Here is a 68841-nt window from a genome sequence, read left to right on the forward strand (position 1 = left end):
TTTACATGTATTTTTCGGTAGGTAGAACATTTTGATATACAAACTCGGTAAAAATCCAGTCTTGCATTTCTAGTTGCCGGTGTCACGTCCTTCCCTGTCAGACTGCATGCCTGAGGGAGTTTGTCAATTTTGAGTACCAAAACATTGGGAAAATTTGTGAGAACGGGACTTAATTTTTAATTTGATGGTTTACGTTTGTGGATGAATACAAATTTCAAGAGCTTTGTGAACTTATGAAATGCTTATGAAAAAAAAACAACCCTCGCTGAAAATGCTAAAGGTCACATTAGCATGTAGGGTGGGATGACTCGAATGCTTTGTGCTGGGAGAGCCAGTGTGACGGCTCCAGTCCCCTAAAACAAATCCCTCTTTACTCTTAACCTTCAACCAACTTGACCTTGCATTTATTAAAATTACAGATAACTGAGTATGTGGTTTGTGTGTGAAATCTTAATCAGATGCCATCAAATTCCTGCAACTCTATTCAGATGATGTAAAGATACAAATGTCAAGTACACAACCAACAAGTACTGCTACTATGTGCACTACTGCTATTGACGCTTCCACAAATGATATGTGATGGACATTTTACAACAAGGTTAGCGGTTATTTGACAGGTGGAAATGAAGACGTCAACACGATGAACTCCACTAAGAAGGTGAGAGTCTTATGGGCTCTGTGTGTCCCTCATGGGACCTCCTACAGCATCCGGGGTCAACAGATTCATAGACAGGCTCGCTAGCCCTGGAGAAAAATTCTCAAAAGCCAAATTTAGTACTTAAATTTGAAAATATGCTTGACTATGGTTATGTGTTGTACTACTTCAGAACGGGGACTAATACTTCTGAACCACTGCAGTAGAGAGATAAACATTTAATAGTCAGTAAACACATTGTGGACCCAACTGGACCCAACAGACCGGTTCCACCCGACCTGGTTACAATTACGAAACAGTGGTTGTGACATTTTCACCTTTTTGCTAAGGGCGTCCCTCTCCCACTGCACTTGACGCTCATTGGCCAGTTTAGCGTGACGCATTCAAACCTAAGGCTCTCATTGGCTAACACCACTTTGGGGGCGGTATTTGATGGGACCAGATGCGGAAGTGAGCTCACGCTGAGCACAACAGAGGCGGCGGCGCCTGTGTCCGACTGGCAGCAGCGATGTGGCTCACTGTGGCGATTGTTGGCGTGGCTTTGGTCCTGTTTATATTAAAATATGTCCTCAGCTCTCCTGGACCCAACCCCTTCGAGCTGGACTCTCGCCAACCTCTTAAACCAATGGTTCACAATATGAAAGAGAAAAATAAAGTGCTTAAACAAGGTGAGTGAGGTGAACTCCGTGGTCGTTATGTAACTCGTATGTTTCAACTTTTAGTAGGAAATAGAGACTTACTCTCATGATGTTGTTTTTAAGTTATATTACCATAAAGTATTTAATTCAGGAGCAAAAGGTTTGGAAATGTGATGCGAGCTGTTCCGATCCAAGGGTAGCATGACGACTATGGATATGAATGTTATGACTGCAGAGAAATAACAGTTTTGGATGGAAAAATAAGCTGTTTAGACAGCCAACAGTAAGATTTAGAAGATAATACATTTTTAAATACTTTGTCATGTAAACACGTGATAACATAAGTAGATCAAACTCAAGATAAAGGCTGTTCTCACTCACCAGATACAGATTTTCAAATAAAATTTTTGTTTAATGCAAATTAGATTAAATGGGTGCAGTTGCTGACAATCATTGCTATGAGTTGTGAAGTTGCAGTAGTCATGAAATATAGTTATATTTATTAGATGGAGAGAAGAGAGCAAGGATGTGTTGAGTTTTATTTTTAGGGATTGAATAAAGGCTTGGAAAATAATTCTCTTTAAACAGAAGGAGAGGCTCATTAGAAGCCCCAAGAGCGAACAAATGTCGTAAAGTCCTAAATTTGTGCAGTCCAGCTGCATCAAACTGAGAAAAGCAGTGAATTCTCATTTCTGAAGATCCTCCGGCTGAGAGTCATTTGGTTTGTAGATGCATCAACTAAACTCTTCGTCTCCTCCCCCTGTAACTGTAACACTTCTGCTCCATGACAAACATAAACCGCGTTTTGTTTTCACTTCTTCAGGCTTCCTGGCCAGTAAAGTACCTGAAAACCTGGACGCCGTCATCATCGGCAGTGGGATCGGCGGGCTCGGACTTGCGGTAGTGCTGGCCAAAGTTGGAAAGAAAGTCCTGGTTCTGGAGCAGCACGACCGGGCCGGGGGATGCTGCCACACTTTCACTGAGAAGGGTTTTGAGTTCGATGTTGGTGAGTAGAAAAGCTCCCTTCATTTTAATTTAAGGAATCAAGAAATGCTTATTTGTGTGTGTGTGTGTGTTTGTTTTTTTAAACGAGTGACCACAACGGAACAACAGAATCCTTTCAAGTGGGGGAGGTTCAAACATGTCTGCAGCTTCTCTTATGTATCCTAAAACTCCGGATGCATCGTCTTGTCTCCTCTGTAGGAATTCACTACATCGGCGACCTGCTGGACCACAAGCCGTTCCGCTGCATGCTGGACCAGATGACCAACGGACAGCTGCAGTGGGAGCCGCTGGAAAATCCGTTTGATAAAGTGGTGCTGGGTCCCCCTGAGAACCGCCGGGAGTATCCCATCTACAGCGGCCGGAGCCGCTTCCCCGAGGAGCTGAAGAAGTGCTTCCCCGGAGAGGAGAAGGCCATCGACGAGTACATGAAGCTGGTCAAGGTTGGTCCTTTTTGCATCACAGACGACATATAAATATTGTGCTGAAAGAACAGTAACAAAATTTCTGCTTCCTTGTGGAACCGTACACTCCTGTGTAGACCTTTGCCCTTCATATTTCTACCAACAGATGCCTTTTCTCCCAGTGAACCGAGGGTCCAGAACTGCACTTTAGCACGCGAAAGTTTCAAGAATCAGATTGCAGATCTGTTGGTGTTGTCAGATTTTCATCGAGGGAACAACGGTTGATTAGTCAAAGTCGAGTGTTATTGGCCGGGCCTCTGATTAGCTGGCAAATTGCATCATTTTACAGTTGCTGCAACAACACCCTGTTCCCTTCATCCAGATTGCTGGATTCCACTTTTACCTGCGTGGAATCAGTTTAGATGGATAGATACTTTATTGATCTCCAGGAGAAATTCACATCTGTTGCATCTATTCAGTTCCTGCTCACTTCAAAGTTAAATCCTCTGATAGCTCCACTGATGCTTAAGAAAGCTCTTTTTATAGGAAGAGTATTAAACCTGAAATCAAACCAACCAGTGAACGGATGAATTAATGAGGAAAAAAAGAAGAAGAAAGTGGGGGTAAAAAAAATGAAGTTACAAGACGGCGCACGCGCGGAACGACTCACCCCATAAGCCACTGGAGACAGTGCTCCCAAGCCTACGTTTCATGACCAACGATGAAAACCTGACGTCCAAATGGACATTTCTGCAGCCGCTTTCTCTCAAATGATTGTGTGAACTTTGGAATCTCTGAGGACATCAAGACACTGAGGATTTCAGTGGACGTTTCTGTGGTTACTGCTCCCTTCACCTCTTGAGGATTGTGCTTAGTTAAGTTTCTTTCATTGGGATTTCTGAGTTGCTTCGTACCTGTTGTTTTTCTCGAAGCTTGAACGGGAGTGTATGCCACCGTTTTACAACCCTGTTCATGGTGAGTGTCTCACAATCACCGTTTTCTATCTTGTATCTGTTGTCTTCAGAAAGTGGGACGTGGCATCTGGCTCCTCGCTCTCCTGAAGCTCTGCCCAGTCCCCTTAGCCAAGTTCCTGGTCTACACTGGCTTGGCCAAACGTCTGTCCTTCTTCTTTGAAATGTCCCCCCGCAGTTTGACCGACGTGGTCAATGAACTGACAGAGAACAAGGACCTCAGGGCAGTCTTCACCTACATCTTTGGCACCTATGGTAAGTTAGGCTGCAGCTCTTGTCGACCTTTTGCAAAAGCCCCGCCCCCCTTAGTTACTGTTGCCAGCCCAAGATACTTATTGACGCAGCCAGAGTGTCAACGTGTGTGTGTGAAGAAGTACACCTGTGTGTTTGTGACTCTTTTTGGAGCAATACCTGCGCGGTATCCTCCAGATTGAGGCAAAAGGGGCAACAGTACGCAGTGGAGGGATATACTCAAAGTATTAAAATATGCAACTCGGGGGACACTACAACTGCTGAGGCTAAAGCGCACCGGTCTCAAGCGAAACCTGAGAAACCCCATGATCTCTACCCCACGTTCTGCCCTTGATATCCTAGTAGTATACAGTATTCGCGAATAGTAACCATAACTTTGATATCCACTGATGTGGATGTTATCGCCACTAGAGCTAGACAACACATTAGCTTGCTCGCTATTGCTATGGCATTAGCCTAGCCTCACCTTGGGAGCAGACGAATGCATGCTTGTTTATTTTCGAGACACTCAGCTGGCAGTTGGGCCGTCAACACAGTTTATTCCGTCGAAGGCACCGCTCCTGTTGTGTGTTCACCTTTGAGAAGTGAAAGAACGCGACTCCCCCAGCCAGACTCCTGGGGTACCTGCTGTCAGATACACATCATCCATAGGCACATCATTTTACTATTTTGTCGGCGGTCCACCGGACCTTGTTTACTAGTAATGGTCTCTGGGATGTTGCTGCATGGACAATGAACGTTTGGGGGCGGGTTTTTGCGAAAGGTCAATTTGCTCCTCATTATTTATTCAGTGGTTGTTCACATTTCCATCTCTGACCTGCAGGTAACATGCCGAAAGATGCCAGTTTCGCTATGCACAGTTTGCTGGTCACTCACTACCTGAATGGGGCTTGGTACCCTAAAGGTGGAGCCAGTGAAATTGCCTACCACATGATCCCCATCATTGAGAAGGCAGGGGGCGCTGTTCTCGTTCGCGCCCCGGTCAACCGCATCTTGTTCAATGATGCAAAGGAGGCATATGGTGGGTGACGTTTTTGCGCCGTTTTCTCTAACCAGCTGTCGCAGCCTCCAGCAAAGGTGACAGGAGACTGTGTTTGTCTTCAGGTGTGAGCGTCATGAAAGGCCAGGAGGAAGTACACATCCGCGCCCCAATGGTCATCTCTGATGCCGGCATCTTCAACACCTACCAGAAGCTGCTGCCAGAGGAGCTGCAGGCCATGCCAGGTTGGGGGAATTATTTGTTTGACAGTTATATATTTTTTAACTTTACACTGTAGAATTAAAAAAAAAAGAAAAAAAAAAGGTATATTTAACAATTCATATAAAAATTCCCAGAAGCTCAGGTGTCTTCGTATTATTTTAGTTGGCCAACCAGCAGCACAGATATTCAGTTTACAATAATATAAAACAGCCAAAATCCCATAATAAGTCCTCACATTTGAGAACTTGGAACAAGGTCATTTCACACTTGTTGTTTTTTTTTTCCTTGACGGATAAAGACTAAATAGAACGATGGCTGGAGTTTAAATTCCTTTTACCGTGTAAATTAGTTTTTACTTTTGGATTAATTTAAAGATTTAATAACCCCAAATTTTTAAGAAATTTGCACATGAACCCTCCACCCCAGAGCCAGACAGGAAGAAAAACCCACTTCTCTCCTTTTTAGGGAGCAGAGACCCACAGGGACCAGCTGACCGTTAGCTTAGCACAATGAATGGTAGTGGATAGGATCCGTTAACATACGTCTGTCTTACTAGCTCAGCATCAGGAACCTGTAGTTCTTCCTCAGTGTATTCTGGTTTATACTTCTTACACATAAATTGTTATGCACAACCTGAGTTATAATGCAGGCAAAGATTGTTTTGAAGTGTTTTTGGCGATTGTTGACCGAGGCAAGCGACGTAGCTAAGCTAGCTGGCAGTCAGCTGGTCTCTGTGTGCTGCACAGAGAGAGAGAAGAGGATCCATCTTGTTGATCTCTGGGCAGAATGGACAATAAGTGTATTTACTAAAATGTTGGGTTTTTTTGGGGTTTTTTTTGTAAGTCACATTTATTTGCATAGCACATTTCTATGTGCTGAAGGTCGTCAGCATGGATAATCAAGTTAGCAACAGTAACCACACAGTCAAAGGCAGTAACAGAGTGCGCCGATGCCCCGAAGAATTCACTCTTACATCGCTTTTATCGTCTGGGAACTGCTTGTTGAGTTGTTGTTCATTATGCGACGCCTGTGTCTTGCAGCTATCCAGAAGCAGCTGAGGATGATGAAGAACGGCGAAGGTGGGCTTAGTATCTTCCTGGGCCTAAACGGAACCAAGGAGGATTTGGGCCTGAAGGCAGACAACTACTGGATCTTCACCGAGAACAATTTTGATGAGCTGTACGTCGTCCGGTATCTGCTGCCTGTCGCTGCTGTTTAGTGTTGATGCTAATTTAGTTCAGCCAAACTTTGTGCCCACTTTATAGCGGCATCAACATGCAAATGAGATTCAGGTCAAACGTGCGTAAGAAGTTAACACCCAGAAAACAGGATGTTTGTCACCAGCCAGGTTTCACTAGAAAGCCATGTTTTCTTTCCCAGGGTGGAGGAGTACATGAATGGAAAGAGAGAAGAGTCGGCCAAAAGCATTCCTCTCCTGTTCGTCGCCTCTCCGTCAGCTAAAGATCCAACCTGGGAGGAAAGATCACCAGGTAAACACACTCTCGCGCACGTTCCAAACTCTGGTCCCTGAGGTCAGTGCTTCTTTGTCAATCCTTCTGTGACCCCCAATTTCTGCCAAATTTTTGAGTGGAAAAAACCCTAATAAAAGACAGGAAAGTGGTTTCCGCTTGATCTAATTTGTCCAGGCATTGATGATCCTGAGCTTGTGAGGATCTAAGTGTTCCAGGACCAAAAAAAAAACCCATAAAAACTTTAAAACTGTGACCTGAACTAGAACCGGTACCCGCCCTCTGCGTGCTGCCAGCGGTTACTCCGTCTGTGGTCTCTGGTCGCCACATCGCTGCTGATCTTTGTGCTGAAGATCCTTTCAGAGGAAATGTCACAAGTCAACCACGCCGCTATGATCTTATTTGCATCCTAGGCAAGTCCACGCTGAGTCTGGTTAGTTTCGCCAACTACGAGTGGTTCGAGGAGTGGAAGGACGGCAAAGTGACGAACAGGGGACCCGACTACAAAGAGCTGAAACAGGCTTTCATCGACTCGGCTCTGAGGGTGGTTATGGACGTCTTCCCCAAGATCACCAGGGACAAGGTGAGGCTTCTGACTGTCTGACATCATGTAGCGGAGCAGCACCTTAGCTGCCCAGGTGTGTTGTTCTTTGTGTGTCTAGATTGAATACATTGACGCCGGAACCCCGATCACAAACACACACTACATCGGAGCCCCTCGAGGTGAGATCTACGGAGCGGATCACGGCGTCGCCCGGTTCAGCGCTGAACTCAATGCTACAGTGAGACCTCAGACTCCACTGAAGAACCTCTACCTGACAGGTCCGTCCCCCTGGGTAGAACCACACCCCCCGCAACCACGGGTTGAGAGAATATCTAAATATCCTGATGAGGTCTTTGCATTGCAGGTCAGGACGTGTTCGTTTGTGGCTTTGCGGGCGCCCTCGCGGGAGCGCTCACCTGCGGCTCGGTCATTCTCAACCGCAACCTGCATCTGGACGCCATCGCGCTGGCCAAGAAAATCAGATTTATGAACAACAAACTGAAAGGGGAGTAACTGCACATTTGCAGGAGGCTCCATGTGAGTTTCCTCAGGGGATTTGCCTTGGATCATTAACACTACACTGACAACACGAGTCCACAACCTGTGTAGCGTGCTGCTGCGTTGCCTCATGACATTGTCAACACTCGCGAGACGGTAAAGTTAGAAAAAAATGGGTATGAAAATAATGATAACATTTCATTGATATTAAAGTCATCGAAACACAAGTTCCTCAATAAAACTCCTAAGATGCCAATTTAGGGCAGCGAGAAACAAGGAAAATTGAAGAAATTCACTTTTTAAACAATTAAAAAGTCATTATTATGTATTAATGCATGTTAAGCTTTTAACACAGTTGTCATGAACAACTAATCTCCTACCAATAACAATCTTCCTCATCGGCTAGAACGTCCTAGTTGCAGAGCTTTCATCAGAAGAACCAAAGAACATCCACAGAACACAAAGACGCCGTTCAGATCCTCTTCACAAGACTTGGGCTCTAAGTCGGGGACCCTTGACCAACAGGAAGTGTTTGCATCAACAAACCAGCGGCCACTAAAAAACACCCAGATGTTTGTTTTCTTAAAACATTCATTTGTTTTTGTGTTTTCTTTTAAAATAATAGTAAATGTCCCCCAGCACTGTTGTAGACACAGGCTTCAAAGTGCGCTACATCGGTGCAAGGACAGAATAAATAAACGAAGCACGAGCAGGAAGAGAAAATACTCGCATCTGTATAAAAGCGCAGCCCACACACACACACACACACACACACACACACTCAAGCTCACAGCATTGAGTCTCTGTGCTGAGACGTGCTGGGAATGATAGAAGAAGAAAGTTAAAATTGTGTTGGAGATGTTTTTTTGGCTCTTGAGGGAGGCTGTGAGGAACAGCAGGGCCGCCGTGGTGCCCTCTGCTGGATTTATCATGGCTACAACGTCGGAGGATTCACAGTGTAGATGTTTAAGAAGAGGATCGCTATGGAGTTTTCCTGTGTTTTTTTTCCAGAGTTGATGCACATCGCATCCCAAGAACATTTCAAACAAACCTTCTTCCCTATCAAATAAGGGCTTTTCCACTGAATGACACCTGCGAGGAGAGACCCAGGGATTATTAATTCCACCGCAAAATGGATCTTTTCCATGCCATTTCATTCTAGCACTTGGGTTGAGGAGCATTCATACTGACATAAGTCACCCCAGGTTCTGTAATATGTGAGTAATGCACATACGGGATGTTAACATGCACTTATCCAAGCCAACGTGAACTCAGCTGACAAGGCAAATGCTTTTGTAAACACTAAATGAGGCTGAGGTGTGAATCCGTATTCATCTTATGTACCATTTTATTTCAAACTGCAGCTAACGTTGTGCCTGAGCAGCCTCTGGTTGGTAACATGTTTACAAAGGTTGTATTTGATGTTAAAACAAATAAACTGGTTGCTGTTTTCTCAGGTATAACATCTGGGTTTTGTGTGTGTGTGTGTGTGTGGTGAAATTATTTCCTAAATGCAGACCACCTACCAACTCAGCCACTTGAACGTCACCTCTGCATGAGAGGTGCATGGAAGCTTGATTTAACAAACAACTACCAGTGTGTCGGAGTTTCTTAGATAGTGATTACAAACATGCAGTTCGACTGTGATTCACCAGTATTTATGTTTGGGTTGTAAACCCTGTCAATATTTATGTGCATGAACGCGTGTGTTTGTGTACCTGAAGGCAGCAGAGGGCACACGCACCGTGAGTGGGCCGACCCGAAACGTCGATATTGAGCTTGTGATTAGTTGTTAAATAAAAGGGGGTGTGATTTTTAGACTCAAAAATGTGATACGGTGGTTCGGCTGGGACGTTTCCCGGCGGGCGGGCGGTCTGTCGGGCGGGCAGCGGCGGCGGCGGCGGCATGGAGCCAGAGCTGGGGTCGGCAGTCTGAGGTAAGACAAAGTAGAAAATGTTAAAACAAAAACAAAAAACAACTTTAAATAAACACTTTTGACCTTCATTAAATGTTTAAAACTGGTATGTCAGGTGGGATTCACCTGCTAGCTAACGGTGCTGTTAGAGCAGGGAGCTAGCTAGCTAGCTCCCTGCTCCTCGGGAGTGACGGTAAAGCTGAACATGACGCGCTAAAGTTGGCATTTTAAAGATAATCAAGTTATTTTCTTGTGATTTTTTTTTTTTTGAGAGCCATGGACGTTGATCCTGTGCACTACGAGCTGCTGGCAGAAGTGGGCGAGGGCTCCTACGGGAAGGTGTACAAAGCCAGGGAGATGGGGGTGAAACAGCGCATCCTGGCGGTGAAGAAGTTCAACATCCGCGCTGACGTGTCCGACGGCGGGATCCCTGCCTCCATGATCCGCGAGGTGGCGCTGCTGCGCAAGATGAAGTACTTCAACCATCCCAACGTTGTCAAGTGTGTTTATTATGTCTTCTAACACGTCCTTACTGATTCACATCGAAAAGGAATGGCTGGGCAAGCGTTCACTTGCCAGTTTATTAGGTATAATCAATTAATACCCACTCATAAATCCTCCTTTTGTTTCGGAATATAATGTTTTTACAAGTTTGTAAATGAGGCATCTCTGAGGCTGTAGTTTGTGGTGCTATTTAGCTGAACTGTGCGATGCAGAGATGTTTTTCTGATATCTTTGACGTCCAAGTTACACAAAGTAGACTCGTCAAATTATTAGTATGACCAGCTCAACTGCTTGCAAAGTGGCCGCTGAACCGAATCAACGACCATCTCCGAAGAAGACTGATACATTGTGCAGAAACCTGTCCGAGCCCAGCAGGTTATTCCTCCTTAAAGTTTAAGGGTTGTAATGACTTACCCCATCTGAGTGGTTTGAAATTGTTATTATAGATTATGTTCAGCGACACTCTTGTTGGGCGTTTTATTACTGCAGGGATGGTCGTGGCGTTGCTGTCATGTTGTACGTAATTGCTTATGTGGGTTGTTATCTGATTCAACTGTCCAGGCTGTTGGATGCGTCGGCGGTACCGGTGGGCAGGAACTTGGATCTCACTCTGGTGTTGGAATATGTTGACCAGGATCTGTCCTCCTACCTGTCAAAGGTTCCTGTTTCTGGGCTGAGCCGGGACAGCATCAAGGTTTGACCTCAACACCTACAGTATGATAGCAAAGACAGGAAGAAGAATTGCTAGGTTCTGGCACCTGACACTTTTTATTAGCGTTCACTATTACCCCCTTTTTGTTCTGACAACCTGGATGTCAGCCTCGGGTAAATGTCGCTGCCTCCTGTGCTCTCAGGACGTGATGCTTCAGCTGCTTCGGGGTTTGGACTTCTTACACTCCAATATGGTGCTTCATCGTGACCTAAAACCTGAAAACATCCTCATCAGCAGTCACGGAGAAGTCAAGATTGCAGACTTTGGTCTGGCGCGCGTCTATACCTTTAATATCGCTCTCACGCCAGGCGTAAGTGAGGCAGCACCCGGGTCTGTGCGCCGTGTCTGTAGGTCACTGTTGGTTCTGTGTTTGGCGTTTTCTTCTGTGCAGGTGGTGACGCTGTGGTATCGAGCCCCGGAGGTGCTGCTGAACTCCGTTTACATGTCTTCTGTGGATATGTGGAGCGCCGGCTGCATCTTAGCCGAGCTCTTCCTCTTGAGGTACGAGCAGCTGAGTATGCGTCTGCTCACTGACCCGGAGGAGACATGCGACTGAAGAGAGGTAAAAATATTTAGGCCAGTTGTCAAAATAGTGATCAAAGCCAGTTTGTGTGTCCCGCAGGCCACTATTCCAGGGATACACAGAGGTGCAGCAGCTGCAGAAGATCTTTGAGTGAGTGTTATTTCAGTAGTTTCAATGATAATCTCAAATAACGATCAGCATTTGTGACAGGGATCTTCCTGCTAGCAGAATTCCAGACATCGTACATGCATTTTTTTTGCTGATCACGTCTTGGTTTTGCCTTCACCAGGGTGATTGGTTTGCCCTCTGAGGAGGAGTGGCCCAAGGACAGCCCCATCTCCTACTCAGTCACCTGGGGACCTAAAGACCCCTGTCCCCACCTGCTGCCCGACCTGAGCCCAGATGAGAAAGATCTACTGTTTGTGAGCGGATTTGCTGTTCCTGTCTTTGTTACATGTTGCCGTGCTTCCCGGGGTTCTCTAAGAAGTCCTCACAGGTCCAAAAAAAAAAAAATGTTCCGAAACCTAAAGGGACCCAGAATACAACAATAAAATCTGAACCTGTCTATTATGCGAAAGCTGCAGATCCTAGAGACAAAGGAACACAGCATCTCCAGAGCCAGAGTTTCCCATAGGTTCCCTCCCCGTCTCTGGTTGAGGAGCCGAGACCCACAGAAACCTGCTGAATGCTAGTTAGCTTAGCACAGTGGATGGGAAGTGTGAGCAGGCAAGTGTACAGTAAAGTACACTTTCCTCCAAAATCGTATCTATAAACACGTCTGCCTCTGGGGAGGATTGTTCGTGTGTGTTTCCCCCAAAATGTCGGCATGTTTAAATGTTTAAAGAGTCACATGTTAAGAATCATTACATTTTTGTCGGGTCTGGGGACAAGTAGCTGCTACGGCTGCTAGCTTCAGCGCTGCCTGTCTGCTACCCTCGGAGGCCGGTTTGACGTCTGAACGTTCGTCTTCATTCTGATGGCAACGCTGCCTTTTCATATCCACTCACATAATCACACATGACGCCAAACAGATTCGGGACCTCCTGTGACAGAAGGGGGACTTTAACCCCTAACCAGGCTTGAGTGACCGAGTAAAATGTGGACCTAAAACCTGTAAAGGGTTCCCAGTTCAGGCCTGTAGTCTTATGGTTGGGGTCGACTTGTGAAAACCTCAGTTTTTATACATATATATATTTATATTTATAGACTCAGCTAGCAGGGTTCATGCTACCCCAAAGATGAGCTCACTTTCCTGTTTTTTCGAAACCATTTTACCCTTCCTCCGGTCAGGAGAAGGAGGCGGGATTAAGACTGATCAGCTGACGTCCCGGGAGCCTGTGTAGGGTTCTTGTCTTAATCTTCCAAAGCGAATGAGTGATGAATTGAACCAAAAGGGATGATTGTTGTGCCAAATCAAACCGTCAACAAGGTTTTCTTACCTGCAGCAATGTCTGGAATTCAGACCGAGCGCCCGCATCTCAGCCGCCAAAGCTCTGGTGCATCCTGTCTTCATGAAGCACTGAGGGGCCCCGAGGACGGAGCGGCGCCAGGAGGTCGTCCGCGATCCAACCCCTGAGAGCTTTTAACATCACTTCGCCAGCATCATGACAGACTTGGAGGGAATTTCTCTGCCCCTTTTGGATATCAATAAAACAAAATGGTCCCGCCCTTTAGCGACATGAGAGAGAGGAACCAACCTGGTCTCATCAAAATTCCCAAATTTACGTTTATTAGACACAAAGCCTGTTTTTATTTTTTGGTCAAGATTTATCAGTTTTATTGACATTTGTATTCAATTCTAAACTGAACCTGCGTTTGATTGTTTATACTACAACTTGAAGCCCGTCAGGATGGTTTTCTCACGTGATTTCACAAAACTGCTGCTTTTCAAGGTGAAACTGCAAAAGGGAGTAAAAATATTCGTTGGTTTACATTCATTTGCTGTTAAGTGTTTCTGCTGAAATTTGTGTTGTGTTGTTTTTTTTTGCCTTAGATGGATTTCAACACGTATTATGAACACATTTATGTTGAAATGTTTTCCTTTTTTTCGATACATTGAAAGAGATGTGCAGCTTTATTTTTCTGAAGATATTTATGGTGTCATCGCTTGAACATTTTGCACCTGTATTTATGTTTGTACGGACCGATCGCACAAGATATTTTTCTACTCATGCATGTGTTGCACTGTTCAGTCAAGAAATGTTTCTGTAAATGATTGTTTCAAACTTCTGCCGTTCCTTGTGGTTGATTTGCGTCAGCCTGTAATTACCACTGGAGGCAGTAGAGGCCGCTGTTGGCTCTTCAGCGTTACTTTTTTGGGTGTTCGTAAATGGCCGACCTTCCACGCGCCATCGTGAAATTAGTGCATGAGATAGTTTCACCTCCCTTGAATGATTTGTTCTGTATGAAGAGAGCCTGAAACAAAACACACATTTTCCTTGTAATGCCACTGTTTGAACAGATGGGGGCACAATTCTAACACCTGGGCAGGTCGAGTTTCATCTTGGAATTCCGCGAAAAGGACAAGAACGCATCCATCGAACTGGCCTGCTCCATCTACGCGTTTATTAGGAACTTCACTCCAAATGTTCCCCCTCATATGGAGCTGTATCTCGGCACAGTACTTTAATGCGAAATGTAAAGCAGTTTTAAAATATTACAGAAGAATAAACATGTTAATTTTGCTGCGTTTCTTAAAATGAGAATTGATGGATTTTTATTTTTTTTGAACGGAACTTATTTACTGTATAAGACTGCTGTACTCATTTTATCTTCAGGCACAGAGAGCCAGAAATTACCCAGGTAGCCCAGGTGTGACACATGGGCCCTCCGGGTCATCAAGTACGGCACGTCGATCCGTCCGTGTTGATGACGTGCATAATTGCAAATGTAGACGGTGAATTCACAAATAATCAGTCGCACAGAGGAGCTGTGGAGCGTTAGGGGCTTCTGTCTCTCTTTTGCCGTGTTGTCTCCTGCCTCCTGGAGACCGGGGGCGGTTGTCCCATGGGTCGCCCATCTATTTATACTCCCCCTCCCCTTATTACAGCCCCCCGCAGCTGCGAGTGTGACTACATTTGGACTGACACTCCTGAGCGCAGCCCCAGTGGGGAGGGACCCGCCGGCAGGACAGCGGCGCGCTCATACCCACTTCACCCTGCGCGCTCTTGGCTGCACGTAAGTAGGACTCGTGTCATTGTTTCAAGTCTGAATTTCATTCCGGGCGCTTAAAGGCCGTTAACTTGTATGGTTGTGTCACCGACATGTCGCGTCATCGTCGCTCGTACGGTGTTTGCCCTGTAATTCGTGGTGGTTTTCAGTGCCTGAAGTGATCAAAACTTTGTTTTTTCGTTTTGTTCGTGGTCTAAATGGAGTCATCACCTGCTTCATGGTGTTGAAACGGTTTTTTTTTTTACGCGTGGCTGGAACTCCGTGTGTTTTGCCTGCGTGGTTGTTGAATTCATGAGTTTTGTTTACTAGTTAAAAAAAATAGTTCGGTCCATCCTGAGACTCTGCGGCCATTTAAACTTTAAAATATTGCAATGGCCGCATCTGTTGTTTTTTTTTTTTAACCTTTATTAAAAAACAAACCGTAAGTGATGTTTGGTCAGGATTTGGATCATTTTCAGACCGGTTGGAGATGTTGTTGGATGACTAAATCTTGAGTAATGATGTGTGAAAGGAGGAACCACTTGTTAATTTGTGACATCCCGCTGAGAGCCGTGGATTAAGGTGGGTGCATGAGCACTAGACTGTTCCTACTGTCTGCTCTCCTCCAGTCACATGCCTCTCGATGTAGAGATCAGCAGAGGCTGCCGAGATCAATTTCAGACGTTCCTGTGGTGCTCCTTGATAATGCGAGGCCGTGTAAACACATCCATATCCATAATTTATCACGCTACATGTCTGCTTTGGTATGAAGGAACAGCCTTTGAGAATGTGTCCTTGAATTATGCCGCTCCACGGGGGGCTCCAGTGCAAGAAGCTCAGTCAGGACAGGTGTAATTGGACGGAGGCTTATTCTGGGCCGCTCTTTTAATCTGGTTTAATTTGCTGCTGTGGGGCAAAGAGGCAGGATTATGTAAATTCTGTTCTGTCTGCACTTCTGTGTCACTTGTTCTTGTCGAGAAGCAGAAAGCACAGTCAACCCAGCCATGTAGGAAACTGGATGGGTGGATGATGATGGTGACAATTTTTAACTTCTGGCCAACCTTCAAGGGCCTTCTTAATTAACCTTCTGGACAGCTTAATTTGAATATTTGTGTCTTTTCAGATGAAAGCCCAGCCTGAGAGGGCAGAGAAAGGGTCCAGTGTGCTCATCCGCCAGCTTTATTTCAAGCTAGCGTCAATTTGTGTCACTGGATTAGAAGCCCATGATCCCTGTTGAGCCTCAACGGCATTCTCCCCCTCCAATCGACAATCCTTCAGCTCGTCACATGACTTTTGCTCTTTAAACAAGTGCGGCTGCACTTTCAGCTGTTACCCGTGTTCTGCCAGCAAAAACATAAAGGAGTGTGGCGTCGCTGAGGCGAGTGGGGACGCTTGTGGCTCTGGACAGGGAAGTGACAGTTTTTGTTTGAAGTACATGTACACGTGGAATGAAGTGCAGACATAGATGAACACGCACACCTGCCGACACGCATGCACACACACCGGTAATCTTGTTGTCCTCATATACGGATCACCACATCTTACTGTTAAGTTCATTAAAGCGCTCTGTGACGTGGTCGTTTGAGATCCACACGCCCGCCGATGATGCCTCCGATGTCCCGGACGTGGATCAGGACAGTTGGGATGGACCCTAAAGGTTTGGCCGGGTCTTGTTGGCAGGTTGTGGGTCCTGGCATCTTTACTGGTTCCTGGGTGGTACTCAGTTTTAACAAAATGAGAACCTCTTTACAAACTACAACCAGTCTCTTCTCTCTTTTTTTTTTTTTCTTCTTGTTTTTTTAATTTATTCTTTTTAGCTCCTTGACATTTTCACACAATGAAAACGGCTCATAACAGCCAAATGTAACCAAAATTTACCAAAATGTAGTTTGACTTTTCAACTCTTTACTTCTACATTTCATCATTTTTGCATTTTTCCTCCCCAAATGTGGTTTTACAACATAGGTTTACTCCTCGGGCGCTGCGGCGCCAGTAGATGCACGCCCGGTTCTAAAGCTCGTTGTGGTTTCTGATCTTCTAACAGCTCATATAAATGAAGTAAGTGCAGAATCCGTACCAATTACAATATTTTGTGACCTCTGTTGGCAACAGAACCATTCAGGCCTGCAGCATCTGGCGCTGTAAGTCCGCGGCTCACGCCTCTTTGTTCTGGCCCTTTTGTGCTTCCTGTGTGGGGGTAAAATATCAGGAATGCTGACATGCACAGTTTTTGGAAAGCACACAGCCAGATACACATTTATGTTTGTAGTGAACACACACACACACACACACACACACACACACAAACTAGTGTATGGTTAGCTCCTGTTTTTACACGTGTTTTATCACTGTTATTTATATGCTGCTGATGGTCTCAAGCATGATCGGTGTTGTGTCCCCACGTCCAGGCAACCGTGCAGTCAGCAGGCACTCCCTGTGTGCGCGCGCGTCACATGGCAGCGATCGAGAGGAGTTAGAACTCTGTCTTATATGAGCTTTAACGTCAGGGGTGCATTGATTTCTCCAGTGCATTTAACTAAGAACTTGTTGTGACTGTGCAGCTTGTTAGATAACATTTGATCAGATGAAGTTACTTGGGGGTTGTGGAAAAGTCCAGCGAGCCTGCGGAGTCATCACCAAAGTCCTGGACCCAGAGAGGAGCTGAGCTGCTGCTGAGGTGTTGAGTTTCAGTGCAAGGGGAGATTCCTGCGTGGCACTGCAGGCCGGCCCAGGTCATCTTACATGGCCTCCATTAAGACAGAGACTTAGACCAGAGATGTACTTTTAGAAAATGATCCCTCTAATGACGACTTTTTTTTCTCTTTTTTTTTTACTTTCGAAGAAGATGTGTCCAGTAAAGCACATGGAGGTACTGTGTGAGTGATTAAAAACACACATCTTACCTTTGTCTTTGTCTTTATTTTAGGAGGAACGCCTCACTCGCCTGGTGCACGGACGGATCGGAACCTCAGACTGATGGACCTGACGAGAAGAAGTCTTTAAGTCCAATGGAATCTGAGAATTTTACCGGACAGTTAGGCTTCTTCGTCTCATCTTAACTAAACGTGGAGACAGAACAGCCCATCCGATTTTTCTGCCTAAATGCAATTACCTGAGGAGCGCAGGACCAAGTGACTTCTTCTGAGAGCCTTTGACACCATGGAGAACCCAGTCCTGGAACCCAGGTCGGAGCGGATCGCTCGATACAAAGCTGAGAGGAGGCGGGAACTCGCTGAACGCTTTGACAAAATGGGGGAGGGGAGGAGAGAGGGGCATGACCCAGTGACCCAAACCCACAGAGGGGACTTGGAGGGCGTCCTGTTCCAGCGTGAGAGGGTTAACGGCAGGATGCACGGGGTTACAAATGGATTAGAGGCTGCGGAGGAACCAAGCTACCAGAGAAGGTGAGTCACATCTGCAGTGAATGATGAACGAAACCTGCGTGTCCTTGCATCTCAGCTTTTTGGTTCTCGGACCTAAAATCTTTGAACTTTCAGTAAGAACGTAGAGAATCGGGTAAACCCTCCCGTGCTCACACCAGCGGTACGTCCCGTTGTTCTGGGTTGTGATGCAGTGAAGCGAGTTGCCAGCGGAGGCGTCTGCTCTGGCTGCTGAGCATGGATGGGATGGGGCAGCAGGTGTTTGAGGACCAATAAAGCAACTTTATAAGCCTCGTGATGGGACACGTCACCTGCCTCAACCCTTTTTACCTTGACAGCTGTACGTCGTGTTGCTGTTGTCTAGAAATAGCACTTAAGGTGGATGGCAGATGGTGTCATGGGAGGGACAAAGTTTAGAATCCCTCAAATCACAACAGAAACGAGAGAAAGATGATTTACGGGTTCAGTTTCTGACACGATTTTAACGGTGATATTGTAGATTTTCCATACAAGCTAATTGAAGTCAGCTGAAACACTGACACGAGCTGTCCAGCCGCGCATCGGCATCAGCCAGACGAATTAAGAATAATTGTTTCTTATGATTCTTTTGTTTTCTTGGCACAAAAAAGAGGGAATAAAGAGCAACAAAAATAACAAACAAACATAAAAACCCCGTCGGCTATCAGACGAATCATCAGTTTAACCATCGGTATTTATCGGCAGAAGAATTTCACAATCGGTGCACTTTTTTGATCCCATATATTCAACACAAAACAGTCTCTGTTAATTTTTACGTTCACTGATATCCAGTCAACAGATCTGTTTTAAAAAATCTTAGTTATTGATCGTCTTAAAATCTGTTTTGTTTTTTTTTTTAAAACACCACCACCACCACCTAGTTAAAGAAGACACGGTTCTCCTGCATGCAGCAGCTGAGTGAACCTGCATGGTAACTCACCAGAACAATGAAAGACGACAAATTCCGTTTCTCACAAACTCAGAAACGGCGCACATCAATTCTGGCGCCGTGACAGGTATTTACGCCAGAACCTAGGCAGGTCATACCGCCGCTGGTTAAACCAGGGCCAGCCAGGAGCGCCAGTTCCGTGTCTTCACTAGATTTTCTGGAGCTTTACTAATTAAAACTCAGCAGTCTAAATAAAAGGGTCCCAGCGGGAAGTTGCAAAGCCAGCTTGATTCTTACCCTCTGCACTGGTTGGGACTGAGCTTCTCTCATTATGGGTGCTTTTCCTGGAGCGGGCGTGATGGGACACGGACTGCAGTCCTCTGTATTGTCAGAATACAACTTTGTACCTTTTGCCATTGCAGCCGCACAGTTTTTTTTTTTTCTCCAACTCTTAGTCAGACAGTTCAGTGTTGTATTTTGTTCTTTAATACATTTCTTCCCTGCTCCTGCCCAGCTGGCGCCAGACGGCAAGTTCCCTTCAGAAAGGCGTTGGACTTGACGTCATTTTTAGTGAAAAGTTATTTTCAGATCCAACGTCGGACTTAAATTCAAAGAAATGCCTTAAAGTTCATGTTCTGTTGATGTTAATGTTGTGACTGGTGGACGGCTCCAGCCGTCTCCAGTATTCCACATTTTGAATTTTGGTCACCTGACGGTAAAATATCTTAACAATGTCGGTGGCCAGCTGGGTGCCCGCTGGGTGCATCCTTATCTCCTTATCCTCACTCCCGCCCCCTCCAGGCAGGGTTCCCGGGACTCTGCCAGCATGCAGAGTGGGGAGGGGCACCCCGTCCCTCATGGACTCGATGCACCGCAGCTCTACACTCGTGTGTCGGTTGGCCAGTTGAGAAGTGCCCTTCTGCAGCAGGCTGGAAGTGGAGCACAGCCAGAGAAAGTGTAGGGCCCCTGCACGTGTGTGTTCAGCCTGTGTACCTGTGTGCCACTTCCTGCCTTCACTTCAATATCTGTCCTCCTCCTTTGTCTGGAAACTAGCTGTCCAGATGCCGGGCGAGCCACGTCCTCTCTGGACCTGGCAGTGAAGCCGGGCTCCGAGGGGACCCGGCGACGCACCCGGCGTTACCTCCCCGATGGGGGGTCAGGTAACAGTCGAAAGACCAGCGAGCGCTTCAGGACTCAGCCGATCACAGCGAATGAGATGGAGGAGAGCAGCGGGTAGGAGGGGTTTGCTGTGGTCACCATGAGCAGAGCTGACGAGGCTCCCGGCTCGTCGACTCCCTCTGACGATGCTGTTTGCAGTGCTCCTCTTATTGTTCTGCGATGTTTTCGTATGAAGTTTCACCTCATAGGGAACAATACAGGAGAGGGTTTGGGCCACACGTGAAACTAAAAAAGAAGACGTCAGACTTTTCTCTTTTTTTTTCCCCTCTCGGAATTCTGATTTTATTGTAACAATTCTAACTTCAAGCAAACTTAACTTGAAGTCAGTATTCATTCGAACTGTTTTATTTTTATTTTTCACCTACTTAAAAGGATAAGTGAGTCACACCTGACTCTAATCCTCTCCTGTAGTAACACTTATCTTGAGGTGTGTGTGTGTGTGTGTGTTTAACTGCTGTGGCTGGCTTTGTGGAGGACACCTGCCTGCACATTTACATGCAGCAGTCCCTCTGAGGCTGGGGCGGGGCACATTTACACCCGTAGATGTCCAGGAGCAGTTTGGTTTGCGTGTGTTTGTGCTCCTTCATGATCTCCAGTGTTGCTTCACTGAGCAGGCAAACGTGACGCACACATCTCAGCTCAGGGGACCACCAGCAGCTTCATGTTCAGCCTCACCTGATGATGTCTTCTTTTGTCTCGTCCAGGCAGCTGGATGGAGAGGAAGAGGACAACTGTAAAGGTAAAGCTGTTTTCCTGTGGGGGGGGGGGGGGTTGGTGGCACAAGACTGACGAAACCCAGCAGGAGCACATGGATTACAAACACATCCGGCTTGTAAATTCCCTATAAACAAAACATTTGGTTGGTCCATCTTCCTAGTGAAGTCGTTTAACAGCTTGTGAAATAAATCCAGCCATATTTTTAGGCTCACAATCTTCAACGTGATGACAGATTTATGTCTCGCGAAACCGTGCGAGCCGCTGCTACCTCAAAGTCCGCCATAAAAAGACTTCAGACATCTCTTAACACCGATATTTGCGTCACGGCCGCTGCCCGGAAACAAGATGCGGGTGTAGGTCGCGTTTACCCGGCTGCGAGGCCACTGGCCATCTATCATCTGCTTCACATTTACACATTCAAACATCCGTGATCAGGATTCAAGCTTCAGAAGGATTGATCTTTTTTTAATCAAATAAACTTGAGATCTAAGATCCGTAACTCCTTTCACCAAACAGCTGAGCTCCCAACGGCGGTGATGTTGCCCGTAGCCTCACTTGAAGGCATCGGTGCCGGCAGGAGCTGGTTCGCTCTGCGCTTTAGTTTTCTGGAGCCTCTGAGAATTGAACAAAAACGTAGCTTGCAGTTTTTCTCCCTTTGTGACGCCGCCATTCGCTTCAGGCCACGGGTGTTGCGTCTTCCGGGGGTTTTCTTCCAATGCGGCACAAGACGATCTGGAAAGATCTTGGTGGCCAAAGGTCACTAGGTGGAGTGCAGTATTTTTATCAGTAGTAGTCGTAGTTTTATCAATATACCAACACATGCCACTTTATAAGTTACACCGAAGCAAACCTGAAGCGGTGTAACACGTCAGTCCAGTGCAGTATTTCCTCTCCCTTCTGTCTGGTAATCTCAGAGACAGTACCCGCAGTGACCACGACCTCCGGTAACGGCACGGGATCAGTTAAAACAATTCGAAACGATGCTGATGGAAATGAACTGGGATTTTTTTCTTCTTTTTCATGGTGGACACAAAAATTTCCCTGGTTCAATGAGGTCATGTGACTGGCAGTGGTTGGTGTTGTTCACGCAACTCTTGAAATCACAATGCGCTCGTTGCTCAAGGCAGAATATGCGTCACCGCGTCATCCTTGCAGCGTGGTTGTCAATCAAAATGTGAATAGTGACACAAACATCAGGATTCCGTCTAACATCCTGACTGCTATCGCGAATGCAGAATCAGTCAGAGGTCATTTTTACCATAACGCAGCTAAATAGGAGCTCAGGATGTTGAGGGAGGTGTTGCTTTACTTCCTGGTGCTGTTGATCTGGGAATATTTCACCCATTTATTTGAGTTGGGATGAAGACCGCAAATGTCAGCCTCTTGTCCACAGCTCTCTCCTTCAGATGCAACCCAGCACTATCATGTTTTACCTCAGGGCTGCTGTGTCGTGCTGCATTAGTTCTGATGCATGGGATCAAGGAAATGAATGTTAGGTGATTTAAAAAAGTTCCTCACGGATGCCGTCTTATGGTGTCATCACTTCTCGATGTGCCGAAAACGGAAGTTCTAAAAGTTTCACTACATCGTCTTGTAATTGACTGATCGCAGAATTGATGTAAAACAAGTAAAAGCCACATTTGACTCGCGCGAGGACGGTGGTTTTTGTAGGTGGCGCCTACAAACTGTTGGATTTATCGTGTTGATGCGGAAGCCTTTTGCCGACCTGATGATTCGTCTCTTCTATCTTCGCAGCGGACGTGAAAACGGATGAAAGAGCCAAAATGAGCGTCGCAGCCAAGATGTCATTGTTTAAAGTAAGTCTGCCTTTGTCACAGCACTGAAGCGAGACACCCTTCATGACCTGAGTATTTTCCTGATGCTAAAAACAAATCGGGTATTTCCTGCTCCATCGAATGTGGCGGCATCTGCAACGGCTCAGTGAGAACCATAGAAGGTGTTTACTTAGCCACAATTAAGCTGTTATCAGGATGTCATATCCCAGATGAACTTGTCTAACTGGAAATCCAAGGATGAGTTCCTCTATGCTGGATCATGATAGGGTAAAAAAAAAAAAAAAAAAGCAGCTTAAGCAACAACGCCGTCCGTCATGTCACCTTCGCTGCTCCCCTTACAGCGGGAGATGTGTGCTGAGCCTGCAGATCTGATCATCTTGAGGGTTGATAGTCAAACAGGTGCTGTCCTTTCATCTACTCTTTGGTTTGGTGCTTGATTTCATTAAGAGAAAGCCTAAATTTACTGTGTAACATTGTTTCTTATCCATTGTGTCCAGGCGCCATCTAGTGGGCTGTAAAAAAATAACAAAAAAAAACAAAACCTTAAACAAACAACTCAAAGTAGCATGTCATTCTAAAAGTATGTAAATTCTATCTTTAATTATACAAAGTTTATGTGAAGATAATAGCAACAATGGCAGTACTATTTCGCTGAAAATACTAACTCTATAAAATCCATCTTTAATCAACATCATCAATTTGTGACAGTTTGGCAAGCTAACAGGCTAACAGCGGACGCTAGGTTGTGGAATTGCAAATAATGAAAAGCCGACAGAAGTGTTACCAGTTTACTGATGCGAGTATAAAGTTTATACAAAAAAATTTGATTTTTTAAAATCCATCATACAACAACAACAACAACAACAACATCATCAGTTTGAGACTTTGGTAAGCTAAGTGGCTAACGGCTAACACCTGGCTGTGGAGTTGCAAATCATGGAAATGTAACTCAAGCAAAAAAACAACAACAAAAAAAAGGTATCAGCAGTAGAAAAACTACCTCACTGGTATCTATTTATATATCTATAAAATAAATATATATATATATTTAGTCCATTAAATCCATCATCAAGCAACAGCAATATGAGACAGTTTAGCAAGCTAACAGGCTAACAGTTTCCACTGGGCCGTAGCGGTGTTGCAGTAATGGAACGAGTAACAAGAGGAGCAGCTTCGCTATTTCACCAATATCTAATGTTTAAAGAGAAAAGAAGAGAATTTTTTTTTTTTAATAAAATTGCATCTTCAAACAACATCATCAATTTGAGACTTTGATAAGCTAACTGGCTAACAGGTAACGCGAGGCTGTGATATTGCAGGCCGTGGAAAAGTAACTGCAGCAAAGGAAATGCCGTCATCATTTCACTGAAAAATATTACATCCGATTGTTGGTACAATCTGGACTTTCATGTTTTTAGAACCTCTTCTTAAATTTGTTTTCCTGTGTTACTTTCTCATTAAGTGCTAAAACCTCCAAACTGCATCTTAAGACCACAACTCCTCCACTTGTTGGATTTAAAAAAAAATTTTTTTTTTTTAGGAGTAGCTTCAAATTAATTTGCCAAAATATAAAGGGTCCATGGCAACAATGAATAGGGGCAGTGCTTCACTTAGAAAACATGTTTAAAAAAGAAAAAAACAGTTCCAAGATCTTTGAAACATAGGAAGAAACCTGCTGTAGTTACAATCTGCCATGCAACGTTTCACCTCCTGCACCGTTTTAGCAGCGGGGCATCAGGTGAAAATGTGCCAGGCGGTGTTTAGCCATGAACAACCATAGCAGCCGTGTTATAATTAGCCTGCTGCTGTGTGGAGGCAGAGGTAACTGAAGCTGCTGGGTCTCTGGTTACGCTGTGACCAGTTGGGTTGGCATTCTGTCCATGTAGCCAAGATGCTCCACCTTTCAGTCAGCTGTTTTATTCACCAGCAATCCACCTCCCCTCCCTCGCTCTGTTCATACAAATAGAACAGGAGTTTTCACTGCCATTTTCGTGGTCCCCCTCATTACTTATTTAGCAGGTGGTGCCTGAGCCTGCTATTTGATGACCTGCTGGCGTCCGCCTTCCCTCCTCAAACAAACCCTGTGTTCTGACATCAGGTGTGGAGATTAACATCCAGCCCTGCTTCTCTGTAGGAGCTGGAGAAGTCTGCTGCTCCCGAGGCCTCTGCCTTCCTCAAGCCTCGCTCGGGAAGCGTCTGCCATGAGCGGAGGGTCCGCCGCGGCCACGAGCATCGCTTCCTCACTCAGCCCATCACCTGCGAGGAAATGGTGGCTATCAGGTGGGTGGAGCGGACAACTTTGTGGCCTCCTTGTGTCCATACAGGGGTCAGATGTGAGCTACAGTGTGAGAAGCACATCATTTTGTCCCCCTGAGGCATCCTTCTACGTTGAGGAAAAACATTCCTATTGATTGTTGATGATTGGTTGTCAAGAAAAAGGCACCAGCAAAAAGTAAAGTAGTGTCTGCAACATTTGTGCAGGGCTTTTCTTAGTTTTAATTGCATTTATTTTGTGGCTATGTGATTACACGGACCGACATCCCAGTTGCTGTTGTATTAACAATGTCGCTGTGCATCGATGCAGAAAATTCCAGGCTTTATAATCAAAGTTTACTTTCATGATGAGACTCTTTTGTACCTTTGCGTCTCTGCAGCGCCCCCAAACCAGCCTCCCCGCCAGAGGAGTCACCGTCTGTGCAGGCGGACTCGGCGGAGGACGGTGATGAGAACTGCAAGCTGAGCATGAGTGAGAAACTGGCTCTCTTCAACAAACTCTCTCTGCCGGGGAGGGAGAAGAGCGCCAACGCTGACGGACCCCCAGAGAGAAGGAGACAGAAGGGGGCTCGGTACCGCACGCAGCCCATCACCGTGGAGGAAGTCAGCCTGGTGAGTGAGGAGCAAAGAGATGAATGTTTGTGTTGCACGATTGGGGAGTTTTACAAAGAAAACCAGTAACTTGAACATTCTCACCCAGTAGTCGTCCCCAGTACGAGTTCTTATGGGTCAATTGCACAGCTGTAAAGTTTGATAACTTCACGCAGATGTGGGTGGCTCCTCACGCTGATAAAAATCCTTCCATTGACAAAAATGAAGGCTGCAGTTTTTTTTCTTAAACAAAGAAATTAATATCCGTTGTGAACTCTGTCCCTCCAGCTCCAGAAAGGCCCCGTACAACTTCCTGCGTTCTCGTTGTCTCCTCATCTGTCCGACAGACAGCAGGCCTTGTCTGTCAACCTGAAGCCTAGTGAGGTGCGACTCTCCCAGTCCAGACCTGACATCAGCCCTGGGACTGCGGACTCAGGTCCTACCCAGGAGGAGCTGCGGCGCTGCGAGTCTGACTCAGGTTTGAGGGGAATCCTAAAGAACAGCCGCTCCGGGACCTCCGAGTGTTGCAGGACTGAGGGCAGGAAGATGGAGGCCCCCTCACAGAACGGTGGTGGCGGTGGTTACGAAGGAGGAACTCAAGGGAGGTTGGACGTCACGGATATTCCTGCAGCGCGTCGGAGGGAGAGACGAGAGGCCTCAGGTGTGGACGGTGGCCTGCTGGTTGGCGCCCCCTGGAGGCAGAGGGCCCGATCCAGGAGGGAAACTATTGCCTGTCCACCAATAAGCGCCTTGACAGAGCACGTCGCCCCCCAGGAGGAGCGACCCCGCCGGGCCAGGAAACAGTCAGCTCCCTCAGTGGAACCCAGCCCAGTCCAGTAAGGACCTGAAATTAACAGGCTGAAAATCTCCAATAAGTGCTTTTCCTGCCTGAGAATTAAACACTTTGTGCAGCAAGTATTTAGGATTCATTTCGGGTTTCCCAGGCTGCAGAAAGATCAGATTTACAGATCTCACCTTTACCAATGAGAGAAATTAGCAGTTCCAGTATGAACAGTGAACTGGTATACAGTTTTTGTGGTATTTTGATGCCCCATGATTTATATTCTATGTTGTCTTTCCCAGACGGCAAGAAGACGTGCAAGAGAGTGCAAGAAATGAAGAAACCAACACCATGGGACACGTTCAGGTCACCCTGCCGGACAGCACTGGGGCACTCCGGGAGACAGTCAGCGGCGGCAGCGAGGTGAGAGACGCCGCAAACGCTTCACCGTACCAAGATCTGAGTGTATGTGAGGAAGAGCTGGGCTGTAGAGTCAGAACATCTGCAGAGTGAGAAGCAGGAACAGTTCTCAGCTGATGCTGCAGCTGGTGTGATGTCACAGTAAGACGCTCTTTGTTCTAGAGTAATACCGGCCCTGACCCCCCCCCCCCCCGAAGACAGATCTGTTTTTCTATTTCATCACCAAAAAGAACACCAAAAAAGCCTCCTCCCTCCATCAGAAGTTGTGACTCTTTCCTCTCTGAGGTCCTGACGGAGAGGACGACGAACAGCTGGTTTCACTTCTGACAAAATGGGCTGCTGCGAGTCGCTCAAGACGACGGCGTCCACCGAACGACAAAAGTTAAACTTCCTGTGTAGGCTCAGGCTGCAGACTAGTGTTTTAGGGTTGGTTTAGTTTCGTTCCTCTTCTATGACCTTAGTTAGAACCAACCGGGAAGCAGCAGGGTCACAGGGTTTGTATGTCATGCGACCTGCAGACTTTCATACTCACTGGTGTTTTTGGTGTATTTGTTGCCAGTATTGGAGGAATTTCTGTCACTGGCGTCAGGATCGGCTCAACATCACCTGCACGTTGCGTTTTTGGGATGAAACATTCTTGGACTCTGCTTATTTGTCCGAACAAATCTGATTGGGTTTTGTGGAAACTTGATCGGTTCTGTGCCTCTCCCAAGCGAATCGTGTTGTCAGCTTCAGCTCCACAACTTCGAGGATATCTCTTCACGCACATTTAAAATTTCTGATATTGGATTGGAATTTTTCTGCTGCTCTGTAAGTCCCCTTGTGTGCCAAGTAACATGTATGTCATGAGTAGAGGTACAGGTGCGCCTGCAGGAAATCCCACGAGTCCAATAATCTCACATTTCTGCAGCCTGTCGGTGAAGGTGGAGTTTATCGAGCTCACTCTCTCTACCGTCTCTGAGTCAAGGGCGAGGAAAAAGCCTGAGGTTTGACTCTGAGTGTTTGTCATTCCAGTGAAAGCAGATATAGGGACTCTGAGCAGCAGCTCTCTGGGTTTGGTACGTGCCAGATGTCTTGAGATGGGACTTGGGTTACTGGTGAATCCATCCAGCCTGGTTGTTGTTTGCATACTGAGATGCCTTCGACTGGCTCAGACTGAGGGGCAACGTAAATAAACTGAATCTGTAGTTGGTTTAATCTTGACTCTTTTATGACCTCGTGATCTCAAATGCACCTACATGAACATTTTGATTTGTTTTGTTTTGTTTTATTTTGTTCCAGGAGACAGCAGAAAGTGTCGCGGATGCTCGGTGCTGGGTGAGTTTTCAGAAGTTCTCCTGACGGATTATTTCAATGACTGCATTTTAGCCTGCCGTCTCTCTTCTAACTCTCCTTCTCTCCCAGGAACCTGTCTTTGCCTCTGTCTATTCTAGCCAAACAGCCCAATATATCATGTGTTTCAATCAGGTAATTGATGGAACCGTGCATGATTTTGTATGCAGTGTGAAGTTTTAGTAACGGCACAGACGCAGGCGTGTGACTTTTCCCCGCAACTAACGACTCAACTCCGTCACCTGCGTCTCCCAACTTGATAATGAAGCTTTTTCTGAAGTGATACATCGCAGCTCCCCTTTCACAGTTGTTTGTGTCAATCTTGCTCTCCCTCCTTGCTTCACTGGCGCTTCCAGAACTTTCCCCTGCTGTGCCTCGTCCCACCTCCCTCTCTGATAGGAGTCAAATCTGAAATGCACGTTTTGTTTGTATTGGTTTGCCATTAGTCTCTGTTGAATGGTTAGAGACTAATTTCACCTGTCACGTTGTTGTCCTTACATTTATTTTTAATTCCATCAGACTAGTCAGTCCTTCGAGGCTCAAGAGGTCTCCTCTCCTACAAAGAACCATATCCAGCCCCAGTGGAGACAGAAGGTGACGGGCGTTTTTTAATTTCTCGAGCTTTGACACTGTTGGAAGCTACGGCTCATCTGTGTCTATCTGTGTCGTGTAGGCTAAAGACGTAGAGGATGAGCAGCCTCATGTGATCAAGGCTGAAGAAATGAACTCGGAGCAGGAGGCTGGACGTGTGACCAAGAGAAGTGGGTTTACTCACGGTCTTTGATTTGCTTTGTGAGTGCTGGACTCTGACTCTCTCCCCTCGTCTTCGTTAGGTCTGGGATCTCCAGACTCGGACAGAGATGACGCCTGCGAGAGCAAGCGACACTCGGCGGACGCTGCCACATCTGAAGGTTAGAAGAGATAAAAGTGCTCATCCAGTCATCACTTTCCCGGAGTGTCTCTGAAACGGTTTACTTTGTCTCCCAGCAGAGATCCCCATGCAGCCTGTGATGGACATGGAAGGTGAGAATAAAACATGAACAGCATGGAGAACGCCGTGCCTTTACAGTCTGAAATATTTCTTACATTTCCTGTCCGGGCCACCCAGCACCACCTCAGAATGCACCGACGGCGACGCCGGAGATCAAAGAGGTGGCCGCTGCAGAAGACATGTTTGTTGGAGGTTTCTACGGCGAGCCGACGCCCCCCCCCGCCTGCGCCGCCCCGCCCTGTGGAGACGCCGCTTCCATTGAGAGTGAGCAGGACCTGGGCATCCTCTGTCAGACCAACACACCAATGTGAGCTCTGTGTTATTCAGCAATACGGTAGAGCGACCACTCCCAAACCTACAGCTAACTGGGGTATCTTTTAGTTCATAAACAGAACAATTCAACAAATATAAGAGAGCGGCAAGAGCACAGATGAATGCACGTCCAGCTCCCGTGATGACAGACAGACATCACGTGTGTCTGACTCTGAATGATGACCCTTTCCTGCATTAAAATACACAATATCCACACAATACATTCATTCATGAATGTTTTTTCAAGTTCCAAATAAATTCATTGGCTGCATATTGTAAAAGGCTGCTGGTGGCCCACTTGCAGTACCCTCTTACCACACTAGAGGGCAGTCAGGTTACTGTACTTGTAAAGCACTGAGGGCAATTGTGAACATCTTAATTGCACACTCATAAAGTTTGACTGGAGTGACTCCCCAGTGTGTAATAATCAATGGAATGATTATTTTTGTTGATTGTCCGGCCCGTCATGGCGTCTTTATTTATTGGTCGTCTATGTGTGTTTGTGTGGGATTCTGCAGTCTGACCTCAGCAGTAGCAGAGCACCGGCGCGCTGTACGTCCATCCCGACGAACTCAGGGATCCAGAAACCCCCTGCGGGCTCTTGCAGCTCGTGAGGACGTCACGCAGGACTACATGGGGGAGAGGGTCAGCATGGCTGCTGAAGAAAGGATCCAGGCGGAGAAGAGTGAGGGGGGGGGGCTTCTCTTTTACTTGCTCTTCACCTTTTCCTCAATCTGCTGTCTCAACAAAACATTACTCCTCCCTGCAGAATCAAAGAACTCCTCCATGGCAGATTCACATCACGCCGGCTCAGAGGACGCAACTGTGAGGTCTTATCCTCCCTTCAGCAGCTGCATGCTCATCTATATCAAAGGTCAGAACACATCTGGTCCATCCAGGTCTGTGTGTCCAGGTCTCTTTGTGTTCAGGTGTCTGTCTTAACTAGTGCCTGTGCTGACAGGCAGGCAGCATGTCCAGGTCCGCCTGGTGGAGCCCTCGGTGCGCTCGCTCAACAGTGGAGACTGCTTCCTGCTGGTCACTCAGGAGAACTGCATCCTGTGGACCGGAGAGTTTGCCAACGAGCAAGAAAAAGCCAAGGTACCTGCAAGGGCAGTAATATGACATCAAGCTGGGGTATAATCACGCTACATGATGTCACTTTCAATCAGAGTAGTTGTGTGTTCCCACTCGGTACCGTGGGACTGGGGAGCTGTGGTATCAGAACCTGAGTTTGGCTTTTCAGGCCTCGGACCTGGCAACTCTCATTCAGAGCCGGAGGGACCTCGGCTGTCAGACCACCCAGGTCGTCCACCTGGAGGAGGGGCTGAACTCTGACAGCAGCCTGGCTGTAGACTTCTGGAACCTTCTTGGAGGAAAGACGCAATACAGAGGTTGGAGATAGAAATGTCCACAAGCAAGCAGATTCTTCATGTTTTATTCTTTTGTTAAACACACAAAAAAGAAGTGGACAAATGCTAGAAGATCAAGTCACAGAGTCAGATGCTTTTCATTTAGAGACTGCATCATGACAAAATGAACTCATCGCAACAAGAAACAGAAAGGAAAAAAAGGCGTTCATTATATCTGCTGGGTTTGTGTTCATGCTGCTCTGAGTGTTTCTCTGTCTGCTGCTCCTCTCAGGCGCGGGTGCACCGGAGGAGGATGAGCTGTTTGAACGTGGCGTGGTGGAGTCCAACTGTGTCTACAGGCTGGTGGAGAACCGACTGGTGCCCCAGGAGCAAGCCTGGGCCTCCATCCCCAGCACCTCTCTCCTGGGGTCCAGTGAGGTCTGTGCTCTCCTCTAAATCCTCCAACCACTTGAAAATTTTGTCTCCTGCACATTTCAAGTGGTGTAATATTGGCAGCGTTAAGCACTATAAACCGGATTTTTTTTTTTTTTTTTTTTGGCCAGCAGGGGGCGACTCAATTAGATGCAAAAAAAAAGATCAGATTATGTGGCTGCAGGCCTGACTGGTTGATTCTCAATTATTAGTTTCTTGTCGTCTTTGATGGGGATTTTATAAATGATGGTGACTCAATAACAGTGACATGATTGTGGAATGGAGCCTCTCCTTTGCAGCTCCACCCTCTTCACCAAATATGGGCACGTCAGGTTGCATTGGGTGATGTCACCCAAATCACATCCACTTATTTTATTCTATGGCCTCACCACTCCGGTCAACTAATGTGACTTATAAATAAAGTCTACATTTTTTTTTTACGTATTTTATCTTTTTCGTAAATGCGAGGCTTTATTTTTTTTCACGTTGACAAACTTAGATGCGTAGTTTTGGTCTCTTTTGTGAGAAAATGCTATCAAGTTGTTGCTGTTTTAATTCAAAGCCAGAAAGATGTGATTGTACTGCTGTAGTTTCAAGTGCCACTTTTTATTTTTTTGAGCTGTAGAAGGTAGAAGTAGCTGCTTTTCCCTGGCATTGATTGAACGTGTTGTTGTGATTCTGCAGCTGTGCACGTAGCATATTCATCCGGCCATCACAATTTCAACAGGTTTCATCTGATGCTGACTGTGTGTGTGTGTGTGTGTGTGTGTGTGTGTGTATGTGTGCGCGCGCGCCCAGGCCTTGGTGTTTGATTTTGGCAGTGAGGTGTACCTGTGGCTTGGCAAGGATGTCTCGGTTAGCAAGAGGAACGTTGCTCTCCAGCTGACTCACCAAGTGTGGGTCGGCGCTTATGACTACAGCAACTGTCGAGTCAACCCACTGGATCCCACACAGAGCAACGCCAGCATGCAGTTGTGAGTAAAAACAGCCGGCGTCAGAATGAGGAAAGAGATACTGTTGATATGAGTCCATATTACAGAGCCAGTTGTAAGTACTGTGTAAACATTGTACGGTTGCTGCAGGTCTTCTACTTCAGGGTAAAACCGAGGCTTGTGATTCGGTGCTGCGTGGGGAGAAACCCCGGCGTAAAGCACCGACTTCACATTACACTGTAAAAGCGCTTGAAATCAGCTCTCGAGTGCTTCAGAGGTCACATGACTGTGACTGTTGACCATCAGGGTTTTTTTTTTTCTGCTGCTGCAACAGTTTCCTGCAGGATCTCGTAACCTGGCTCCAGGGATTTGATCCCACAGCCAGCAGCGTTAATCCCCCTGATGTGGACTGATAGGGATTCTGTATCAGGGACCAGTCCAGTTCTTCTGCTCCAAACTTCCAGAACAAATGGTTTACGGACTCTTCTTCCTCTTGAAGGAGATTATCATGTTTGACTTGATTTGAATTCATTTATTTCCAGCAAGTTGTGAAGGGAGATTAAGATATCTTGAGAAAAATTAGCTTTGTCATGTCAGGGTAAGAAGATAAAGCGATCTGCCATGACGAGAGAACAAGCCTGAGATCATGTCCTTTTATAAAGGAATGCAGTCATGGTGGCTCTCAGCTCCCATGGCGATCTGTTCACATTCGACAAAAGGTTACGAGCAAAAGTACGGAGAGGACGGCGAGATTTTGACTCGGCTTTGAACTTCATGTAATCCGGTATAGTCGCTGTGTGTTGTTGCCCTCACAAGATGAGTGAAACGTTGTGTATAATCTCCTGCTGTGACATTTGCATCCTCAGGAGGGGGGAGGGGCGCCCCAGCTGGACGCTGTTTGGCTGCGTCTCTGAGGGCGAAGAGACACTGCTGTTCAGAGAGAAGTTCCTCGACTGGACGAGCCCAGGTGGAGGACGAGTGGAAGCTGCATCCAAGGATGAGACGCAGGTTCCGTGTCACAAGTTCATGTTTTAACGTCCCGGTGTTCCCAGTCGTGTTGACGCAAAGTGAAGACAGACGCTCACGATCATCGATGCCAGAAATATCTGCTTAGTTGAATAAGAATTTCAGACGATTTACTTGCCCTTGAAGATCAGAGGCGGTGAAGAGGTTGATTTCTAACTTGTACACTTACAGTACGTACAGTCCTGTGATCCTCTGACTGCTGTGGGTCTCTGCAGGCCGTCCCAGCTCAGCCAACTACGTCCCCATCATCGGACCTCCTGACCCCCTGTGACGCCAAGGCTCTCGTGTCGGGCCAGACGGTGGAAGGAGACGGATTAGTCCACGCCGTGCTGGCTGATGTTGATGTCCGGAGGAATTATGGAGTCATCACACTGGAGGAAGGGCATCGAATGGAGCTGATGACGGTTGCCATAGACACCTGGCACGTCCAGGAGTTTGATGACAGTGAAACCCACATGGAGAGCACAGGACAACTTCATGAGGGGGACTCGTACGTGGTCCGCTGGACATACAGCACCGGCGCTGTCGGTCAGTGACATCACACCCCACCTTCACACCTTTTTTTGTTCTTCATGGAGTCTAATGACAGTTTATTTGTCGTAGATGAGACGAACAGCTCTGATGATGGCAGCAGAGAGCAAACGTCCTTCTTCCTGTGGAGAGGTCGTCGTTCCAGCGTCAGCGGACGGGACACTGCTGCTTTTCTGTCCATCGGGATGAACAACCATCAACAATCACAAGTAAGAACATGGTTTATCATGCATTCATACATGGAGAGAAACATTTCTTAAGGGAAGATAATCATGCTCCCTCACTTTGTTGTTTTCTAGCTGATGTGATTGTTTGGTTGTTTTGAAGCTGGTGGTTCCTCAGGGAAAGGAACCTCCTTGTTTCCTGCAGCTGTTCCAGGGAGGCCTGGTCATTCACAAGGGCCAGAGGGAGGCGCTCTCCACTAATGCAGGTAAAATAGATTTAGCTTTTAGATTTTGAGTTCATGTCCCTCTGTCTGCCTGTGAAGGATATTTAAGCTGCTCCCGTGCGTCTGTTGCAGTAGAGCAAGTAGAGTGGCGGCTGTTCTGTGTGCGAGGGGAGCTCCCTGAGGAGGGCTCGCTGTCAGAGGTGGATTGCTGCTGTGCAGCGCTGAGGTCCAGGGGCTGTCTTGTCCTGATCAACAGCCAGCAGGGGGAGTTGTACCTCTGGACTGGCTGTAAAGCTCAGAGCAGCTCCAGGGAGGTTGCCAGGAGGGCAGTGGAGCGTCTTACACAAACGCAAGTCTCTCTCTCTGGATTTAATGTTGCGTCCAGTGATGCTTTATATGTTCAAAGATTAAATCACGATGCGTGTGGTGTGTGTTTGCATCAGGTGTCCACCAGAGCTGGGTCTCAGCAAAAGCAGCCTCGTGAAGGTGCAGGGAGTGGAGGAAGGTTCAGAGCCGGCAGACTTCTGGACGGCCCTGGGACAGATGGACAGGAAGGCCTATGACTGCATGTTACAAGGTACACGTTATACACTTGAGTCACGTCCCCGGGGGGTTCCTACCTCAACCGTGTGGAGGACTTTCACTAGATAATCAGCTGAATATGTGGTCTGTCAGATCCAGGCAAGTACAACTTCACACCTCGCCTCTTCCACCTGAGTGCCTCCTCTGGGAGCTTCAAGGCCGAGGAGCTGCAGAGTCCATCAAGGCTGCCGGGGCTTGTGATGGCGATGCCGTTCACCCAGGAGAGTCTGTACTCTGCACCACTGCCGGGTGAGGCCAGACGCAGCCCCTCCACGCAGCTCACGAAGACGTTACTTCCCGATGAAACAACAGCACATTCAATTTAGTTTCCTTTGTTATTTTAATACTCTATGTTAGAGTCATGAGGAAAACACGAACATACCATTCCAAATGTACACATAATTTCAAAATTCAAGTTTCGTTCACGTTCTTTGGAAGAAGTCTATCGTACATATCGATCTTATTTCTGATTCTGAACATTTTCTTGACTTCATACTTTTTGTTTCTGTTGCCAAAACCTAAAATATCCCGCAGGCGGAACAAACTAGAACTCAACTCAGGGGTTAATTCAGTCTGATTTGACTGATTTTTTTAAACGCATCACTAATCTTTCTAACCCGTCTTCCAGCTTTGTTCCTACTGGACAACCGTCTGGAGGTCTACCTGTGGCAGAGGAACTTACCGGGGCCGACGGAGCTGTCCGCTGCAGCCTGCAGCCGCTGGCATGATGAGAGGCGGTGCGCCATGGAGACGACGTTGCTGTACTGCAAAGGTAACGAGGACCCGTTCAATAGAGCTGGCTAGGAGGTAAACGGGTTGTTGTTTGCTGATGTGTTTGAGAAAATGTTTTCTCTGTGTATCACAGAAATTAACCCCAGACGCCCACCGCAGGCCTACCTCATCCATGAGGGATCCGAGCCTCTCACGTTCACTAACGTCTTCCCACGCTGGGAGAGGACGCCGGGAGCCCACACGCAGGTGTGGACCGGATCCAGGTTTATGGAGTGTTTTGTCATGCTGAGAAACACTAGAATCTCCCACAACTTCATGCAATTCATTCTTTTATGAACAAAAACTTGATGTGTATCAAGGAATTATCCCAGACTGGCTTTTATTAGCGAGTAGTTAAAAGTTTTCTGTCCCGACAGAGAAGTTTTGAAGTTCAGTTCAGCTTCACAAAAGAAAAGTTACAGAAATTTGCAGCCTTGGTTGAAATAACAGTTTCATGCTTAACGCGCATGCAGGACGCTCAGCCTCAAAAAACAGAAGTTTACTGTCGGAATTCTTGGAGACTGAGAGAAGATTTTGAAGTCAATTCACAGTTTTGTCTCTCAGGGTTTTGGAAGAAGTACTGGAAAGAATTCCAACAAACCGCCTGGAGTGAAAGGTCGTCTAATTTTTTTAACACTGAGCCCGAGTAACGGCAGTGAGTTCAAGAATATAGATTCTGCTATTAAGAAAAGTGTAATTAAGTTTAAAAACTGTTTAAATCAAGTGTAACGTCAAGTGACTCGCCTTCACCGGGAACAAATTGTTGGATGCTGAGGTTCCTGCTGGCTGATCTGAAGTCACTGTTCCGTTATCCAAGTAGTCTAATAATCAAAACAGTATAGAGCTCATGGTGGGCTCTCTTACGTTTTGTGTGTGTGTGTGTGTGTGTTTCAGGGTGATGCAGGGCAGTTGAAGTTGACCTTGGTGCAGGACGCCCTGGCCCAGCTCATGAAGACCCAGTACCCTCTGGAGCAGCTGCTTCAAGGCCCATTACCTGAGGGAGTGGACCCCCAGCACCTGGAGGTCTACCTGTCTGATCAGGACTTCCAGGTAGAAACCTGCAGTAGCATCTTTCAGCCAGCAGGCCGCAGCATTGCCCAGATATTAGCCCATGAAAACTGTCAGCGACTGTACATTCTGGACATAAAGTATGAGAGGAGGTTTAACTTTGATTTGTTTCCTTTATAGATTAATTAATGCAAATACGTTTCAGAGTATTTTGGAAATGAGGAGAGAAGAATACGCCTCCCTCCCAAGCTGGCAGCAGACTGACCTGAAGAAAAGCAAAGGGCTGCTGTGCTAGAGAAGAAGGGGAGGCTGTCGGACGCTGGGGAGGGATTTCCTCCTCTGCTGGGACGGGATGACGGCAGGGAAACACTCGCACCTTGTTGTCTCACAAAGGACGGCTCACAATATATTAAAAAGAAGGAAACTTCACTTTTATTTATGTCAAATTAGTGTACGGACTTAGATGACTACGTAGCTACCGTTCAGAACAACAAAACACCACATTTTCCTACAAAGCTTCATTTTATCTGTACAAATCAATGAAAGATATCAGGTGAAATTAAAGGAAGAACATCGGTAACAAACTGTGGTATGAGAACGAGAGTGCTTACAAAAAAAAGATCAATTCTAATATACAATGTAAACAAGGGGGGGAAAAAATAAAAGGTCAACCACTTTCTAAATGTTTCCTCCTGGATCGATATTCTTCCGTCTCTGAATGCTCAGAGCTACATTTGAGCATCAGAGCTACAAAAATTAAAATATATCCTTCATTGTCACATGCGTCTCTGACAGTTTAATCCATGATGTGTATTTTACAGTGACGTGTCCATTCGTCTGCCGGCCTTGTTTGTACCGTGTGTATTTACAGCCGGAGCCCATGTGTTCACTCTGGCTGCGGTTAGCGCTTTATTAGGACTCCTCTGGGATTTGCGATTAACTATGCATGAAAGAGCAGGTAGACATGCTCCAATAACATCCCTCTGGCCCAAAACATGCTAATTCTGCTTCACCTCAATCAACACGCTACTCGAAACATTGTTCCAACACGCCAATACACAGAGACGTAATGACTCTCGGTAGCGTGTGAAAGCTCCCTCACAGGAAGAATCACGGCTGATTGCTGATGTCTACTGTCGACTTTGATGTTTGTGTTATTTTCTTATTCCTGGCATCATTGCAGATCATTGGTTGCAAATTTGAGCTTTTATTGAAAAGCATTTTTGGTGTCAGAATTCAAAATAAAATAAGTGTCTCTTTCTTGACTCACTTTCTCAGACAAGCGATGTCCGGTTCTCTGTTGTTAGCATCCATGAGAGGAACCCTCCCACCGCCCCCCGAAATGTGCTTGATTGCCTGTCCTCGCCAGAACCAGACAAGAAGATTAACACCCTTCTCTCCTCTGAGTTGCGTTAGGGAGCTCAGATGAGCAGAGACTGGCAGATGGCTAGTTAGCTTAGCACAGTGAATGGTTGTGTATGGGAAGTAGTAGCATGTATCAATAAACCGACAAGGTTCAAGATTTTGGTGCGTCAGCCTCAACCGCTCTCAAGTTGGCCCTGATTCACAACAGCAGTCATTTTGTTGGCTGAAGTTTGAGGTGCCGCGTCAAATCACTGCGCCCAGCAGTTCTGTTGACAAAGTAGATCCGACCGACATCGGATAACAATTCTTTTGCCCAAACTGCCATAAAGCAGGCGACGACGGTTTGGGGAAAAATGCACCTCTGCTACCGCTTCCCACCTGCTACCAATCACTGTGTTGCGCTAATTAGCGGTCAACTAGCTTCTGGCTCCCTACTGCACACATGGGAGAGAGAGGGTGTTAATCTTCTGGGCTGCCTCTGGCGAGGACGGCAAAAAAGCATAATTCCAAAAAAAGCTGACGTGTTCCTCTAATCAATCATGACAATGCAGGAGAGTGAAGTACTCAACCGGGGGGAAAAAAAACCCAAAACACTGCTGCTGATGTGGCTGAAATCTCTCAAATGTGCTTTGAAATCTGTATGTGAGTGAGATTCTTTTTTTTTTTTTTAATATCCACAAGTCACGCTGACCCTCACAAATTGTTTATAAGTCAGACTAGTCGACCATTTGTCCAGTGAGTCGGAGCCATTTGGGCTTGCAGGCTAACTGGGTGTTATTTTCCTCAGAATGGATTAGCTGACTAAGCCTCCATGTGACTGTGCAGTCCTGGCGAGATTGGATTTGGGCCCACTGCTGGGTGATTGTGCGCTTGAGAGAGGAAATTTCCCAAGGCCTTTCGCTCAGAACAGACCAACTCTAAAACACATCAGTTGTATGGTTGAAGCCGTCGGAACCTATGATGTCCAATTATTACCCCGTACATCTGCTGAATGGCAGACTCTTTTTTTTTTTGCCTGATCTGAAAGGGTAAATATTTGACACAAGCACTAAAAGCTCTTATTTTAGATGGATCGAGGGGAGTCCCTGTCCCTCGCAGGCAACTTTTAAGTCTGAGAAATTTCAGCGTTAACTGGCAGAACAAAAAAAAAAAAAAAGCCCCTTAGATCGGCTGAGTAAAGAACTTTGAAGAAAAAAAGTTCCTTAAATATAAAAAGGTGTTGCTGTGTGTTTGTGTCTGAGTCTGTGTTTGGTCTAGATGGCCTGCTCCCTCTGCGCGTCAGCTCCAGGTATGCTTCGATCCGGCTCGGAGGCCAGCGCCGCCTCACGCAACACCACCATGTGATCCTCGGCAGCGTGGAGCGACTGGTCGATCCAGTCCATACTGCCGGACATGTGACAGGCGTTGCGGGTGACCAGCACCAGGTGGCTGACTGACAGGAGGAGCGCGGTGGCCCTGACGGAGAAGAACAGAGGAGACGGGGTGGATTTAACCAGCTGTCACACAAACTTAATACTTGGAGACAAAGCCTTCATTTTGAAGTTGAAGCCCGGCAACACGCGTCCTGTACGACCGAAAACGTTCCTGTTAGCTTCCTGAATGTTTCACTGACAGCATCCCATTCCACCTGTCTTACACCTGTGCTTCTCTTCACACGTCGACTTGCGAGCTAATAAACATTGGACAGCCGTTACATTTACAGAGATAAACACTGAATAATGGAGAAACGCACCCAGGAGGTGCACCAGAGGAAATGTGACGAAGTAGACCAGCTTTGTTGGAGACCCTGACGGAGGATGGTGAGTACTAATGGCTGTAACTTTACCCGCTGCTCTCTAAACGGGCCGAGACAGTCACCCTCCGCTCATGCTAAGGAAGTTAGCATTTCCTTGCTTCTTCACGGCTCCTCAACTTCCTGGCGATGTGCTGCCTCCTGTTGGTTTCGGACGCCTGTTCCACGTTTCCTACAAACCCAAATCATGGAAGACTCCTGCAGTAAAAGACGTGACTACCTGGCATCCAGGAGGATGGGATCCAGAGGCGGGTACATGGATCTGACCACGTCGTCCACCCTGCGAGACAAAGACAACCTGGGTGTCAGAGGCAGGTTCGCCTGAGGCAGTCACAGGGGGTTGAGGTGAATTATGTATGTTTACCTCGGGCTGATGCGTTTGGCCACGGTGATGATGTCACTCAGACTGGCTGGCGCTTTGACCTTTGCGCCCGAGCCCATTGTCATGGCAACCAACTTCTCGGTAAGGGTGTGGCAGATCTGAATGTGGAAGTAATCGTGTTAGCGGCAGTCCACCAACAAGGGAAATTAATTCGTAGAGGGAACGAGGAGAACTTCCGTTACCTTCAGGATGGAGATGCAGTGAGAGACCAAACCACTGTTCCAAAGAAAGAAACCATTCTGTTATTTCTGCTGAAGTCTACAACTGATGCCTAAAACTCACGGCGGTTGCATTTGTCCTCCGTGTCACACCAACAATGCTACAGCGAAGGACCTACGAGGCGTCCTCTATCCAGTCCTCGTTCTCCAAGATGGCCTCGATGTGAGGGTTGGTGATGACCACGTCGTCCAGCTCCAGCTCTGACGGCTCGCTCTGGGTCTCCATGGCTCCGATCAGATCGACTGTAGGTCTGCGGAGCGGGAGCGGAACGAGCTGAGTGCAGCACAGCCATGTTGAACCGCCGGTTGTGGATATAATGTTCACTTTAAATGAACCATTTCAAGCATTTCTCTCCAAACCAACGTAAAAAGAGGCAGAACAAAAACACATGTTTACCTTCAGGATCTTGAATTCTAAAATGCAGCAACGACTGATGTGAAATGGATCATTTGTTTACTTCTCTCTCTCTCTTTTTTTAATCACCACTTCTGGAATTATTTTTTTTAAATAACTGATGTCCAACTTAGAAAAAAAAAAAACCCACAATCAACTCAGTTGGTAAAGTTCATGCTGAACTACTAATCAAACACTAGTCAAGCACAAAGTATCACAGAGTACACAGTACAAGTACTAGAACTACTTGAGTTATTTCAACACTCGTTCAGGCGGAGTGACTGAGTACTGACTTGGAGTCAAAGTGGTGCAGCAGGTCGTGAGGGTGGCAGTAGCGGTGCCTGCACACCACCACCAGGGCAATGAAGGAGGCCAGGAAGATGGTGGCCAACACCCCAATGGCCACAATCACCACTGTCTCCATGGCGACTACGACTCCCACAGCGGCTGCAGGCGGCAACTTGTCCAGAGGAAAAGAGTCCAGTCAGGGTCGGCTGATTGTCTTCAGCTTGATTATGAATGGACGCTCATCTGTGGAGGGGGGGTCATCAACAGCTCAGGTCCAATTAACCCAATCAGTGAGAGGAAGGACGACGTGATCACATACAGCAGATTTCTGTTTCGCTTCACCTCTGACTGGCGGACTGCTGAGGAGTCGCGAGGAAATGCAATCAGCAGTTTTCTGCGTTTCTAAATGCGGCACGCCTTCTAAGCACACACAAAACGGATCTTTATCTGACTGCACAAAAAGCTTGGGTGCACTCGCGCTTTGTTGGGCTTCGCATAATGAGAACAATGCGTTTGCTCCGCGGACACTTAACGCCGTATCAACCACAAATAACATCAAACGCGCTGACTCTTTTCAACTTAAAGAAACAGAGGACTTCAAATGCAGCACCAAGATATGAACCGTTGTTTTGCTCTCTAAACCAACGAGGCAAACCGAGGGAACCTTCAACAAACAACATGGCGACCTCTTACCGTCTGATGTTTTCAGCCCGGAGAAAAGTATTTTTGGATTATTAGTGGTTTATTTCAGGCTACATGTCGCCACGTTCAGCTGCTGTCAGAGAGTGTACAGTACACCTGCCCTCTGCCCGCTCTAGTCACTCATTAACCTTCCTGCCCCACCTGAGTGCTGCACTCGCACTGGACTGATTGGACACCGGAGCGGGTCTGAGGGTAGTTGACCTTCTTGGGTCTTTCCCGTCATCAATAACGGAAAAAAACAAAACAAAACGGTTTTATGAAAAGTATTTTACTTTTAGCAAGCTTGCGCTAAACCTCTGATGCCAATTGACACTAAACTTGGTGGAGGGATGCAGTTTGGGTAAAGGAAGAATCCATTATGTTTTGGGAGAGATCAGTCAAAGCGCCACCTGGTGGCAACAGGATGGTTAGTGACTATGCAGCCTGCAAATCCCGACCTGAAGCGAAGTGATACTTCGTACAGAGAGGGTATTTGGCCTTTCAAATACTCCCAAATAGGTTTCCTGAACTCACAAAGATGTTTTTTTTTCCTCCTGCATTACTTCTTTGTGAATCCAGGAAGCAGAAAGAGCCAGCCACATATAATTAGCTTGATGCTAATGGTGACTGACAGCTAAAAATAGGAACAACCCCCATCCCCCCCCACCCCCAGAAAAAATACAACATATATTAAACATCAACAGTTTTTGAGTTAAAAAACAGCAACAAAAGATTGACGCTTCTGGTTGGTGCAACGTTTTTGGAGGGTTTTGCTGTTGTTAGCCTCAATTAGCTTCAAGCTAAATAGCATGGCTGGCTCTTTCTACAATCTGGAGTCACAAAGAAGGTGGGAAGAACACATCCCAGTTAGCTCAAGACACCTAGCAGCATGTAGTACATCACATTCTGGGTGATGTACTACTCTCCGCGAAGAGTCCAGCAACGAGAGAAGGCCTGGTTAAACTGAAGAACTGAGCCTGATAATAAAAGTGATCCAGAGTGACATAAAACAAATGTGCGTGCTCTCTAGCGCCACCTAGCGGATGCAGAAAGTCATATTGCAGTCTGCTCGCCACAGAACAGCCGAGCACGGAGGTGCCAGGAGCCCATAGTTGGAGGGATTCGCTCTCTGCGTGCCTTCTAGCTTGATACTGCCATCAATATTTCTGTAACGCTCGGCCCTCAGCAACCGGCTTCAAAACCCATTTTCCTTTTGTTTTTTTTTTCTTTTCTTTTGGCTTAATGGTGCCATAACTCATTTATAATACAATTGCAGCAGCATGCATATTCAATTGGCTGCTGGGAAATATAATCAGTCATATCGTAAAGAACTTAACGTAGAAAAAAATTAGAGCCTGAACTTTAAGCATTACAACATTGTAAACCTGCATATTTGCCTGGATGATTATGTCAGATGGAATGCTGTAATTCTCTAATCTGATTAATTAGGGTTACCTCGCTGGTATCATACAGAGCTCTCCCCTGCCCCACAAACTCTCCCTCTAACTTTCTTGTCTCACAGATCCCTGATGGCTGACATCTTTACTGCCTGTTGTTAAGAGGAAACAAAGGGAAACAGAGCGTTTAAAAAAAAAGAAAGAAAAAAGAAGAAGAAATCTCCACGGGGGGGGGGGGGGGGGGGACGTTGTTGAATTGTCATCAGTCAAAATGTTGCTCCCACATTCCTCCGCATCTCTGCTGGTTCCATCTTTGATGATAAGGAGCGAGGGGCCAGTTTTGCTCTCTGGCTTCAAAACTTTAGGAAAGTCTTCAACACCAGAAACAACAAACAAAACAACGGAGCGTAATTACGGTTTTAATTAAGTCAGAAGTCCCCAAATGTGCTTTTCAAGTTTGTTTCTTTTTTTTTTACTTCCTGCTCTTGAGTGTTTTCACCCTCTGTAAGACTTTGCTTTTAAAACCCCAGACCTGGATTCGTGCTGTGGGCCTCGCCGTTCAGAAGCTGCTCACCCTGAGACGCATTCACTCGTTGGGCTGCCAACGCTTCTGAAGCCAGACTCGCTGACTCGCTGACTCGAGTCACTCCGTGAGAGCAGGACTTTGATTTGACCTTAATAACTGTATGACATCAGTTACAACAACCTACGAGGGAGAATAAATCATAACAACGTTACAACGAACCACGTGAGAGAATAATAATAATAAAAAAAAATAATAATAATAATAATGAAAAAGAACTTACGTTGGGGGGAAAGGGAGGTGTTCTTTACAAGAAAAACAAACTAAAATCTCATTAAAAGGGAGACGTTTCTCTAAATCTGAAGACCATGAAAAACGAGTCGTCTGATATTCGGCCTGAGACGCGCCATAAATCAAAGTTGTACAATTAAACTGAAACTCCGCGCTCATTATTTCCCCTCAGATGTTTGCAGCAATAAGAACACGCACACGCGCGCACACGCACGCCACCGGGACAGGACGCTTTCTCATTCCACTCTCCCTAAAATGTTGGAGCAGAGTCCGACATCAGCCTGTAAAAGTCAGCTTGAACTGCAGGAGCAGCGCCGCTCACCTTCATATCCGCCGCTGTCCTGCCGGATTCCTCTCTGGAGACGCAACATTTTCCCCCTCCGACGGCCGAACGGCGGCGACGGCACCGACGTCTCCGAACCCGTGAACGCGCCTAAAGCTGTCCGGTGAATGACGGATGACAAACTTTTCTTCTAAAGTTTTTTTTTTTCTTTTTTTTGCAGCGCGACCCCGCGAAGGTAGAGGCGGGGCCGCGCTCCCAAGGAGAAGGTTGGAGCGGGTTGAAAGGAGAAAGAAGAAGAGGGAAAAGAAGGAAAAGAAGAAGAAGAAGGAAAAGAAGAAGAAGAAGAAGAAGAAGAAGAAGAAGAAGAAGAAGAAGAAGAAGAAGAAGAAGGTTTTCTTTGGGGGGAGAGAAACAAAACAAATGTGATGGCAGCACTGAACGCTCGGTGGCGCACGTCAGTCACGAGCAGGGGCGCGTTCCAATCCTCAATTCAAGACCAAATTGTCAACGTCCAAGTGTTTAAAAACTTAAAAAAAAACAAATAAATAAAGTTTGACATTAGCAGATACAAGATTACGTCATGTTGGTAGGTTCCACAATGCGGTTTTGTTTAATAAAAAGGATTTGTTAATTATAACCTGAAATTCCTAGTTAATTTATTAGCTGTATAAGTACTAATTTACGGCTTCTTTATGAAATTAAATCCACTTTCGTATGAATTACAGGGGTCGGGGATTCTAACCAGCTTTTGGCCCACCGGATGACGTGACGTGATGACGCAAGATACGTCACAGCAGCCCGCGAGAGACTCCACCTGGCCGAGGGTAAATGTTGGTCCAGCAGGTGAACGAAATGTGACGAACTTTTGTTTTTGTTTTTGTTTTTAGTTTTCATTAGGGGGCTCGTTTGGCATCACATTAGAGAAAGAAGAAAGGTGAGGTGACGTGTTTCAGGTGTGTTTACATTCGTCACTCTCAACCTCGTGTGATTCGTGTTTTTATTGTTATTATTTTAAGGTTGTAAATTTGCTGTGGGTAAATGAAGAGGTCCGTAACTGACGTGGGCAGGTGGAATTGGTAACCTGGCCGCGTTCCATTTAGTTGAGCCAGTTCCACAGCCGCGGCGTCGCTCACAACTCACCGGGGGCCGACCGGTGGAAGGAAGCCATTGTTGGCTTTATTGACATTCCCCCCGCTTTGCCAAGTCAAAATGTCAACTCTACAAACCACAGTCTCGGAGGTAGAACTGATAACCTGAATGCAGCCGTCAGCATTTTGAGCAATTACACTTCTTTTTTCCCCCCTGATGCCAACCATGATTTGTGCGCTGTTTTTTTTACTCCGTTATTTTTAAGAAAACAAGTGTTAACCTCCAAATTGCCGGTGTTTTTAGCTCCTCTCTGTGAATGTTGAGGTTCTGCTGAAGCAGCAGCTGGTAAACACGGTGTCAGATGGCCGCGTCACACTGTCGTGCCGCTTCCATGGTAAAGAATAAACACTGAAGTGCAACCGTATGCAGACGACATGATTGAAGTCTCCACTAAATGTGCCTTTTCAGAGGCTGTTGATCCGTCTGTTGTTGTGACCGTCGCTCCAATACGTGTTCGTCTTACTAGCAGTGAGACTTTACACCAAAGGCATCCAGGCCGGCGTGCAAGGGTTGATCTAATAAATGCTTCTTTGTGGCGTTTGCAGGGTGGATCAGCTCAAGGATGCTGACGGCTGCTTCCCACCACGAACCTGCAGAGGAACATTGCAAAGGTAGAACCCCCCCCCCCACCCCCTTGATGCACCACATCCTTGTGTGTGTTCCACTTTGGCAGAACGGGTTCACACCTCCAGCGGAGAGAATTATGCTCCTCCACTGGATCCAGCTGACAGCAGCTGGTTAATGTTTGAGAGACGCTGCCAGAGGGGTGGCGATGTAGGCGGTCGAGGCTGTCACGTTCTCTCCCAGCACCAGGTGGCGCGCCGGAGCGCTAATATATGACCTCAACACTCGTTTGGAGATGTTAAAACCAGGAGAAACAAATCGCGGTGGTAACGAGGTAGCAGTTGATCGCAAAGTTCTGTTAGTTTGTGGCCTGAAGATTGTTTCCACAAATGAAACAAATCATGGCAACAGGTCACCATGAGGCCAAACTGCGGGAATGAGTTACATCTTGTGGTCACATGACTGTATATTGTTATTTATGTATATTCTCTCTTTTCATGGAAGCTCAGCACCGTGATGAATCCTCACCGTGTATGCAGACTCACACGTCTTCACTCTGAGTTGCTCAAGAGGACTCTCCTGTACGGAAGCTCCCACGTCTTCCTCCGGTCACGCGCGTTTTGTTCATCATCAGCCGGTGAGTTCGGCTGTGGCGCCGGTTAATAAGGAGGTGGGTGTTATCAAGTAGCTGTATTGAGCAGCAGAATAGCTAATAAGGCGCTAACAGCCGATTCCTCTTGAGAGCGAAGCTGCCAAGCTGTAATTGAACCGTTAACTGCCCTTGATGCTGCCGAGGTGGCTGTCAGGAGTAAAGGAGGCGCCGTGGAGGAAAGGCTCCACTCTATCCAGACTCCACTGATGATGCTGAGTGTCTTCTTGGTATTATTCCATTGCTTTAGTGAAGCCTTTTTAATCTCCATTACTGAACATTTTAGAGGTTTAGAAAATAGCCCGACTCGGTCAAGGGGGGCAGCGGAGAGTTGGAACGGTTGTGGGTTTGATTGGATGATAAAAAGGAAGGAAAGTTAAACAGAAGACTCGATTCTTGACGCGAACGAACCCGGAAAAAGAAAGTGTCTGGTGCTCAGCGGTCGCTTTCATCGCTCGCTCTCGGCAGCAGCCTCCGTCGGGGGAACAGCTGGAAGCGCGAGCAGGTTGTGTGTGTCCTGAATTGTTGTGCATCGCGCTGTTGTTGGGGAATCAGGTTTTTGAAAAGTGTGACCACACTGGAGAACGCTTAAAGCTCGCCATTGTCCTGACCGTGTTGGGCTTGAGCATGTGGCGGGGGGTCAGTGGTGGGGGTTAGGACTTACTCTCCTTCTCTAAAGCCTCTTTTCCCAACTGGCAAAAAAAGACAAACTTGCTAACGTCTTCAATGGGAACCAGTTTGATCTGCATTCACTCCCGGGTCAAAGCGGCCCTGCATCAGATACGGGTGTTGGTTTGCTTGCCGAATGTTCTTTGCTTCACTTTTACCTCTGCACCTTTTTGTCGTTTGGGTTTTTTTTGACACAGCAGGGGAAACAAACAAACAAACAAACAAACAAAAACAAAACACAATGGCAACTTCTTGTTTACTTAGGAGAAAGAGCAGCGCTTTTGTTAGTGGATCCACCCACGTTTACTCCACTTCATCCAGATGTGCTCCCAGGTTCTGAAATCTAGCACAGATGGGTTTCAGGTGAATGGGTACCCTTAAGTTCTTCAGACCGCTCTACCAGTTGAATCCGACTCTCCTCTGAAATTTGTATGCCGAGTGCCGCAAGTTCCGATGGTGGAAACCCACCTTTTGTCACGACCCAGGAGTCAGTCAAATCAGCCATCGGCATTTTAGCTGGCCTCCAGTCAGCGGTTTAGAGCTAATGGTTTGTAACGTAAGAGATTTCACTCAAGTTTCTCCTCCGGAACATGTGACTGACAAACAGATGCGCCAGGTGCTGAGCCCCGGAGGTGGAAAATGACAAATGATTCTGATCCTTCAAACCAATAAACCTGATGTTTTCATGACGAGAGAGAGAGAGAGAGAGACCAAATGAATCAAAATCTGCTGGTTTCACAGGATTCAGAGGTTATAATTTGTCTTCAGGTGCCTCAGAGTGAGGACACGGGTTTCGTCTGTGGTCCCTCTGGCCTTTCCAGACATCTGTAGCCCTGTGGGCAACAGCAGGGAGGGGTGTCGAATGTGCGTATGCAGGAGGAGGGGGGGTGGCTTCTGCTAACAGATGGCCGAGGGTGGCCTTTGAGACGCCGTGGATCTGGAGCAGTACCCTAATGATTTATCTATTGCTCGCCGCCTCGTAAGCGGCACCAGCGGGAGACACTCTTCACTGTCAGCGCTTGACAACGGACTTTGTGTTTGATGCCCATTGTTGAGAGAACAGCCGGCCGCGCGGGTGTATCCCTGTCAACCTGCCTGACAGGTGGGGTCATTTAAAAATCAATCGACGTTGGCAATTTCTGGCCGGGTTATTTCACATCATTTTGATGACCGCGATTTAAATCAAACGTCCTCGATCTTTTTCTTCTGCATGCCGTCAAGTTTGTGTTTGTTTGCCCGGGTTGAGCTTTATTCTCGCTCTCATATTTTCACAAGTTGAGGCTACAAAACAGAATATGTTTGCTTGGAAGTAAAGATGGAGATTTGTTGTTGTTGTTGATTTTGTATGTCCTTCAACAATGTATGTGAAAATGTCTTTGATTATTCTGGGAAGATTGTTGTTGAAGCCCATAAAGCCCCTATTGTATCCTCTGTGCCGGTCTTAAGTGTTTTGTGGGCGAGGTAATTCTTCCCAGATATATAAAGAAGCAAAGCTGTCTTTGTTTCATTGGTACTTTGAAGCTGGAGGCAAACAATGACAAAACCATTTGCATCGGACGCAGGAGAAGCAACAAGAGAAACCACTCAGAGACGGTGTTACAGAGGGTTTACTCAGGTTCAGCCGAAAGGTAAAATAAAGGTACAAAACGCTGTAAATGGCGATTGAAATCAAGAAGACTTTTTTAAAAAAAAATTGTTATTCTGAGTGTTTGTTTCTTCAGTTCAGTCAATCAAGTAGAAATCAGTGCACACCGGGTTTGATTTCTGCTTCATCCAGTTGAGTTCAAAAGGGCCCAGTAAAAAAACAGTTACCTGGAGGGGGAGGGCGCGTATGAAGGAGCAGGACCTGAAATGTGCTCGCAGACTTCACAATGGTTCAGAGATTCTTACTGCTGGGAAGTGTGGAGTCTTCAGCCCAGATGAATCTCAAACGTCGGATTTCTGAAGTCCTGTCATGTGACCTGGGGTTTTGTTTACAGCTGAACACATGCAGCACGTAGACGGCCCATAATCCCCTGCACTCGGTTCACCCCCAGCAGCCGGGTTGGATGGTGCTCTTGTTACAAGTGAGTCGCGCTTGGAAATGGTCTCGTCTTAGGGTGTCGGTTTTGGTTTTGCGCCTGAGGATGATTGCAACTTTCACAAGCGCCTAAACGAACCGCACGCGGGTTGGATTAAAACGGGCCAAAGGCAGAGTTGTCAAAGACGTAAACTCACTTGCCAGCACAGCGCACAAACGACACACGCGCACGCCAGACTTCCTCGGGCGGTCGGAGCTGTGTCCTGCACCCGTGACTGGCAGGAGGTGGCCTCACAGACACAGCAGATGAGCGCTAATGCCTCCTAATGTGCTTGTTCCAGCCTCCAGATTTGCACACAAATACTCAAATTTGGCACCCCAAAAAAAAAATCTTAACGTTTTGTTCCCAAAAACTGTCGACGCGCAACCGGGATGTGAAACGGTCCTTTCATTGCGCCACTTGGGTGTAGTTAAACCCTGAGAAGTATCAAATGCAACCCAGAGTGAGTTTTCACTTCCATCAGTTGCTGCAAGCTTGAAAACGAGGAGTGTAGAAGCAGACGGCCTCTGTGTTGACGGCCTGCATCTTTTCTATTCACCGGACAAAACACTGTAGCGCCACCCAGGAGGTCCACGGACGAGGCGATGACGCTGTAGAAGTCACTGTCACCACACCCTCAGTGCACCTGCTGGCTGCAGCTGAGTGGGAAACACGAGCAGAGTAAAGGACGCGCTCATGGGGAAGTCTCCTGCTTTTTTGTGGCAGGTGGGATTGATTTGTACGCTAATGTCTTGACGAGCTCATGTCGTAAAGCGCTGGAACTGAATCGCTGCCTCATTCCCTCCCTGAGTGGATCAGCCACACTTTTCTGAAACCCTGAAAATTGTTCCAGTTCTAAGTGCCACTTAGGATATAGTTTCTATTTAATGACCCTCTTTTATAAGAACTGCACTGCGTCTAAGATTGTCTGGCATTTCAAGTTGTTAAAAAGCCAATTTTCTGTGAAGAGCGACTTAAAAAAAAAAAAAATCTCTCGACTTTCAGCAAAACTAGAGTTTTTCTCAATGTTCGCAGCTTTACCCCAGGGATCTCCAAACCCCACAGTTCCAAAGGCTTACACAGACTCATTTTTTATAAGCAGCTGAGGAGGGATTGTTGGAAGCTCTCTGTGGCTGAGAATAATACAGTGGGGCTGGGTGGGGTGGACTCAGATAAAGGGTGGGGGACTCGGAGGAGTGTAGGACATAGACATGTCCTTCAGAATCAAAGAATCCAGCGAGCTGTTCGCCGAAGAGCTCTCTTTCTTTATTTTCCCTGTCTTAGTGTCTCACTGCTGAAATCCTTTTCTTGGCAGAGAAAAACAGAAAACACTTTTCTTTTGTTGCTTTTGCTGGAGATTACAGGATTGTGTAGGCTCGTACAGCCACGGCATCCCGACACATGTAAGGATTATGTGCTCTATTTTGAGGATGACAATTAGCCGAGTTGATTTCAAGTGTGTTCACAGTGTGGAAAAACTGTCATTTCTTTTTATGTGACGGCAGTTTAGCGGCAATTTAAATGCATTTGCTCAATTTTGTGTCAGATCTATGATTTACAAATATTTGTAGTGGATAGAAGCTTGGAATCCAACTCAAACAGCATTTCCTGAGCGTCTGCCAGCGGCATTCTGACGTATTTTGAAGCAGGACAGAAAGGCGGTAGATAATATCGAGACTAATGTCATTGGATGGCTGAAAAGTGGGTGTATCCAGAGCAAGTCTTACCATTCCGGTAGACGAGGCCCCGATGGTGTACGCTGACAAGATGGCATTATCCGTCTGGAGAGATGAGGCCCATCTCATGCTGCTCCATGTAGAAGCAGTCCTCTGTAAAATGCCTTCCCTCTTGAGCTGTCACAGGTCCCTCTCTCTCCTCAGCATGAATAAATTGAAGCCAGCGGGCCCTTCACCGAGGTATTACGGGGAAAGAAAACAGCGTTTGAGGTGGCAAACGGTGACAGACCTATCATTTTTCAGTGCTGGAGCCAGTTGTGTCAGCAATTTGGACTCGATGTGGCGAATGCACACAAAGTTTTATGTTTGTTTGTTGTTTTTTTTTTGCAGCCCAGACACCAAACAAACCTCTCAGGCTCGCTCAGATGAATGACGGTTTGCGTGCTCGTAGCTCGCCAACTTGCAGCACACCGGTGGTTGCCAGGCTGCAGCAGCTGGTGATTGTTCGGACGGTGGAAAGTCTCGAGTTTGGAGAGTGTTGGGCACACAAGCGTTCTGCGCGCGCAGCGGTTAGAACGGTACTGCAAGCGACGCACTGCACCTCTAAACGGTACGGATCCCCGTGGCCCCTGCTCAGGTGGAGCTGTCTTCAACACTTTTGCTCTTAGCAGGAACAAAATGCAGTTCTTCACTGTGTGTCTTCATCCTGCAGTGGTAAACGTGAAATAAATGTATCGACATTCTTACATTCGAAACTGAACGGTGCTGGAAAGAAGAAACAAGTGCTTTTAGTCTGGACCGAAGAGGCCTTCTGCGTTGTGGCCGAGAGGCATAAACCTCTTTTACTCCGGGTCCGTTTAGACGGTGTGTTCGTCACCCAAAAAGTATCTATCGAAAGATGCCCAGTTCAAAACTCCATCAGGAGGAAGCCCCACTCCCTCTAAATGTTGATAAGTAATTTCCTTCTTCGACGTGTTAAAATCTGGCATGCAATACCCCTCCTTGAATAGTAAACGAGTCTAGCTATCGCGGCGCTAGCTGATAGTGTGAGCTGTGAAGCCGAAAATCTAAAGTGGATCTCTGCACATTGTGAGGGCTTGATTCTGTTCACAGATCCTGCAGTGCCTCAACGTATCCAGCAGGGAAAAAAACATCCCCTCACGTTGATGCAGCCTGAACACAAACCCTTGGGTTTTATTCAGAGGAGGTTTCTGTTACCGTTTTATTGTGTGGTTCATTGGTTTCTTCACCTCAACTTCATCATGGGACTCAATGGTTCTGTGAGCCGCGGGCAAGGTCACACGGTGCCTGCGGCTGTTCCTCCGTCTCCATCTCCCTGCTTATTCCTCCTCACAACTGACTTGGAAACAAGAGGTGATTTATTTTAATGTCGGACATGTCATCTCTCCACTGTTTCCCTTATTTCTCAAATCATTGCTGTGGTTCCTTTGGATATTTCATGTTTCCACTTCCAGGTTTTACGTTGCTTATTTCAAGACATTGTAGTTTACTTAGGAATTGACACAAATGAATATTCATCTCTTCGATCCGTGCTCTCGTCTGGTCTGCTGCAGCCAATTTCTCGTTGCTTTCCAACTGCATGCCGCTGTCCACTTATCATTGCTAATGATATTGCCTGGATTTGGTATTCCTCATAAGCTTTCTAATTCAATTTCATTGAATGGAATCTGATTTAAGGAATTACTCACCTCTGGATTTCTTATCGCTGCATCAACAAATTGCCCCCGCTGTAGATTTTGTTGCTAATCTTTAAGCAACTTTGCGGTTTCCAAAGGAAGTCGTGCGCGTGAGGAGATGCGAGAAAGCAGAGATTTGTATCTCTTTCACAGGTCTCGATAGATCCGCTGCTGCTGGGAAAGCACTGATATGGGAAGGTGGATTGGGTGACCTGGGGTAATTAAGCCCCTCTCACACATAAACTGCATAACTTATCTGAATATTACCCTGAGGATCTGTGTGTGAGAGCACTAAGGTCTGCATCAGTTGGAAAGGAAATTAAGTGGACTTAACCCTGGTAGCTCCCCGGTGGAAAATCGGCGTAATGTCCGAGCAGCCGGTGAGTGAATAGTGCAGAGGATTTCCCGCAACTGAGTGGGCGCGATGATGGCATCCCTCACAATCAGCCGCCATTAACCCAGTAGGATACAAAAGGCAGGGATTGAAAAAGAAAATTAATTTACTCTTCAGATGTCCACATGGGTCGGGCACCTTCATAAAGGATGGATTTACGCTTTTGATGAATTGACGCTGGTATTTGATGCCCGGGGAGCACGTCTGAGGGGAAGAGGAAAGTTATGACGGCAGAGACACAAGGCAACAGGCATATCGCCCCTTCAACGCCCCCAAGCCCAGCACAGGCAGAGCAAAGACGCCTACTCTGACCGAAACCAGTGTTTGTTCAAACAGATTCTGCATCTAATTACAGAATCTGTTTGTAAGGGAGAAAGTGGAGCAACAGGGAAGCGTCTGGTTTAAGTTGTGCAGAGCTCAGAACTAAGAGATTGAGCGGTGCCCAATGTAAAAAGCCTGAAGAGAGAGAGAGAGAATGAGATGCTGATGGGAAGGGCCGACTCTGGAGCAAATTTAAGGACTGTTGGCATTCACTGGCTGTTTGTCCACAGAACGCTCTTCTGTGTCTTTTCCTGCTTCCTGCGAGCTCGTCCCAGCTTTACCAGGTAACGTCCCTCACATAAGTGAAGTGTATTTCCAGGGAGAATTTGTTTCCTTTTGTGTGAACACGTGTGAACGGGAGGCTTCGGGCCTGACTCTTCAGACACCGTACAGAGGTCAGGAAGGTGCTTCAAACTGCATTAACGCAACAAGGAGAGTTACCAAGCAACCTTATTTTTATACACAGACAAGAGGGACCTCTTACCTGGAGGTTTAGTCATACATACTGTCTGTTTGTCGGGGGCAAGTTGCGAGTCAGAAAAGAAAATGCTGAAAATGTGTCGACGTGTGCCCTGGTGACTCAGTCGGCTTTGTGTGCACCTTTAAGACCCCGAGCCTTTGATGCATGGCGGCGAAAATACAGGTGCCTTTTGTGTACCTAAAAGGGTACAATTGCCTGTCGCTGAGGCTGAAGGACGACTTGCTTTGTACCCTCAAAAGAGCAATGTTGGTCTTTAAGACGCCAGACGTGAACCTTCAACCAACTCAGCTGTGCTCTGGTGCCTCTATATTTCAGTGGTCACCCTCCAGAGTCTCTTTCGAGCCTCGACATGGAGCGGCATGTGTGGGAGAGCGCCTCGCTCTCTCGAGGAAAAAAAAAAAAACAGATTTCATCTCATTGCGCAGTGGGACGAGCGTCAGTCGGCTGCGTTTCCGCGGGAGATTCATGTCCACAGTGACCTCGGCGTTGTGCAAATTCATAAAAATCAATCATGGCCCATGACCACCCGGGTGATGCTTTGATTTACTGGCTATCAGATGTCCTCGTCAACCATGGAGGGTCAGCCCTGCTCAGAGGACGCGCTGCCATCATAAACGCCGTCTCATCTCCCCAATCAAATTCTATTACTGCCTTGATTGTATCACTTTGTGCTTGGTGGTCTGCTCTGGCTTCACCTGAACTGTGAAGCCCACTTTAAGAGAGCGTCAGCGTGGAACCGTGTGTACCAAACCCTGCTCCGCAGCGCTGATGAAATCCACTCTGTGGTCTATTGATCTGGCCTGCAGTTTGATTGATGCTGTCTTTAAACATTCATTAGTTTGAGGCATGGAGGAGCTGCAGGGCGGCAGGAGCTCCTGTAGGGCACATTTGTCTATGTTTACAGAAGCAGGAGCACTCAGTCAGCAGCAAGAAAAGAGGCATGACGGGACCACCTAATGCCCGATACGTCACGCTGTCACTTTGTGCCTGACGTGCACACAGAAGCATGTATTTGCATGTACATATGCACCTACATATCTATCCTTGCTTGTTATTGATTGCCTGGCGTCTACAGCCTCATTCTTTCCTGTGGTCTCATTGCATCCCAGCTGTAACGAGGCATCTTGTTCCACAGCAGTAATCCATCTTAGCAGATGTAAAATACACACACTTCATTCAGAAGCTGGGGTCGTTCAATTATCTCTGCGAGTCCTGAGTCATTAGTCGGCTGTAGGACGAGTTTGCGGGACGTTATCAATAATGTATCGTGACCAGAATGTCACAGTTTGTTTTCAGTGTTTTTCCGCACGTATTTACAATACATTATTGCATTATTAATACTTACAAGACCTTTTTTAAAACGAAAAATTGCAAATCGAACACTGTCATTTTATTTGAAGTTTTTTTAATCGTTGTCGGGGGGAAAAGTAATTAGCTGTGTAGTGTGACGAATGATCCCACGAGCTGCAGAGCAGAGCCGAGGCGCGGCCGCCGACCTGTCTCTCAGATGTTTTTATGATTACATTTAGGAAAAAATAAGTCCGCTCTGCTTTTTCTTCAACCAATTAACAAGCGCTGACTTAGTGCTCTCGCTAATCACAGCTTATTTTTTCCTTTAACATTTCCTGCCGGGCGACAGTTACTGATTGCATCTGGAGGCTAATTTGCAATGTTTTGACACAAGTGCTCACAGGTTCACCGGGATGATAATTGATTAGATAATGAAAACTAATGGCAGCGAGGGGCTGTTAAAAGGACATGTTTAAAGAAATTATTCTCCCCTTTCAAGCAACATTATGCGGCAGCAGTTTGGGTTTTTTTTTTCTCCCCAAACTCTCTGACGGTGCACGGACTGTGACGTTCTGTCTCGATACTCTGATTCTTTAACTCAAGCCATCGTCTTATTCTCAAGGTTTCAGATGTGGTGCTGTTTGTCAAGTTTCTGCTCAGCGGCTGAAATGAGAATTGGCAAAATGTCTGCAGTGTTTTCCTGCATGCTGAGGAATCCTCAGACTTGATGATCCCGAGTTTGAAGAGACGGAATGAAGTGAGACCGGCGAACTTCTGAAGGCTTTGTGGAACACGTCAGCGAGCTTCCTTTGTGTGGACAAATATCGTTGATTATTTCTGTTTGTGGAAAGTTTACACATGGCAAAGTTTCCATTTAATTTTATCCAGCAATTTTATCCAGCAGTAACACAATTCTGTTTTGTTTTTGTTTTTGGTCGACACTGGCGAGTGTCTGTGGCAGCCATTTCCTGCTAGAGGATACAGAAACAGAAGATGAGACGAATATGTGATGTATTTGTATCACCCAGTGTTTCTCGTGTCTACGTTTTGCTGCAGAACCAGTTGTCCTCCGTGGGACAAACCAATTTAAGTTTTGCAGTTGAAACAGCCACTGAATGCAAACTTTCTGTCTAAAATATATTAGAAAATCTGCCAGCATCTCACCGTGGCGCCTCAGGTTCATGTTCCTGCGCACACTCAACTTGCCTCCCCGCACGAAGCTGAGCGTCACTGCGCGTCACTGAGCGTCAGTTTCTGACTCTGCGTGCTGTCTTTGATGCGATCCCTGTCAGCAGGTGACGTGTTGATCCTCGACGTCCCTCGTGAACGTGCCGCTCATAGCTGTGATCATAAATCACGGCGCCTCTTGGGTGGATTTACCTGGATCAATGCGTCCTGTGTGAAGGCGGCGATCGAGGGGGAGTGGCTAAGGAGGGGAGAAGGGATGGGCATTAACGCTGCAGGAAACATCCTGACTTGATGAGCAGGGCCATTATGACTTGCTGATAGATACTTGATAATTAGAGCCGTGTTGTTGAATGAATGCTGATGGGAGTCGGCTCCAGTCACTGCTTCATGATGAACGATGGATCAGCAGGACGATGACGTGAGATAAGGATGCTCAGTGAGGGAGGAAGGAACAGAGGAGAGAAGCAGTCAGAGAGAAGTAAGGACTGAATCAGCCTAATGGCCCGCTGCTGCAGTTAGACTTGTGGCGACCATCACCCTGAAACCCCCTCAGCCAGCGCCACAGACAAATGCCCACGAACCTTCTCACTTCCACATGAAAGCAGCAGAGACTGAACAGAAGGCGATCCCTGCAGTCTGAGCTCGCAGCTCCCCCGCAGTGGATTCTGGGTCAGGTTGCATTCACCAGCAGCAGAGTGGAGGGAAAGCCTTGGCTGCCGGGACATAAAACACCAGAGCTGCCAGCTTTTTCTTTCTTTCTTTTTCGCTTGTTTTTTTTTTTTTTTGAAGCGGGGAAATGAGAATTTGCCTCTGCCTGAGCCTGCGTCACCCTTGCTCCTCGCCCACTCCCGCAGCAGAGAGGAGTGGAGTTCAGACGCCATTCCACTCAGGCTTTTGTCAGCACAGACCAGAGCCCACGCTTTGTTCTCCGTTTGTGTGAGGATGCATGAGTGATGGATACGGTCGTGTGCATGATGTGCCTCAGAGGATGTGTTATTTGTCATGTTGCTGTGTCGACGTCGCGGCACGTGTGCTTGTTTGGGTGATGAATATGCGCGTCTGTGCATACGTTGCATGCGAGAGGCCGCCCCGGGCTCACACCATCACAGCGCGCTTCTCGTCCTCATGAGTCAGTGCAATAGAATAACACCTCTCGCTTCAACTTGTTTCACAAGAGGCTCGCATGAGAGCATAGGACAGTAATGACTTCGCTCCTCTGCAAATAGGACCGTGCATATCACACCGACAAGAGCTCTCGAAGGTAACACAGGCGTCCTCCGGGGAAATAATTGTGTCTAATGTACGTATGTAAACACTCATTAAATGTTGGCGGGAGGGTCAGGATGTGTGGAAGTCTCACGCATGTCTAGGTGGGAATAATGAGATGGGAAAACAACCTCAGTCCTGCCTAGAACCTTAACTTTATGGTGCTGCGAGCGCTGATTCAGGCTCCTGTCATGGTAATTGGATGTACCACTGGGTATTGCTGGCTTGAAACAATGTTTACAACCGTCTGCTGTCATCGCTGAACACATCAGCAGTTGACAAATTACAAGACAAAAAAGTGAAGGGATACGTTTAAGCCGTATTTGAGTTAAACACTTTTTTTCCAGTGCATTTGAGGCTGATAAACTGTCAATCACCGCATCGCCTTCTGGTTTGCGGTTCTCCACGTTCGTAGAGGCATTTGAAAACAAAGGAAGGGAAGAACGTGGCCAGATTAAGGCAAGGACAAAGGTTTCATTTAGCGGAACGGCTGCTCATTGATTCCCAGAGAAAGTAATGAAGGTTGGAGCGAGGAGGTGATTACTGCGCTGCATCCCAGGATCCTCTTTTCTTTGAAACAAAGAGCAGAGGGAAAAACTCACATCGCGGTCTGTCGACTCATTAAAATGTATTCTGTTTGTCTTCCAAACACCTTCTACCAAATCTTACTTTTTGACAGCCAAACTATCAATTTGGCTCCTGACATTTCATTTTTTCTTCCCATGCAAATCAAACTGGAAATACCTCGTCGCAGTTGGGTGACTCCGCCATGTCCGCCTGTCACAGTGACCTTGGCCTTTGACCTCAAAGGTTTTCCAAGTTATAACTATAATAAGAAGAAATTCCCTCAAACCGCTCCAGAGAATTCTCCAGAGACTCGTTCTGATGAAACGAGTGCACTTGATCTCTTTGTGCTTTCACAGTTTAATGCATCTGAACCCGAGTCGGACCTGAAACTCATGCTGCAGCCTTCAGCTGGAGCCTGTTGGTTTCACTTCAACCTCAGCATGTAAAGTTTATCTCCATTCTCTTATGACAAATTTAATTTGTAGGTTTTAAACCCCCCAGGTATCTTATATAGGATCTTCTTTGCGTCAAAGTTAAAACTGTTTTCTCTTGGCACCTCTTTGTGTGCTTGATTGTGGATGCGTGCTGAGGTTGTAGGTGGAGGTGGGTGGGCTGTGGGAGGGGCGAGCCCCGATAAATCACTTCTGTTCTGGAGATGTGGGGCTGAAGTCTTAACCGAAGCGGAACCAGGTAGTGAGAGAAGAGGAGCTGATCAAAAGAGGGAGAAGAGAGGCGGAACATTGAAATGTGCACTCCAGACGCTTTCTCTTCTGCCGGTGTTCTTTTACCTCTTTTGCATGAAGCAAGCAGAGGCGTTTAAAGTTACTGGAAAGATAAATGACCAGTAAAGCAATGATAGTTAAATAATCAAGGAAACATCAGCAACCCAGAGAGATTTTGGTTCCTCCCACAACTGATTACAGGATACATCTCATACCTGAACCCCTACAGGTGGTGAGCTGGCGTTGGGCTCTGGGAAGCATGGATGCCAGCATGCAAGCGGCCAGCAGACCTGCAGCCACCATGCAAGCAGCCATCATGCCAGCATGCCTGCAGCCAGCATGCCAGGCCGGTCGTTTCGTTAGCTGGCACAGCAGAATATCCTCACGTGGGTGAATCAAGTTGGTTTGGCGGCGGCTTGAACGCCTCTGTAGAAGTCGATTGTTATATGTTGCCAAAGATTCTGGGGTTCCTGCATGCGAGGACGACCGGCATGAACTCGGTGTCCTTCCTGACTCGTCAGCGCACTGCATGTGGCCGGTCAGTGCTCACAGTCCTGGGCTGCAGCAGCCTGACGCTGGGCAAATGGTTCGGCTTTGCCTGGATGAAAAAGACTGAAGAATAAAGACATAAATTCACCTAAAGGATGAGTGGAAGTGCTCTCCGCTTTTCCAGAGGGGAACACTCACAGATTCTAGAGGGGCAAATAAACGTTGAGCTCGAGCGAGGAAACTTTGGCAAGTTTGAGCTCATCATGAGGCCCGTTTTGATATCGCCATCATCCTGGTGCTGTCACTGTAGTCCAGTGAAACGGGAACGTACCACACGGGTGCTGGAAGTGTGTATCTTAGAGGGTGTAGTCATCCACTCAGCTGTTCATGCAGCCATGTTGTGAACTTCCTGTGTTCATTGGCTGCAGATATTTAAATTCAACACCTTCGGGGCTGCAATGCGACACTTTCTGGACCATTGTAACACCTGGCTAATGATGCTGGCTTGCGACTCCACAGGGAAACCTTTTAATATCAACGGCCGTGATTCCACCGGGGGTCCGGGTGTCTTTTTTTTTTTTTTCAACTTCCTTTGTTGCTGCTTTGGCTGTGGCAGCGGCTGGTGTCAAAGCTGTGGCCTAATTACCATATTGCAGGACCCCCACCATGGGCCAGAGCGCCTAAATTGCCAGAATGACCCACCTGTGTGGTGGCGTTGATTGTGAGGCAGACCCTCGCTTGAAAATATTGTTTTTAAAAAAAAACCCATCATTTTGAAAGATGAAGAGAGCAGGAGGGAGTGTTTGCACACAGAAGGAGCCACTCTGCCCCGAGGCTGCCGCAGACCCCTGAGGGTTAAATGGGCCTAAACACTTTGAAGATGCTTTTGTGCATCAAATTTCTAATCAGTCTGCCGACAATGAGCCCGGGCTGTTTGTGCTAACAGGTGAGCCCGTGTGCCTGCTTTTGTACAGGGACAAAGGGCTCTGCTCGGCATCAGTGGGTCGGTGTTATTCATGCTGCTAATTTCCAGCCGCCGTGGGTTTGCGAGACGTTAGATTTGCCATCGTAACAACGTAGTACGACGTAGCCCTACCCTCTCCCCTTAGTACACCAGTGCCGTGTGAATGCGCTCCCAGTACAACACAGCCAAAGGGTCACTGGTTCGATTCCTTGCTCCCTGGGTGTCTAAGGGTCTTGAGTGAGACACTGAACCCTTAATGGCCTCTAGTGAGTGGGTTGGTGCCCTGCAACCTCCACCGTGTGTGTGTGTGTGTGTGGGTGTGTGTGTGTGTGGGTGTGTAATGGTGAATGAGAGGAAGTAGGAAGGCATTTTAAACCCATGCAGAGGTGCAGCAGATGTTGCCAATCTGTACAAATCCATAAATACACTAAAGCTTCCTTCTCTTGCTCTGTGGACACGGACAGATGGGTATCATTTTTAAAAAGAACTCAGTCATGAGCCAAACAACAAACCAGCTCCTTTTTTAATATCCTGATATTGTTTGCAATAATCCCAGCTCAGAGTTTTTTGTTAGTATTGATTCCTCCTCTAATGCCTCGCTGTAAAAAATTAGAGAAAACATTGGATTTTTAAAAAAGAAGATGAAGTAAGTAACTTCATTTTCACGTGGGTTATTCACTCATCCGGCTGCTATACAAGCCCTTTATTGATGAGCCGTGAACTGGAAGGTTTGAGCTCTGCGTGGGAATCGAGTCAACGTAACAATGGATTCATTAGCATTTTAATGAATCACGGTTCAGAGACTTGAACTTCTCAAAGATGTCTGAAATGGTGACAACTTGAATCGGTTACAAAAACTGCACCAGACCTCACGATGTTCTTTAATTATATAAAGACTTCCGATGTCCGATGGCGCCGTGGAGGTTGTGTGTACCGTGTTTCTGTCTTGACTCTATTACTCCCGGTTTCCCTTTGTCCGGCGTCTCCACCGCTGCTGTCTCCAAATCTGAACTCATCCTTCCTGGAAAGATGGATGATACTGGGGGACTGTTGACCTTGTGCAGGAACAGTGGCAGCAGAATGTTATTCGCAGTATAAATAAGGAATCATTGTTCCCTCTGAGATATCCTGGATACCAGTTGCACCGCGTAGCCGGGTGGAATGCATTCAGTAAATCTGTTTCAGATATGGAAATGTAGTTCCTGCTTGTTTGGGTATGACTGATGCTGTCTGGGGAAACGAGTCGTATAGAATTCATGTTTATTTCTGCATAAATAAAAGAATATGTGGACAGTGAAGGTGTAAGTTGTTGACACGGAGGGGGGGGGGGTGCAAGTCCTCCCTCCATACAGATGAAACTGACACGTGTCTGCCCTTCTCCTGTCTGTCAGGACACGGGACAGTTTAATGTACTTTAATGCACTGACCGTACCAACCAGTGCACCTTCAGATATTTTGGATTTGTTGATTGGACTCGGTTAGGTACTCATTTGTGCAGGTACAGGTCTCAGCGTCGATGGGCGCTGGGAGGCGGTGCCTGTTTTATCCGCTAAACAAACATTCACCAAAATCAGCGCGCGTTCATGTGCATGCCAGATTTCACAGCTTTTCCTTTGGACATCTTTGTGATCATACTTCCAGAGAGAGGGGGGTGATGCTGCCGCTGCACAACATTTCAAGCGTCTCTTAGTGGGAAGTGTAGCTTCGTCTGCAGTCGTTTGATCCAGCTGATGCTTGAATTTGACTGACCTTCCTGTAACTGGTCGGTTGTGGGCCTTCCACTGCCTCCAGGCTCAGGGGCCGGCAAGCGCAAAGGCTTGTTAGTAACAACAGCGCCTGACAGGGCTGGTGTCTCCTGAAATCTGCTGCTAGCTTGAATGTCTGGTGCTTGAACGGCGGCTCTGGTGCACAAACACTGGACCGCGCCGAGCGCGTCTGACTCAAGAGGGATGTTGGGAGAATCTCCCCGCCGGCCGTCTCCCTCGGCGCAGCTTCGAGATGAATTCTGTCGGCAGTTCTACGTGCTCAGCCCGCTCAGATGTGCAGGGAACGCATCGTTTGCCCCATGGATCTGGCATGTTTGTGCATCTTTCATGCCACCTGACAGGAATAGAAGCAGATTTGTGTCTATTTGTGTCTTTGCATTGAATTTACATGTAATTTAATCACACAAATAATTCAAAGCTTTGTGTTGTGTGTGTGAACACGTCTATGGAGATGGGTTGGCAGCACGGAATAATCATGAGTATTTTAGGAATTTTATATACACACACACATATATATATATACATGCATATATATGTACAGTATTGTGTGTGTGTAACACTACAGGTGTGTCTCTTACAAATCCTCTTGCTCCTCTGTGACTAGATGTTAATACTCTATGATGAAGCTAGTACTCCAAGGCCACAGTTGTAGTACAGAAGTGAGTATTTGAAGCGTGTATTTTACATGAAAGCATCAATCCAGGAAGAAACTGAGAGGAAAAAGTGCGCGATGAGATCGCAGGTGTGGGCCCGCATTGATCCCACAAGCCTCCGTCAGACAGCGGATCGATGAGTCAGACGGACTCCACTGACTCACCGGTTCAGCCCTTCGACCCCCAGCTCACTCCTCTATTAGCAGGTTAACTACAGGGATGCTTCTCGCTCGCTTCGCCAACGATGACGTCCTGATCTGAGATGTCCCACCGAGTTCAAGCGTCGTTTTAACAGTGGATGGAACTCTTCGACGAGGCAGTTCTGGCACTTTCAAGCAGTTCTCCCAGTAAAAGCTGGCTTCACGTGTTCTTGCCCGGGTCTCAGCGGCGGCCGGCCAGCAGAAGCAAACCCACACATATTGATGTTTACAAAATGGTTTTAGTCATAACGACCTTCCTGGTTTATCCTTTATGATTAAAAGAGAAAATCGATACACACCAGCGGCCTTCCTTTTCCACATTATTGCAGTTCATGATGACAAAATACGTCCACGCATACTTAATAAACAAATGCATAATGTAACACTTATTCCCACAGTGGTTCGTTCGTGGTGACTCACGCTTGCTGCAGTAATGAGTGAGACGCCACATCGACAGGGAGGGAGAAGCATGCGGGCCTCTCAGGCGCCATCAGGCTCATGGTTGGATATTCCAGGCCCCCCAGAATAATGTAATGCTTTTGTTGATGGGAGATAAGTGGTTGTGATGCACACCTAGATACAGACGTATCAGTCATATTAGATGTTAGCGAAACGGTTTAAGCACATCCCGCTGTGCTGTTTGTTTAATCTGCAGCATCTCTGCCTTCCTCGTCTTCCTTTGATCTCGCGGATCATCTCTGATGTCTCCTGGTTAGCAGCAACAACAGCTCGATGCTGCCTGATCCGACTGTAGCGCACGGATGAAAGGAAGCCCGCAGGAAAGCAGCGGATTTTGTAGTTTTGGATGAGAGGCTGCATGACGGGGGTCACTGTGTCTTGTTGTTCACAGGCGGGCAATGCAAGAGAGGTACTAAAAGACAGATGGGGGGGGTGGGGGTTATTGTGGCAGGTTTTTCCTGGAATATCGGTTGGAGCGTCCAAGCGTGAGGCAGAGACTCCAGCGATGCGTCACAGGAGCTTTCTGTTTCTGACTGTGGGTTTCAGTGCACGTGCGGTTGTGTGTGAGTGATTATTTTAAATGTGTGTGTGTGTGTGCGCGCGGCGTACTGTACCGACTGACCTTTGCCTGTGATAGATACAGTTTATCTGTATCTGGGTACAACGCTGCGTTTTGTTTCACCTCAGAGGTCTGAACTGGCGGTGATGTCACTCAGCGCACGACAGATAGAAGATGTACGTCGCAAGGCTGACTTAACGTGACATCATCGACACACGAGCGCGAGAAGATTGTATATTTTCAAAGTGTTCACATTATCAATCCGGGGAGCCGCCGTTTTGAATCCTGACCTCTTGTTTTGGTCCAGAGTTTCAGGTTCCGGTTGAAATTTCCGGCTGGAAACCCAGAATTTTCCGACTTCTGGTCACCATGGCAACTTTTTTAAAACGTTTTTTTATATACCTTTCAAAGCTTTCAATACCCCGCACCCATCACAAATCTTCAAGCAAACATTTTGTAATCCATTTGAGGGATGGATAAGAAACAATATGTGGTTCATTTGAGTCATTTTCTGCTCCCCTGATGCTCTCCTGGTGCCAGCGTCAGGCCCAAACGATCCAGGATCGGCCAGGTTTTTTTCCAGTGTGTGAAGTAAATTCTCATGTTTGTCAAAGTGTGTTTGATACCATTTGAGGGACCTTTACAACATGTAAAGCGTATACTTCTGCTGATATGTAGTTTTCCTACTCCCTAATATGGTCCAGGCCCTACTTTCAGTGCCCCACCCCCCGACCCTGAAGGCTGCACGTGTCAGCATCTGCTTGATCTGTTGAGGATTCATAACGATGCCGGCAAAAGCTCATCACTGCAGTCGGCTGCTGACTGAGCCGCCCTGGTGAGGACGATGCTTCCTGCGGGATTAACGCTCTCACGGTGTCACACTTGCAAGCTGAGCCCAAAGACTCATGGGATATGAAGAGGCTTTTGCTTTTTTTTTTTTTTTCTTCTTTTTTTTTTTAAGCCTCAAGAGTCCCTCAAATGAATTGGTGCTGAGGCCGGATCCTGGAGGAAGGGCTTCAGATTTGTGGTAGCTGCAAAATAATTGATCAAATATGGTCCTTCTAGTCACGTTGGACGGGTTGGTTTGATATTTTCCACCCTGCTTTTGACCCTTCAGTGGCTTTACTGCATGTAAACCACATACGATAAATCTCCTGTGCTGTGAAAATATTTCACGGAAGCTGCAGTGACATTAAAACATCCGGTAATAGCAGCATTAATCTTAGCCTGCAAAAAAAAAAAAATGTGGCAGCAACAAACATTGTTTTTCATTCCTGAGACCAAGATTTATCTTGTAAAAGGACTTTCTGTTAGCTCTGTATTATCTGCTGCTCCTGCGTCTCCAGCTAACACCAAGTCCTTTCCCTCCCCAGATAGAACATAAATATTCAACGAGCGTTCGTATAGAAGAGTCGCCGCAGAGCAACTTAATTGATCATATAAACGTTCCGACGTTGGATCGATGGAGATCTAATTGGAATGAATGTTCTGTGTTTTGTTCAACACTTCCAGAAGGTCAGCCCCTGTTTAGGTTGCGAAATTGTTTGTGGTAAAGCAGCTGTTCTCCTCGTGAAAGCTCCATCCGAGCAGTGGACCCCGTTGATTTTTATTGATCTGTTATTAATGATTTACTTGGAGAGGCTCCTCGAAGCGAACGCTTCCACGCACGCACTCACGCCCCTGTGGCAAATATTACCGAACATTTCAGCAGCAAAACCGAAGGTGTGAAGTTGACGCGGGAAACTCAGCGGAGAGATGGAGCCTTTCTTAAGAAAGACAAGCAAAGAGCAAGTAGACTTAAGAAAGGGGAAGACAGGATAAGCTGGACCGAAGGATCTCTCCAGGACGGCGTCATGCAGGGACCTTGCGTTCGTTCAGCACCAAGACAACTGGCTCCTCCCACTCAGCCGGTCCACTCTTAACCCCTCCAAAAAAAAGAAAAAGTTAAAAAAATCATAATTTTTAATATTCGTTATGTAAACGGTTACTTTGCTATGAACAAGCCCTCATTTGAATTCATTAAAGTGGAAAAACAGCAGTCGTGGGAGGGGGAATCTCAGCATGACTCAGTGTTTTGGTTTGTTGTACTGCAAAACCACACGCCAGGACAAATCAGTACATGGCGCTCGTACTGCTGGTGGTTTTGAAGCTGTAGCTTTTGAAGGATAAAACCTTATTAATTACAGGGATGTGCGTGCACTTATTTAAAAAGATAATGATGGATAATCATCAGCGTGCGAGGCGGCAGGCGTCCAGATCAGCTGATTTGCGGGGGAAAACTCGGAGCAACTGCAACTTAAGCACCAACGGTTTGTTTGGCCTGCGATCACGACACCAGATTAGACGCATTAAAAATGGATTAAACAATCCAGTAATGAGAGGGTGGTGTCTGAACACGGGTTGGTGCACTGGGCAGGTGCTAAATTATTCATTGCCTCAGAGGATAAAGACAGCGCTGAGAGCACCGACACGTAGGAGTCAGGAGCTCACTGAAACTGTGAGGTCTGACTAATAAACTGTATGTTTTGGTAATGACTCCCTCCAGCCAGGCCCCTTCTGGTGGTGCAGGTGAATGTTGGGCCAACCCTTTTTAACTTTACCACTGTGTGGGCGCATCTATTTTGTGCAGTTTCAGTGACTTTGCTCGCGGCACCCTGAAGCTCAGCTCTGAGTCCAGCCCTCAGATCTGCGCCACATTCAAGTCCTTTGATGGCAGGCAACATTTGTTCATTCACCGAGCAAACGGCGCTCCGGGCTCTGCCAAGGATGCTGCTCATGAGGAAGTCGCGCTCACCGTCTAATTGGACTTGGCTGCATGTTTACCGGCGGATAGCTGAGATTAGTAAACATAGACGTTTAACAATGAGGGGATTTCTTCCAGACAAACGCTCCCGATGTCTGCTGTCACAGGCCCTCGAGCCAAGAAACTGACACGTGTTCACCCATCAGACGGCGGAGGGAAGCTTTGACTGTGGCTTGAGATTTAAATGTTTGATACGAATACCTGCCACTGCTGGAGAGCCAACTGGCAGCACACACCGGTGCCGGCTCGCTGTTTTGGTTTCTCACAGTAATAACGTCTCTTTTTTTGTTGTTGTTCGTTTGTTTGTTTTGTATGAGAGTTTGAAACGGGTTTAAATCCTCAAAGATGCAAACGTCTGCATACATGAACCCACACAAAATTAAAGCGAGGTTCTTTTTTAGGCCGTGCGCACACGTAACACGGCAGGTTCCCAAGTGCCCCAAATATATTTTTACACTTTAAACCCTCACAGAACCGCCTGTGAGATCTATCAGCTTGTAGTCTGATGCTTTTCTGCCTCTTAATATTGTGACTGACAGGCGGTTCATCCAATCACCTGCCAGGTACTTCCTTTGCTTTGTTTTATTCATGCACTTTTTGGGGAAAGGAACTTTTCCAAATAGTTTCTGTGGGCGAGTTCTCTAACGGTTCTGTGAAACAAAGTTAGAGGTTAGCTTGGATGCTCGCGGTCTCTTGGGAGGGTCCGGTTTTGCAAAAAAGAACAAAAAAAGCTTCTTTTTTTTTCCTGCCATGAATCTGGATCCAAATAATTGTGTTCAATATATATTATTGTAGGAGCACGGGGTCTTTCTGGGTGAGTCTCCATGTTCTCCCTGTTCCTGCTGGGTTCTCTCTGGTTCTCCAGCTTCCTCCCACAGTCCAAAGACATCAAGAGGGACCAGGTTAATCCAGACTCTAAATTGACCGTAGGCGTGGCTGGGAGAGCCAATGGTTGTCTGTCTCTATGTGTTGGTCCTGCCATGGACTGGTGACCTGTCCAGGGTGAATCTCGCCCGTTGCCGCTGGGATAGGCTCCACCCCCCCACGACCCTTAACAGGAATAAGCGGAAGACAATGGATGGATGGATATATTATTATTCAAAATCGTGCATCGCTGCTTGGAATTCCTAAATTCTTCATCAAAGGCAGGCCTAATGTCCAGTGTGGTGCCGCCTCACTCGTGTGCCAGTGAATCCACAAAGAGCTCGGAGGTTGGAAGAAGGAGCTCGGAGGTTGGAAGAAGAGGCTTGGAGGCTGGAAGAAGGAGCTCGGAGGCTGGAAGAAGGAGCTCGGAGGTTGGAAGAAGAGGCTTGGAGGTTGGAAGAAGGAGCTCGGAGGCTGGAAGAAGGAGCTCGGAGGCTGGAAGAAGGAGCTCGGTGGCTGGAAGAAGGAGCTCGGAGGCTGGAAGAAGGAGCTCGGAGGCTGGAAGAAGGAGCTCGGTGGCTGGAAGAAGGAGCTCGGAGGTTGGAAGAAGGAGCTCGGAGGTTGGAAGAAGAGGCTTGGAGGTTGGAAGAAGGAGCTCGGAGGCTGGAAGAAGGAGCTCGGAGGTTGGAAGAAGGAGCTCGGAGGTTGGCTGGATGCTGTATTTCAGAGCTTGTAAACAGACTTTTTCTTTTTTCTAGTTCTGCCGTTAAACGTCGACCTCCGTTAGCTTCCACCATGACACTCGTGACTTCTTAATTCTAAATTCGCTAATATATATAGATACCTGACAGTGAGTAACTGATGACCAGTATGACCAGTATGAGGTGATGGTCTCCTCTTTGTGCCGCCACTGGTATGTTTTTATAGTCTTGGCGACGGTGTATTTCCAGCTTGGCCGGTAAAGTTTGGCGGCAGGACTTTTGTTTCTGTGCCATTTCTGTCAACTGGTCTTCCGTCGCTGACTCCAGGAGAACGGTTCCAAACCGAAGCTCTTCATTGTTCAGCTTTCCAGATGAAAGTCAGTCACTCATCGCTGCAATTTAAATTCCATTTCTGGCTGGCATCTCATGTCTCAGCTTTGGATGGCAATTATCTTGTTATTGATGGATGAAATCCGTCTCTAGAATTATATTCAAATGGTATTCGTATTTATTTTTCGTGTGTAACTATTAGCATGAGAATGGCAGTGCTCCTCGCTGTGTAATCGGGCCTCGAGACAAAGCTCTGTGTCACAGTTACGGGTTTGAACGTCTCCTCCGAGATCAACTGCGGCATCTCGGGGCGGACACAGTGGAGGAAACAAGTTTGGTTTTTTTTTTGTGACAGATGCCGTGGTATCTCACGTGGGGATTAACACGTCAGGGTCCCGCAGGACTCGACCAACAAACACCTCCTCAGGCGCACGAGAACACATTCCTCAGCCGTTGAGAGAGCAGGGTTTGTTTCGGTATTTTTGAGGGATATTTTAAGATGTGTTCCGCTTGTGCTCTCCTGCGTCCTGGAGGCTGAAACAGCCAAGCCTCACCTGCTGGTCTCTGGACACTGAAGCCTGTGAGAGGAACCGCTTTTACCCTTCTACT

General features: G+C 46.9%; 4 protein-coding genes across 11 annotated transcripts; 3 read left to right on the top strand and 1 right to left on the bottom strand.

Annotated features, from left to right (window-relative positions):
* The first annotated feature begins 1107 nt into the window (after positions 1 to 1107).
* On the top strand, positions 1108 to 9065 carry retsat.2 (retinol saturase, tandem duplicate 2). The gene is made up of 11 exons (XM_086185739.1): positions 1108 to 1323; positions 2117 to 2299; positions 2497 to 2738; positions 3724 to 3925; positions 4746 to 4943; positions 5027 to 5146; positions 6164 to 6302; positions 6504 to 6613; positions 7006 to 7175; positions 7255 to 7414; positions 7501 to 9065. Exons 1-11 carry the CDS (start codon positions 1164 to 1166, stop codon positions 7647 to 7649), a joined length of 1833 nt encoding a protein of 610 aa, XP_086041865.1. The 5' UTR covers positions 1108 to 1163; the 3' UTR covers positions 7650 to 9065.
* A 361-nt stretch (positions 9066 to 9426) lies between these two features.
* cdk21 (cyclin-dependent kinase 21) lies at positions 9427 to 13904 on the top strand. Of its 2 annotated transcripts, XM_086185740.1 has the most exons (8): positions 9439 to 9570; positions 9822 to 10049; positions 10615 to 10747; positions 10908 to 11075; positions 11157 to 11266; positions 11388 to 11438; positions 11578 to 11710; positions 12734 to 13900. In XM_086185740.1, exons 2-8 carry the CDS (start codon positions 9826 to 9828, stop codon positions 12809 to 12811), a joined length of 897 nt encoding a protein of 298 aa, XP_086041866.1. In that variant the 5' UTR covers positions 9439 to 9570; positions 9822 to 9825; the 3' UTR covers positions 12812 to 13900. The 2 variants fall into 2 exon arrangements, with proteins under 2 accessions (XP_086041867.1, XP_086041866.1); XM_086185741.1 differs by lacking the exon at positions 10908 to 11075 and having other exon boundaries at positions 9427 to 9570; positions 9824 to 10049; positions 12734 to 13904.
* Positions 13905 to 14140: 236 nt separating this feature from the next.
* Positions 14141 to 37433, top strand: svilc (supervillin c). 6 transcript variants are annotated; one of them, XM_086185733.1, is made up of 33 exons: positions 14141 to 14465; positions 16404 to 16496; positions 17365 to 17842; positions 20609 to 20643; positions 22377 to 22438; positions 24552 to 24697; positions 25072 to 25303; positions 25571 to 26118; positions 26366 to 26486; positions 27765 to 27800; positions 27888 to 27950; positions 28335 to 28409; positions 28489 to 28576; positions 28649 to 28726; positions 28803 to 28838; positions 28924 to 29113; positions 29637 to 29803; positions 29888 to 29992; positions 30080 to 30216; positions 30362 to 30509; positions 30760 to 30905; positions 31698 to 31873; positions 32698 to 32839; positions 33073 to 33385; positions 33461 to 33597; positions 33716 to 33818; positions 33909 to 34125; positions 34220 to 34353; positions 34452 to 34607; positions 34987 to 35130; positions 35224 to 35336; positions 36024 to 36179; positions 36343 to 37433. In XM_086185733.1, exons 3-33 carry the CDS (start codon positions 17598 to 17600, stop codon positions 36430 to 36432), a joined length of 4539 nt encoding a protein of 1512 aa, XP_086041859.1. In that variant the 5' UTR covers positions 14141 to 14465; positions 16404 to 16496; positions 17365 to 17597; the 3' UTR covers positions 36433 to 37433. The 6 variants fall into 6 exon arrangements, with proteins under 6 accessions (XP_086041859.1, XP_086041858.1, XP_086041862.1 ...); XM_086185734.1 differs by lacking the exon at positions 14141 to 14465 and adding an exon at positions 16034 to 16095; XM_086185732.1 differs by lacking the exon at positions 16404 to 16496.
* Positions 36554 to 43952, bottom strand: tmem98 (transmembrane protein 98). 2 transcript variants are annotated; one of them, XM_086185742.1, is made up of 7 exons: positions 43791 to 43952; positions 40582 to 40819; positions 40014 to 40145; positions 39859 to 39892; positions 39659 to 39774; positions 39515 to 39574; positions 36554 to 38957 (listed from the first exon to the last, which is right to left on the bottom strand). In XM_086185742.1, exons 2-7 carry the CDS (start codon positions 40710 to 40712, stop codon positions 38756 to 38758), a joined length of 675 nt encoding a protein of 224 aa, XP_086041868.1. In that variant the 5' UTR covers positions 40713 to 40819; positions 43791 to 43952; the 3' UTR covers positions 36554 to 38755. The 2 variants fall into 2 exon arrangements, with proteins under 2 accessions (XP_086041868.1, XP_086041869.1); XM_086185743.1 differs by lacking the exon at positions 43791 to 43952 and adding an exon at positions 41270 to 41423.
* Positions 43953 to 68841: the final 24889 nt, after the last annotated feature.

This window comes from Aulostomus chinensis, chromosome 18 (genome assembly GCF_037954235.1).
Source record: "Aulostomus chinensis isolate RoL2024-O1b breed Wild chromosome 18, RoL_Achi_v1.0, whole genome shotgun sequence".
Taxonomy (NCBI): domain Eukaryota; kingdom Metazoa; phylum Chordata; class Actinopteri; order Syngnathiformes; family Aulostomidae; genus Aulostomus; species Aulostomus chinensis.

Excerpts from the sequence above, each read along its gene's own strand:
- retsat.2 (XM_086185739.1), top strand. The coding sequence starts at position 1,164 with ATGTGGCTCACTGTGGCGATTGTTGGCGTGGCTTTGGTCCTGTTTATA. Across the intron at positions 4,944-5,026 it reads TGATGCAAAGGAGGCATATG|GTGTGAGCGTCATGAAAGGC; the intron begins GTGGGTGACGTT and ends GTTTGTCTTCAG. Across the intron at positions 5,147-6,163 it reads GGAGCTGCAGGCCATGCCAG|CTATCCAGAAGCAGCTGAGG; the intron begins GTTGGGGGAATT and ends TGTGTCTTGCAG.
- cdk21 (XM_086185740.1), top strand. The coding sequence starts at position 9,826 with ATGGACGTTGATCCTGTGCACTACGAGCTGCTGGCAGAAGTGGGCGAG. Across the intron at positions 11,076-11,156 it reads ATATCGCTCTCACGCCAGGC|GTGGTGACGCTGTGGTATCG; the intron begins GTAAGTGAGGCA and ends TCTTCTGTGCAG. Across the intron at positions 11,267-11,387 it reads GCCGAGCTCTTCCTCTTGAG|GCCACTATTCCAGGGATACA; the intron begins GTACGAGCAGCT and ends TGTGTCCCGCAG.
- svilc (XM_086185733.1), top strand. The coding sequence starts at position 17,598 with ATGGAGAACCCAGTCCTGGAACCCAGGTCGGAGCGGATCGCTCGATAC. Across the intron at positions 34,126-34,219 it reads GTGGAGCGTCTTACACAAAC|GTGTCCACCAGAGCTGGGTC; the intron begins GCAAGTCTCTCT and ends TGTTTGCATCAG. Across the intron at positions 34,354-34,451 it reads CTATGACTGCATGTTACAAG|ATCCAGGCAAGTACAACTTC; the intron begins GTACACGTTATA and ends GTGGTCTGTCAG.
- tmem98 (XM_086185742.1), bottom strand. The coding sequence starts at position 40,712 with ATGGAGACAGTGGTGATTGTGGCCATTGGGGTGTTGGCCACCATCTTC. Across the intron at positions 40,146-40,581 it reads CTGCACCACTTTGACTCCAA|ACCTACAGTCGATCTGATCG; the intron begins GTCAGTACTCAG and ends CCCGCTCCGCAG. Across the intron at positions 38,958-39,514 it reads CCCATCCTCCTGGATGCCAG|GGCCACCGCGCTCCTCCTGT; the intron begins GTAGTCACGTCT and ends CTTCTCCGTCAG.